The sequence below is a fragment of the Conger conger genome, chromosome 4 (genome assembly GCF_963514075.1).
Source record: "Conger conger chromosome 4, fConCon1.1, whole genome shotgun sequence".
NCBI lineage: Eukaryota > Metazoa > Chordata > Actinopteri > Anguilliformes > Congridae > Conger > Conger conger.
The window spans coordinates 7,501,575-7,571,817 of record NC_083763.1 but is presented as its reverse complement, the minus strand read 5'-3'; the positions used below and the strand labels follow the sequence as shown (position 1 = coordinate 7,571,817).

Here is a 70,243-nt window from a genome sequence, read left to right as displayed (position 1 = left end):
TTGTTTTTCATTCCTGTTGTAAATTGTTTAATTTTTGGAGAAGTCATTCCAGTGTCATTCTTACAGGCCACCAATAATCTGACTCTTCTGCTTGTTATTTCGCCCTGTATACTTTTAAATGACTTTTTAAACGTCTTGAAACAAGCTCTCTGGTGTGTTTGCATACAGTACTGGCATAAATTATGGAAACACTGTGTTCAGAAGAAGTTTAATACTCTTGAAATGCACTTTCTTTTCTTGTTGTTTCTCAAAGAAAATGTCCATTTTATGTAAAAATCCTGGACAAAGAAATATATGTTCAAGTGGATTATGAAATTTCCAACAGTAAGATACATTAGACTGCTCAATTGTATTGGTATGAACTAATACATATAGGAAGGTATAATGATTACTTACATTAACACAAATGCTAATTATTTCTTCATATTTGTTTTACGTTGACATTATATTTATTACATATTGCATTTATCCCAAAAAGAGAAATTGTTGCAACATTGCATTAATCACCAAACTGTGCTTATAAATGCTCTGTTTCCATAATCTTTACCAGTACTGTATAATATGCCACATTGATATATGATAAAATATAATCTAATGTAGCACAGCCAAAGACACACCCTTCTACAGAAAGCACTATGTATCTAGGGTACCATGAAAAGGGCACTTACTTAGAGTCTAAAACTGAGAAATAGACAATAATCAATAATCTTATTTTTAGTTTCAGTATGTTTTCTACATGGAGGTAGAAATGGACAAGCACAGAGGCAAAACACTAGCGCACACAGTTCTTGAGTGAGCATAGTACGGTGGCCATTTTACAAAAGGATGCCTTGGGAGTCAGCTTGACCTTTCACCCATGACACCCAAGGACACCTCCTCAACAGTGCCTTTATTCACAGTGGTTTCCTAGGGAAACTGCCACAAAGTATTTTCTTTTGGGGTTGAACCCCTCCCAAAAACCTTTACCCTTATTTCTGTTCCTAAATATAAAATGTTCCATTCATAACGTTAAAATAGTTACACATAAAGATTTGTATGCCTGTGTCTCTGAGGGATAACATTATTTTACGCTATTTCTGTCAATGAATATGAAAAAAGATTTTACACATATACTGTACAATAATACAATGAAATATGCAGTTGATTGATGTAATGTGGCACTCCATAGTCTGTTCAGTCCAAATGTGCAGATGGCCACAAAGACAAATTGTACACACACCGCCTTCATTGAAAATATCCCTATTGTTCCAGTAATTGGGTAAAAAACCTCAAGAGCGGAGCAGATGGGTCTTTAAATGGCTTCTGTTGTTTCCATGTAGTATGTGGAGTTATCCAGATATGCTGGAACGAGAAGAGAAGACAGACGTACATTAATTCCTGGTATTAGCTTACAGCTCATGATACAGATCATAGACAGTAATTCAGTGTTATGATTAAAGCTCATCTTATAGAAAATGATGCCTAGTCGTATGTTTTTTTAATGTACCTTTTGGACTATGATTCAAAATGACATTATCTGAAGGGCTTATGAAAACAAGCCCGCAAGGTTGGTGGTTAACCCCACATTGCTCCAGGGGGGATTGTCCCCTGCTTAGTCTAATCAACTGTAAGTCACTTTGGACAAAAGCTTCAGCTAAATGTAATGTTAAACTTTTTTTTTATCAATTATGACTCAACTATAAAGGTTGCTGAGACAAAAGCTGACACAGTCACTGTCAGTTTTTACTGGGAAGAAAGGCAGGTGTACTTGCTGTAGTGTTAACTGCTACTCACTCAGAACTTGTTTTTGCGTGGTCTTACGGTTCCTTGCCAGGTTTCTTCAGCTCGGCTGTGGGTTCAGAAAGCAAAACATCAGTTACATTACATTACATTACATTAATGGCATTTGGCAGACACTCTTATCCAGAGCAACGTACAGTTGATTAGACTACGCAGGAGACAATCCTCCCCTGGAGCAATGCAGGGTTAAGGGCCTTGCTGAAGGGGCCCAACGGCTGTGCGGATCTTATTGTGGCTACACCGGGATTAGAACCACCGACCTTGCGGGTCCCAGTCATTTACCTTAACCGCTACGCTACAGGCCGGCCCAGTTACTGCCTGGGTCTCATGAGCCACGAGACCTTATGTGAACAGGAGCCTGTTCCACAAAGCAGGATTGCTGCGTTAGCTGGATAACTGAGTTAGCTGGATTGACTCTGAGCAGTTATCCAGCTAACTCAGTAACCCTGCTTTGTGGAACAGGCTCCCGAGCAGCTCTGAGTGAGGCCACGCTGTGCTGTAGCGAGCAGTACAAGAACCGCCCCGCTAATGTGGCTCTTAATATTAATATCCCCTGTCAGGGGTTCCCTCTGTTTCTCCTGTTTATTTTACTGGTACCTGCTCTGCTCACAGCGGGAGCGTTTGTCAGGGGAGCGGAGACCTGTCCGCTCGGGGCGTTCAGTCTGTCCTGCTGCTGTTGCACTGGTGAGCCACTAAGCAGTCCGGCAGGTTTTTGTGCAGATGCCTGAAAACATGATGCACAGTAAGGGTATTTACATTAAGCAAACAAACTACAAGTCTGTGAAATCCGATAAAAATGCAGATTTAATGCCCTTGATGATGCAAACATCTCTCTCTCTCACACACACTCATGCACATGAGCACACACACACACACACACACACACACACACACACACACACACACACAGGTATTATTTAGCTAGTCTGTAGAATCAAAGGCACAGTAGCCCCCATCATTTATCATCCCTGTTTCCGTCTCTGAATCTGTGCATGTTATCATTTCTTCCCATCCCCTTCCTCTGCTGGCCATAAAGATCTTTTCTTGACCTCCAGTTCCCTTTCTGATGTGATCTTTGACAGTTTGCCGTTCCTGTCTCTCCTCTCACCACTTATTAACATCAACAGTTTTTGCTATCTTAGTGACTGCGAGATTAATGTTTCATTTCCTTATTGGCACGGTCTGCAAGAGTGAGAGTATTCTGGTGTCTGTGGTACTATAGGAATCAGAGAGAGCATGCTGGTGTCTATGGTACTATAGGAATCAGAGAGAGCATGCTGGTGTCTATGGTACTACAGTATAGGAATCAGAGAGCGCATGCTGGTGTCTGTGGTACAATAGGAATCGGAGAGAACATGCTGGTGTCTATGGTACTGTATGAATCACAGAGAGAATGCTGGTGTCTATGGTACTGAGGGAATCATAGAGGTCCTGCTGGTGTCTATGGTACTGTAAGAATCAGTACGCTGGTATCTGCGGTTGAATTCATGGCCTCTGATTACAGTCTTTGCAGAGTTTTTATTTTTTTTCGTAAAAAAAAAAAAGGAAAAAGAAAAAGTATGGCACTGTTCTAGAACGCAGTGATTGTTACATTAGAATGTTGAATCGAGAACGGTCTAATTACATCAGAATCACGCTCTTACACCTCATGAAGCGTTGGATACACACAAGGTGCAGGGGGGGGGGGCGATCTCGCTCACCTGCCTGCACAGCTGGTAGGCCTCGATCGCACGGCGGTTCTGCACCAGCAGCAGGCTGTTCTGGGCCTGGATCTCCGCGATCCTGCTGCCCACGTTGTTCAGGTACTGCTGGAACTTGTCCTCGATCTCCCTGGAGAGGCTGGAGCAGCTTTCGCGGATCCGCTCCATCTGCTCCTGCTGCTTGTAGCAGGTGAGGTGGAAGGTGAATGCCTGGGGGAACAGGTTCTCTATCCGTTTCAGGAAGGCTTTGGTGACCGCCGGGATGCCCTCCAGGGACTGCACAAAGTCCTCCCTGCACTTCACCGCGTATTTCTCTAGCTGCTCCTTGAGGTTGACCTTGTCCTGCCGTAGCTCAATTGCCTCCAAGTGCAGCATTTGTCTGGCTTTGATGGCACTGTCCAGGTCGGTGTTGAGCTGTAGGACCGTCTGTGTGAAGTTGGTCTGCATCTGTTTTACCATTGCTTCCATGTGCTGGTTCCGTAAATGCATGCTTCGTACTTCATCTAAGATAAGATAAAATAAGATAAGATAAACTTTATTGAACCCCATAGGGTAATTTGTCCTCTGCCATTTGAGCCATACTAGTTACTTAGGAGTTGCAGTTCTGAGGCCAGTACCTTGGTCAAGGGCAGGAGTACATCTAACCTGATATGCATGTCTTTCAGAAGGAATAAGAAGGAATACTCTTTAGTAAGAGCAAGACACTAGGACAGACCCAGATGTTATGGTTTTCAGATGTTTATTCAGACTTGACTTAATCAATATTCTGATCATTTGATTATATAGGATTATTTAGGATGTCCAATATATATTTAATTACACCATAATGTTATGCAAAACCAGCACTTACTATTTGCAGCATTCACTGTGGTCAGCGATCCAGGACACTGAATAGGAGTGGATCGGGTCATTTCTGCTTTCTTTTTATCCGTTTCACACTGAGTCTGTGGATAAGAGTGTTCAAATTTTTGTCATTAGTTATTTGAGTCAGGTGAATTGAAGATCTAGTTAGTCTGGATGTTGTTCAGTTGAATTCACGTACATCTGTTGTGACCCTTGTGATTTGGCATCAGCTCTTTGTTGCCTAAACTTTGTTGTATGCACTTTGTGGATAAGAGCATGAGCAGATAAATGTGCCTTAATATAAATGGATATGTAACCATAATAGAAAATAAAGAATTTTAAGAATTTATTCACATGCTTCACTAAACTAGCCCACACAGATTGCAACTTTCCATATAGCCCGCTTTTTTTTTTCACCTGTTTGTATAACAAAAAACATTCGGACTTTTAAAATGTAGAAGCAATTCACATTGATCCAGCAAACGCAGTGTAGCGATAACTACCGATAACTGGACGCACGTTGTTTTACTAAAGAGGAAAGTTGATTCCGATTCTCACCACTTGTTTCCGAAGGTCATCGAGTTGTTTCGCTGTGGTGTTGGCCAAATCTTTGGTCGTAGCCAGCTCTTTTTCTAAGGCGACCTTCTCAGCCACATTCTTGTTGAGCTTCATCGTAACTTCAGCCTTCTGTTGCCGGAGCAACTGGATGTCCTTGGACAGCCTTTCGAAGCTCTGCTCCAGGTCCTGGACCCGCTGCTGCTCAGCCGACTGCTCCGACTTTCCGTACACCAGGAAGAGCACCAGGCTGACGATAATGAGGGACTGAATCAATGAGGAGAAGAAGAAGACGATCCTCATGTAGTAGCCACAGCTCTTGCCCTTGGACCTTTGGATGTCCTTGGCTTCCAGCCCGAACTTTGCCCGTGAGTAGCTGCTGTTGTACATTGCCGTTTCACACTTAAGTGGTACCAGCACCAGACTTTACAAACAATTAGCCCTGCAGTGTTTTGCACCCCTAATTCGTTAAAATTCACCGCACTGTGAGGAAGGTAGGTTAACAGAGGGTTAAATCCCCAGAGCCAAAGCACCTGCCCAGGTCAGTGAATGCCGCTATTCTGTCTGCCCCTTAACGAGCCGAACGCGTGGACTGCCAAGTGTAAACACTCCGGCGCTGCAATGTTTATAAACGCGGCGGCACACTTCCCATTCCACGCTCCTTCCTGGCCCTCCCCTAGACGCGGCTCCAGAGGTTATCACAACATCTCACAGTGGCCCGGGAGGTGCTTCGGCCTCACTCCGTCATTGTTAATGCTCTGGCTCCGCACTTCAATTGACAACTGTTTGAGTTAGTCACCGAATTAGCTCAAGCACCAGCGACGAGTGACATGTGGCAGACTCACACTTGGACTTCATCGCGTCTTGTTAGCGCGATGAAAAGGTTGACCCATCAAACAAAGGGGTTCAACTCTTGATAAATTGCAAAGTAATTTCAAGAGACTTGTGAAGAGTGCTCATCTTTGAAGAAGTTAATTTAGTGTAGGCTATTCAATACGTTTTAGTTCCTACAATCCATTTACACCTGTTCCCAACAGTTTCCTTGTAAAGATAATTATTACATATCAGTGTTAACTCATAGCTAATCGGTGGCACCAATAATAAAATGTGTGCAAAAAAAAACTGTTGATGAATACAAACAATAACCTGACATTCCAGCATATATTATTATTATTTTCTGTCACACGCTCAGGGACTTGATGGCTTTGTCATATTTCCTCCGATTTTCTTCACAGATGCAAGAATGTCCATTATTGAATAGCAAGTGACAAAATGTCTCCCGTGTGACTCATTGGGAAACAGCCGCAGTTGTTTGGGTTACCCGCTCATAAGTTCCTCCCGGTACTGCACTCGTGCTGACAAATTGTTGTCTGTTAAAGAAACAATTCTTCTGGTTGGTGATAATGGCCTTGAACAGTGCAAGTAGGCTATTGCGCCTTAAAAAAATGTTTTTATTTTTAAATTTCATTGGATAAGCCTATATTTTTACTGAATTTGTTACACCTATATTTTTAGTACCATTCATTACATTACATTACATTACGTGGCATTTAGCAGACGCTCTTATCCAGAGCGACGTACAACAAAGTGCAAATCAATCACAAGAACAAGTGCAAAAGTAGACCTGAGAGGACAGTACAGTTCCGAGTCCTAGTGTAAACATACAGAAATTCAGAACCCTTGAAGAGTACAATCAGCTTTCAAACTAGCATACCACTGTTGGCAGCTAGAATACAACAACAGCCAATAAAAACAACAATACCTATACAAGTAACGATATCTATACATAAGTGCCATTACGGTCTAAGGCTAATCACTGTGATTGTGAGTTGGGGAGGGAAAGGTGTAGCCTGAAGAGATGGGTCTTCAGTCTGCGCTTGAAGGAGGTCAGAGACTCTGCCGTTCTGACATTCACCGGGAGGTCATTCCACCACCGTGGGACCAGGACAGACAGTAGTCGTGAGCGTGAAGTGCAGGTGTGGCGAGTGGGAGGCGCCAGACGGCACAAAGTGGCAGAACGGAGGGGTCTTGTTGGTGTATAGGTCTTGATAAGGGATTGAATATACACAGGGGCTGATCCTTTAACTGCCTGGTATGCGAGCACCAAAGTTTTAAATTTGATGCAAGCCATAACAGGCAGCCAGTGGAGGTTGCTGAGCAGGGGGGTGACATGTGAATGTCTGGGAACATTGAATACCAGACGGGCTGCAGCATTCTGGATGAGTTGTAGGGGTCTGATGGCAGATGCTGGAAGGCCAGCCAGCAGAGAATTGCAATAGTCCAGGCGGGACAGGACCTAAATGAACCTAAAATATTTGATTTGTTAAAACCTAAAACATTTTTTAACTAGTTGTAACTAATTGTAGTACAAACTGTATGTTATCCAAATTAATATTTATTTTTAATGTTTATGGTCTATTGTATGGAAGCAGTATTTGTTTGGAGGAAGCACAATAAGCTTCAGTTCTGGTTCTACTGGCCTGTGGGTGCAGGTGGCGGGGGGGGGGGGGGGGGGGTTCATTAAAAAAATCCCCATGACCAATACCAGGTACTGTCAGATAATTTCCTGAACGGTAGTTTTTCCCAAGCCAGAACAGTGACAAATTATCAAATGTCACCGCAGGTCACAAATTCCACGAAGCGTACATTATTTAAAACAGGGATGAAAAAACATCTTGACGTGTCCTCCAGTAGACGTTGGGAGACGTCATGGTGGTGAACTGTTAGGGATAACAATAGAGACCTGTCAGCCCTTTTGGACGCGAGGATAACAAATATTCCCAGCAGTGCAGGAGGCGACGGTCACGTTTGATCCTCGGAGCGGTTGTTTGCTCGATGACGTCGGGAGCCGAGGGGTGTGAAATGTGAAAATAACGAAAGCCAGGGGTCTTCCTGCCAGGCATTGTCTGTGTGCCAGCCTGGCTCCACAGGAAGGTGTAATTCATGGAGGTATTTTATAGTGACAAACTCTGAGTAACTACCAGGACAGATCTCAGATAGTCCTCCGGACAAAGGCAGGAAATGTACGAAGATAGAGGTTTGCTTCATTATTCCGGCTGTAACCGTGGTGCTGAAACAAATCTGGAGGAATCTTGCCGTTTAAACGTCAGCACAGAGCCCAAGAGCTGCTTGTGAAAGACACCATGAAACCATTTTACTACATACATGCATATCAGCACTGTTCACAGGAAGAAAGACGAGGAAATATTTACAAGACCTGTGTGTAATGAGGGTCAAAATGGGCAGTTGTACAACTAAAATCTGAAGTTACAGCACCGGCCTCCGCTCATTCTCAGACAAAATTTAAAAAATATAAGGAACGCTTCACGCTTTGCCAGGTATCGATGACAGCATGCGTCGAGCTACAATGGCGCAGTTAATTACACATTTATATATAAACAGCTGCTTCCCACCGTTTCAATGTTTTTACCGATTAGTCGTCAATTAAATGAAGACATTCTGCCACCTGGCGGTGAAGTGAAGCACTGCCACCACCAACAGACGTCACGTTCGAAGGATGTTCAGTTGGTAGACATTATGCTTCGAGATGATGCAATCAGCAGAATGGCCTTCTGTAATCTAATGTACATTAAGACTTGAATGATTTAATTAAATTTAAATTGCAGTGAATTACAAAGTAGTCTCATCAGTACGGCCTGTTGACACACGCTGAAGCCAAATCTGGCAGCCACAGGCTTCTGTCTCTCTCACTCATAGGGGAATTTATGGATGTCACATTATTAACCAGGAATGCACAGAACAAGGAGAACAGCATATGGTTGAACCCCAGGCATATCCACTAACGTAATTAACATAATGACAAGAACAGGCCATTCAGCCCAGCAGTGGTTGCCTTTTCCACTAAAGTGTGCCTACTGCTTAGTTTGCCTAAAAGCGAAATAGTATCTAGCAACGTATCAAGCATGGTCCAGTGTTTCCAGTGCCTCCACCAGATGTCCTGGCAAGCTATTCCACACAGTGACCACTCTCTGTGTAGTTACTAATATCTGTGCAGAATTTATCATTCTGCCCTACGAGTCTACATGTTTCATGCAATCCAGTGTGCACAATTATTGACACTACCTCTGCATCATAGAACAGCTATATCAGGGATCATCAAATCATGGTCCTTGAGGTCTGAGAACTGCCGGTTTTCCATCCTCCCTTTACTTGGGAGTCAGGTGTGAAAAGGCTGGCGAATCGTTAGCACTAATTGTTCAGCTAATTACCTGGGACAAAAGAAAACCAGGGCCGAGTTTGGATTCGAGGTTCAGATTTGATTATTGCACATCTATATCAATACTGTGTAGTAATTAAATGCATGCATCCTACGAGAGGAGTGACAAGAACTAAAATACAATGACAGACTTGACTAGGATTTCATTTTTTCTTTAATCCAGAGACAGCTTTAAAATCAACAATTTTGTACAATGAATGTTTTAGTGCACTTGAAAATTCAGTAAGTACTACGCACCACTATGCATGGTTAGAATTCTTCCCTTTTTCAGTTAAAACCACTATCCAGTCCTACCCCCGCATTTCTCCGTTGATGTCCAGAACAAAACAAAAAAAAAGAAGAAAGATTTAACAAATAATCAGTTTAAAACACCCATCATTAAAAATATATTACAACAGGAAAGAATAATGGAAAAAGTAAATGGCTACTTCCAGAAGCCTGGCTGAACATGGGGGATATGGAGAATCTTTAATGACCAACGCTTACAGGGAAAACGACGACTTACAGTAACGCGCAGGCGTACGCCCACAAAAGCAAACGTGTAATTCTCTGTGCGACTGGAGACACTTTCTCATCAGGCTTTTCCAAAGGACAGCCACGGAGAGGGCCAGGTCTCCTTCTGAAGGCTGTGCCGTGGCTATCGCTCAGAGTACGGGAGGGGCCACAGCACAGACCTGTGAAAACGACACACGCCTCCTCTTCCCAGCGTCACCGGTCCTCCGGCCTTCCCACGTGCCCCCCCGGGGCGGTCAGACGGTGGCCTCCACCTCCTGGGGCTCCTCCCCGTCCAGCAAGCTGTACGAGGCGTGGGTCTGGAAGGGCCTCTGCAGGGGGTGGGCCAGGAGCTTGGCCATGCAGTTGTGCAGCTCGACGGCGGGGCCGCATAGCGACACCTCAAATTGGTAGCACATGCCCTTCGAGTCCAAGTCGCAGAAAGAAGCGTAAACATCCTGCCCAAAAAAAACCAAAAAAAACAAGGCATTACACGTGTGTGGGGGGGAAAAAAAACAAGGCTTTACATGTGTCTGGGGAAAAAACAAGGCATTACACGTGTGTGGGGGGGGAAAAAAACAAGGCTTTACATGTGTGTGGGGAAAAAACAAGGCATTACACGTGTACACGTGTGTGGAAAAAACACGTGTGACGGCACCCTAGAGCCTAGTGGTGCGGGTGCTTCACTGGGACCTGGAAGGTTGGTTGTTCAAGCCCCAGTGTAGCCACAATAAGACCCCACATTGCTCCAGGGGGGGTGGTTGTCCCCTGCTTAGTCAATCATTTGTCTAAGTCGCTTTGGATAAAAAGCTTCAGCTAAATAACTAATGTAATGTGAGAAACGATAAGCATTACACGTGACACCTGGACAGCTGTGCCAGCAGTAATGCGAGTTTACCATCCATTACACTAAACCTCAAGGCTATCACACAATGAATAAGCTTTTCAGCGTTCTGCAGAACGTTTCACGCTTGTTTGTACAGACAGAACAATTTCTGTTCCATTTCAAACCTGAGAAGAAAAAAAAAAAAAAAAGAAAGAAAAGGTGCTGCGTCACAGTGAATGAACCCGTTTGCCCTCGCTATTAAACCACGTTTGTGTCAGTCTGGGCCTCGGTTTCTACAAAACCGTCTATTCCAGAACGTTCCGCAGGCCGTACCTTCCAGCTGCTCTCGTCCCCCTGCTCCTCCGCGCCATTGTGTAAATAAACCACGTCGAAGAAGAAATACGGGGACTGCAGCATCTTCTACGGGAGGAGAGACAGAGCACATTAGAATACGTACACACAGATGTTATAGCTCACTCTTTAATAAACGTGTGGAGCTTGTGTCTCCGGTGATTTGGGACAGCCTGTAGCCTAGTGGCTAAGGCACATGACCGGGACCTGGAAGGTTGGTCGTTGGTGTAGCCCCGATAACATCTGCACAGCTGTTGAGCCCTTGAGCAAGACCCTTAACCCCCGCTGATTAATCTAAACAACTGTAAGTCGCTTTAGATAAAAGCATCAGAATCAAGTAGAAGAAATTATAATTTATTATTATTATCATCTTGTGTCTCAGGTGATCGCATAGACAAGAATGTCAGCATGAAAACAGAATCAGGAAGGAAGTGCATGGTTGGACACTGGCATCATATCTGCACTGTGCTGATGTAGATTGTGGCCTGCAGCCCTGTAGGGTGAACCACAACTGGTCCAGCAATCGGTAGGCTGGGGATATTCTCGACGTGCACCACTGACCTCTAGTGGCCAATAAAGGGGCCTGCAGGCCTGTTCAATCCCACTTGAAGAAGTGTCTTCTGACTCATGTCTGTGTGAGTACCACTTACAAACTGTGGTGTGATCAGAAGTGGCAGCTGACATCACATGCTTTGCAGGAGAACAGATGCTTGTCTGGGCACGCACATATCAGTAACACTGAGCGCTGAGAAAAAAATCTTTGGCCATTCCAAATTGGGGTAAAAGGAGGATAAAGCATTTGGCAGAAGCTCTCTGACAACAGTAGAATCCAGTGAAGCTACATCATATTCACAATTCTGGGTAAATTCCATTTCAATTCAGTCAAGTCAATTCAGGAAATTAATTGAAATTCAATGAACGGAAATGTATCTTGGAACGTGAACACATTTCAATCCATCAGCTGGTATTACCTGAACTGATGTGACTCAAACAGAATGGACCCTAACCCTGCCTGTGTTTGGAAGTGCAGATGTGCAGTACATATCCCTCTTTTGAATGAGAGGTTAAACCGAGGTCCTGACTCACCATGGTAATTAAAGATCCCACGACACTCTTCGCAAGGTGGAGAGGGTTCCCCGGCGTGCTGGCTAAATTCCATACCTGGCTCTTTCAACCTGCCATCTAATCATCCCCCGATTGAACTGGCAAAAATTTGTTCTCTCCCTCTCCACCTCCCAGCTGGTGTGTGGTGAGCATTCTGGTGCAAAATGGCTGCCGTTGCATCACCCAGGTGGGCGCTGAACATTAGTGGTGGCTGATGTGGGTTTCCCCCTCATCACTATGAAGCACTTTGAGCATAAGAACAGCAGTATTTATCTTTATTTTAGTAGTTATTCTCATTATTATGATTACGATTATTAGTATTACAAAGACACTCACGCTGACGGCCTCCGACGGGCTGAACTGCAGCTGCCCCGCGTGGCGGTTGTAGACCAGCAGGGTGCGCACCACGTATGGAGGAGGGATGGTCTGCACGTTGTCCATGAAGGGGAGCTCAATCTTCTGTAGGCTGCAGGGACACAGCGGAGAAGAGCAGGGATGCGTTTCAGAGCGGGAGACGTCAAATAGTGCAATTCAACAAACGCAGGCTGTGCTCCAAGCTGTATACTCAGCCTATGAGATTTACATTTCAATGAAAAATCAGCCTGAAATTTGGTATGAGTAATACGCCGTTTCGAACACAGCCACAGTCTTTGGTACATGAGCAGCTGTGACTTCAGCTTTGCTTTGTTTTGTTTTGCCCAAGCTAGCAACTATACTACTGCAAACTATTACTTAGCTTGCCAGCTGAGACGCAGCACAGATAGCCCGCTATCTATCTATTGCTTTTAAATTATATTCACAAAAGAAAATTATGTTCAAAACCAGATATTCAAGTGTATGTGAAAGCAATTTTGGATTCAGTCTCTTATTGATTATGCAACATGTGTATTGTGGTAAAAAAGAGAGAGAGAGAAAAAAAAGATAACTTACATAACATTTAGAAGATCTTCAAGATCTGGTCACAGCATTAAGGAGAGAATGTGCATCAGCGTTCAACAATAAGGGCATTGAGCACTGACCCCCACCAGTAAGCAGAGAGGACTCATTTGAGTGGAAGGATACTGAAAGTCTCACAGACGTTGGTCTCCAGGTCGTACAGACAACTGCACAGCTCCCGGGGGTCAGAGGTAAAACCTGACAACTGAAAATGCCAAATATGAGTACACCTTGACACAGTAGGAAACCAGTCCAAAACACACTGAGCATGTAACAAATGAAGACATCTACAGCCCCTATGCTATAACAGTGGTGCCAGTTACGAACATAGATATAATATTAAACAAAATGTCTGACGCACCCTGATCAATGTACATTACATTATAGGCATTTAGCAGACGCTATTATCCAGAACGACGTACAACAAAGTGATATGGGTACTTGTATATGGGTTAGCATAAAGCAGCATGAAAAAGGTAGAAAACGATTCGGTATTAACGCACTCACCCACAAAGCGTCATCGTTCACCACCACCAGGGCAAACTCGTGACGCTTGTCGATCCGGTGCTTCGTCCTCACAAACATCTCGATCATCTTCTGAGAGACGTTCAGCGCGTTCGTCTTGGATCTGAGGCACAGCAACGACTTGAAATCAGTATAGATTTCAATGCACATGTGATCGTGCCGTAACTGGCTTCATGAGCCCTTCGTGGAAAGACAGAGACCCTACAACACACTTAGACATGCACGAAGACTTACCCATTAAAGGACTCCAGTTTCTGCAGAGACATATCTTCTGACAGGTCCAGACAGATAATCTGTTCAGGAGAACAACTTTTCTAGTGACCGTCCTCGCTTCCATATACAACATCCACAGGTTAGCAGAGATCACAATACAAGCATAGCTCTTATTACTTTCCGACATCCGACTATGACCAAACCTACAGAATTTCCCCCAAACCCAATTCAGACCAAAATGACATACCACTTTCTCCGGGCAGTTGACTCGGGGTGCTCTCAGCTGGAAATCCGCGGTGGGGGGCAGGGGTGGTGCTGGAGAAGGCTGCGCTGGTTTTGGCCTGTCTTTGGCAGGGGGGGTTGTGGTACTGACTGCTGCAGGGGTGGTGGTGGTGGCAGCAGCAGAGGCCGCAGTGACGGTGGTGGTGGTCGTGGTAGTAGCGCTAGGAGGGCTATCAGTGCTGGCTGCCTCCCCTTCGCCTTCACTGCGGCTGCCCACAGCCGGCTGGGGAGTGCTGTTGTTGCCGATACTGCCGTTGCTGCTGCGCCGGTCCTCCGCCCCCTCTGGGTTGGAACGAGTCCGCGGCCTCAGCTCCACTAGCCGCTCCTCTCCATCTGCTGGGCCTGGTTCTGGTGTCTCCATGGCAGCTGGTCATCACATAAATAATACAGGTGGCAAGAAAATTAGCAGTGGTACTTTCTCATAAGCTCCATGCTGCAACGACAACCACCGCTTAGAACATGTGCAGCTACGAGCAAGTAATAACGTTTAGTCAAGCAGGTTCTGCATAAATAGTTATATTTTTGCCCAATATTAATATCTACATAGCTAGCTGGCTTGGTAGTTAACCAACTTAGCTAGCTAGGTAATGTAGATAGTTGCTGGCTAGCTACGTAAGCATAACCAGCAAATCAACTAAAAATATAACTCTACCTAGTATTTTATAAATGTAAATTATCTAATCAGCGAGCTATTGCTACGCAGAATTTATGGTGTAAGAACTTAGCTAGCATGTTACCGAACCGGCTAGGTAACTGAACGTTACACTACAACTGTGAGACTAGCTAGCCCTAAAGGAAGTTAACTATTATTCTATATAGCCACATAAAGCCAACACAATAATCAAAACCAGTAGCGTTACCTTGCGATATTCAACAAGACATACAGCTTTAGAATGCTGAATTTCTAATAAACCGTAAAACATCTAGCTCGTTAGTTTACTTGCTGGCTATGACGTCTATACGGCCATCTTACTTACCGGAAACTACAATGGATTCAGGAAGAGTGGCATCTCTGGTAATTGTAGTTCTGCGCGTAATGGTCGAATAAAAATGAAAAAGTTGGATAACTAATTAAAAATAAATAAGCAAACAAAAATGAGTGTAGTTACCACGCTAACAACTAAAACATACGTTTATTTTGTTATTCTAGCTATCAGTAAAATGCAATGTAATATAATACATTTATCTTATATAATTGAAATGTTTATGCTAATGATTGCATCTGAAAGATCACCTTCTGTTTTGAGAGATTGGTCATATGGACAATGCAGAGATAGGAACACAGTACATTTCGTTGTGGGGAATGCCAGGAAGGGATGTGGATAAGAGAGGGGGTGGGTGGGGGGTTGTTAGCGTAGTGTTTTCCACTCGCAAGATGCCAGTTACAACCATCAGACCAAGGTGAGGCAGTTGGGGCAGAGCTGGAGAAGAGCTCCTGTCTGTCACTAACTGGCCGGACGGGTAGGTCACAGAAGAGAGAGAGAGAGTGAGAGAGAGAGAGAGAGAGGTGGGGACAGGAAAGAATCGCAGCCAGCTTGAGAGCGCACAAACAGGAGGTTAAAACCAGGAATCTGGAGCCTTTGGAAGGTATAATTATACCCAACAACAGAATAACAGTCTCTGCACAGAAGCAGAAAGCTGTGCAGAAGTTGGAAGGCACTCCATGGACAGTGCAGAATGGCTTGGAGGTCAGAAGAAAGTCCTGACTGAGGGAAAAAGAGCCGAGGTAGGTTCTGCATGTCTTTTCTGTAGCTGGAGTGGGGTGGCTGGTTTTTGTTTCCAACCCAAAGAACTTTAACTGTATGATTTCCACATAATGTGTCCTGCTGATATCCTTTTAACCGCATATGTATTTTGCAGTCACACACAATGAAAATGGTATATGTTATCTGCACAGAAATAATTGTGCGTAGCACGCAGACATATCCTGTCCTCTTCAAATTGCAGATAAAATAAAGCCATTCTGCATCACCATGTACCGATCTTGAAGATATAACGCCAAGACTTTGTTTTCAACCAGTTTGAACCACTCAGAGTACTTTATTTATTTACTCTCAAACCAAGGATACTATTTAATATTGATATTGATCTTTTTACCACAAAAGATAGACATTTTGAAGAAGTGTAAAGGTGCAACCTGCTAAATCGGAGGGGTATACACTGATGTCCACTGTTTGCTTGTGCAGTTGCATTTCTGGCTTGATATCATCGGCTTCCCCACCCCCTGACCCACGCTAACCCCCTCCCATCCTCCCTTTATCCCGGTGACATTAGTACATTGTCATCTTGGCAGGAAGTGGAGTTACAGGATGTTTCTGTTTCCCGCCTTTCCTCTGCACAAAACAAAAGATTCTTTAAAAACAACAGTAACCTCGATAGGTTACTATGGGGAAGTAGGGGGGCCTGATAGAAAATATTTTTACTTATTATGGACAAAAGATAAACTTGAGCTAACTGTGTTGTAAACAAGGTAAATTGCATGGCATTGGGAGGATGAGTACATTTGCAGTGTGGGCATATATTGCTGAGTGTCATTATCATTTTTAGAATGATCTGAAGAAAGGTCTGGGATATTTTTGGAGGGAAAGTTTTTCTTGCAGCTGTAGACTAAAAATGATTTTTTTAAATATCTCGAATTCAATGTTAGTTCTTTCATTTTTTTTTAACGTATTATAGATTCCATTAACCAGGCCACTTAACAGGCCAGCACAGTCCCCTACCAGGGTTATGAACCCTGATGGAAATTCCAGCTACCAGGCTAAAGGGAATCTCATTGGAGCCAGCTTCTGATCCAGCTGGATACAGTCTGGAATTTAGTGACGGTCTGTTGTGTGCACCGAGCTGGCCCACCGCCTTGACAGCATGGTTGCTATCTCAACCATCTTGTGGCCTCTATCTCTAAAGCACTTTCAAACCAGCTGGACCAGGTTTAAAAACAGACTGGAACCATGCAGGAATGTCCACCCAGTAAATACATCCGTCTCTGACAGACACGTAGGGAGGAGACCCCAGTACCCACAGGCCCATCAGAGCTGGAGGTGGCCCAGTGTGAGGTGGAGATGGGCACCTTGCTGAAGGTCATTGCAGAGCTAAATGGGAGGATGAACACCTTGCAAACAACCAGGTACGGTGCTTCACAAGTGCTCATTATCAGTGAACCCTCCTATTATGTTTGGGGTAAATTTGACCACATTCAGTGTTTGACATCTTTTTTTTTTTCATATAATAGTAAACATGCGATAAACATAATCCTTTGTTTTCAGAAGTAGTGTACCAACTTTGCATGTGTTGTATGGCCTCATTTTGACCCTCTGTAACTGTATAAAATGTCAGAAAATATGCAACCATTATTTATTTTTACCTCATATTTCTTTGTGGATGATTCTGTTGGCACTTTCCCATGCAGGTGTTAAACTTTCACTTACCTCAGACTCTAAAATGAGATGTTTCTTGCAGATTTTTAATATTTATGGATAAAAGGCTAGTCATTTCGGAGACAATAAGAAGGCGACACACAAAGTGTCAAAATGTTTCTTTGGCAGGAATTTATTTTATTTTATTTAAACTGTTGGGGTCAATTTGACTACAAACATAAAAGCAGTCATAAACATAATAGGAGGGTTAATGTTCAGATCTTCCCTGGGATTTTGAGGGGACACACATGAGGGTGTTTTCCGCTGCAGGGACTCGGATAACAGTGTAACCCTGGGACAGGAGGAGGGCAACGTTCCTAAACCAGGATGTCGGCCTACTCCATCCTCACAGGGCGTTCCAGAAGCGATGGATGTACCTGTACCTTCTCAGGTTTCCGGAACTGAGAAAGGTTGACATGCAATATATTTGTACACGTGATTATGTACATCACAGAATCTGTCTTTGTATACATAATTTCTTTGAACCGGGCAGGATGGTAATTTATCAGGAATTTATTTTCCTCTTATCCTACGCGATTTTGGAATATTTGGTAACTGGTGGCATTCTGACTGCCTTTAATGAGTACATAAAAATCTATATAACCTACAAAACCATGCTTTCAATGTACTGTCGGTTACAAGATGAGTAGTCTCGACTCAAGATGCTCAATCTCATATTACTAGCCTGGCAAGTGACACTATTTATTGAGTAATTATACTTCTATGTTCTGATCATTTTGACCTTCAGAGGACAGTGCTGAGCTGTGGATGGAACTGCAGGGGGCTCTGGCTGCCCTAGAAAATGCGATGGTGAGAGGAAGGACCTGGGCTGCCCCTCACAATGCCTGCAGCGAGGAAAAACTTGCACAGCACCTGACCGCAGCTAGCGAGAGCTGGGTCAAGGCCACGCAGGTGTGTCACACGAAGAAAGCCCATTGAAATAACATTGACGTCGTCCATTTTGAATTCAGTGTACGTTAAGAAATTATGCAAAAAAAAGATTATTTTTTTTGGGGGGGGGGGGGGCAGATTCTGGAAGAGCTGGAGAGAGAGCTGGGGATCTCGTATCCCTCAGAACTCCCCGCAGAGGACAGGCAGCGGTATCAGCGGGACGTCCTGTCTCTGCACAAACACAACTGCAGCCTCCGAGCCTCCTTGCAGTGCCGAGAGACGGAGCTGTGCAGGTCAAACGTCACGCTGAATGGCCTGAAGGAGGAGAGAAACAAGCTGCAGTTAAAGGTTTGTGGTACCGTTACTGTTTATATTTTTTGGAGGGTAGTATGTTTGTAGAGAATAAAACTGAGTTTGTTATGGGGCGACACTGGCTCAGGTGGTAAGAGCTTGCCGGTTCGATCCCACACTGGTTGTGTCGAAGTGTCCCTGAGCAAGACACCTAACCCCCCAAAATGCTCCTGATGAGATGGCTGGTGCCTTGCATGGCAGCCAATCGCCGTTGGTGTGTGAGTGTGCGTATGAATGGGTGAATGAGAAGAATCAATTATGCAGTGTGGATAAAGGCGCTATATAAATGCCAACCATTTACCATTACTTCTTGTAAAATCCTTCTATCCTTGAACTGCCGTTAATCATTGACTCCACACCTCTGTTGCAGTTGCTCGGCCTGCAGAAGCACATGCATGCTGGGGGGAGCCTCTCCCCTCCCACCAGTCCTTCCAGCTCCTCGAGTGGAGCTAGGAGTCCGTACTGGGCTTCCCCCCCTTTCCCTGGATCCCCCCTGCTCCTGAGAAGGCCGACAGCTGCGTCTTCCCCACTGGCCACAGGGGGCGACAACACGCCTCCATTCTCCTCCTCCTCTACCAGTATTGCAGTCTCCGGTAGCCCCAGCTCAAGTGTGTCCGGTGGCTTGGAGACAGAGACAGACCGGCTCCAGAGGTTAGACTCTGAGCAGACTGCAGTGCTGCAGATACAAATTAACAACAGCTATGACAGAGGTACTCAATCTTTCCCAGAAAGGGCCGGTGTGCATGCAGGCTTTTGTTCCAACAAAGCAGTTGCACACCTGATTCTACTAATCAGCCATTCAAGTCTTTTTGCGAAGGACCTTGATTAATTGAATCAGGTGTGGGACTGCTTGGTTGGAACCAAACCCTGCACCCACGCCGGGCCTGTTTTTGGTAAGACTGAGTATCCCTGAGCTCTGTCGTCCTCTTCCGTCCCGTAGGTGTATAGAGAGGCTGAAAGCCAGGAATGAGCGCCTGTCCGCCGCCCTGGAGAGGAGGAAGGGCGAGTCCGAGCAAATCAGCATGACCCTCTGCAGACACGAGGCTAACAGCACCGCCCTGCAAATGGCTCTGAAGTACAGGTAGTGCTAGACACGAGGCTAATAGCACAGCCCTTCTAATGGCTCTGAAATGCAGGTAGTGCAAGAAACGAGGCTAATGGCACAGCCTTTCTAATGGCTCTGAAGTACAGGTAGTTCAAGTCCTGATAACTGCTTTTTGCATTATAGATTTTAATCCAGCTAGAGACCATGTACACTGGAAAATTAAATATATTCATTCAATTCATCCTTTATTTCATCTCCTGAACCTGTTGAGGAATAATCCTCATTTAATTGTTGCCGAGTTGCGGATATTAAAATAGCATTCAAAAAATGTAGAACGCTGTGATGAAATTGAGAATTTAAAATGTATTGTACACTCTAGTTAAAAACAAAACAAAAATTATGGTTCAGCCTTGGAGACATTAATTCTTCCTGCATCATAATAATTTGCTATTTCGCTGATGCGTTTATCCAAAGCGACTTACAGCTGATTACACTAAGCAGGAGACAATCCCCCCTGGAGCAATATGGAATTAAGGGCCCAACAGCTGTGCAGATCTTATCGTGGCTACACCGGGGCTTGAACCACCAACCTTCCGGGGTCCCACTCATGTATCTAAGCTGCTAGGCTACAGGCTGGCCCATACGTCATGTTTTATTACAGAGAAAATTCTGCGGCAAATCTCTTGTAATTCATTGATCATTTGCGGTATGATTGACAGCGAGGAGTGTGAAGAAGCCTACAATGAGCTACTGTCTCTGTATGACGGCCGGAAACCGCAGAGCATGCCAGAGCCCAGAGAGGAAACAGGTGCGTCTTATACAATATCAAGCCTATGCTGAACATACCATACCTAGGCTGTATGTGCACTTACTGTGCCTTTCGTTTTTTCACAGAGTCCGTTAAAGAAGCCCAGAAGCTGAGTCATTTAAAACCGGAAACCACAAGTCCAGAGACGGGGGAAGCGCTTCCCTCTCTGTCACCACCAGGGGGAGCTACGGAGGCAGTCGAGCATAAGCACAACAGGTTTGACTCCTGCTGTATGGAGTTTAAGTGAATCGTAATCTGAGTTTTAAAGGCATAGCATGTTTTTTATTTATTTAGTTGTCACATCTGTATAATAATATAACAATACCTCCTTGTGCAAAGAAAGTTTATACCCACGTTCATGTGACACTAGGAGAACTCCATCAACCTTAGATGGGCAGGTAGAGGCCATTCGGGAAAAGATCATGAAATTGAAGCAGGACCGGTCAGCAGTGTGTGTTCCAGCACGGGAGCCGGATGGAGAGAGGAAGCCCAGCCCAGACACAGGCACCCTTCTTGGGCCCAGGGCTCAGGACAGTGCCAGGCCTCACGGCACCAAGAGGGAGAAGGCCGCACTTCTGTACGAGTTGGTCACTGTCAGGGTTAGTGACGTACGCAGTTGCCCCCTGCTTTTGATGTCTTTCTCGTTTACATGGGAGCGTTTTGTTGGGGATATTGGGAACATTAGGAACGCTGAATACTCCCTCTTTTGTCAATCATTATTCAATATTCAACCACCTTTTACGGGAAATATCTTTGTTCTGATGTTAACTGACGGGGTCAGTATCAGGGTTGGTCTCGGAAATGTTTCTTGCTAATATTGACTTAAAGTTAGGTGTGAAGGGTGTCAAAACCTATGATCCTTATCACCTATAAGAGAAATAGGGCGTCCATTTTGGGGGCTATCCCTCCATTCTGAGGGGGGTTTTTTTGTGTCCAGGAGGAGATGTCAGAGCTGCGGGGGACCATCAGACTGACGGAGAAAGAGAGGCGGTGCTTGGAGTGGACGCTGACCAATCAGAGGGCGCAGGATGTGGCCGGCGCGCTGATTGCACAGTGTCTGAGGGAGGAGCTGGAGGACAGACAGACAGAGAAACAGGTACGAATATCAGCAGCTGACCTGCCGAAACCGGCTCAGGCCAACTGGGACTCTAAGTTGGTTTAAGATTGTTTGAGCTGCGACACGTCTGGCTGGTCATAACTGGTCTGTCGCTGGTCAAAGCATGTCTTTAGAATGGACACAGCTGGGCAGTTCCACGGTGACTGACATTACAACTGCTGGATATTTGGGTGGTAAAGCCAAATACAGATACATATGAGACTGACATATGCTTTTATAACCCTCAGGTGTCAATACCTCTTGTCTTAGTCTCTATTATGTGGCTGTATTGGGCTTTTCTACCCAAATATCCAGCAGTTGTAATGACCCCAGCGGGTCAAAGCTGGTTAAGCTGGGAGAGTACGCTGGTGGTTAAACTGGTGGACTAGCTGACTATATAGGCTGGTCAGCTGGTGAACAGCTGAAAGTATCGAAAACACTGCTAAAACCAGCTTAACATGCCTAGGCTGGTTTAAGATGGAATTTTCAGCGGGGTAGTCATTTTTATTCACGTTTGGTTTCTACTGTCATCAATTATTTGGTGAAGTGTGGCTGCTTTGATCTCAGCAGTTTTGTAGGAGTTTTGTGTCAATAAGCGATCCCTGGGTCATGAATATTTTGTGTGCCTGTGTCTTGGTTTCAGAAGGGTGACGAGAGAGGGGCGAAGCTGGACTCCGGTGGCGGCATCCCTGGCCCCCGAAATCGCACCCTCCTACGAGAGCTCCAAGGGGCCCTGCAGCGGTGAGGAAGGCGAGCGCCTCGTGATTCCAGAACTTTCCAGAAATGACGAGTCACTCTCGTGAATTGTGGCTCTCTGCCTGACCTCAGAGCTTAGTCAGCTCCTCTCGCAGGGAGGGTGGGAACCTGCTCCTTTAAGAACTAAATGGCGCTGGTCCAGTGGGAAAACAAGAGGCTGACACTCTTATTGAATGTATGTGTTTAGAAACTGTTCATCTGATCAGGATCACCTCAGCAAGAGTGCAGACCTCGTCACAGACATCTGTTGCCTGGCTTTCGGCGGTTGCTTGGAAACAGGAGTCTAAATAACGCAGACTGTTGATACTGGAGGTTATTGTCTTACTGTTTAATGGTAGTCAGCCAATACTGCACTGGAGGGAGGCTATGGGGGGGGGAAGGGTCAACTTACACTGGCCTTTGTCTGAATTCACCTTTTATTTTCAGGAATTATTTTCAGACAGGTGGACGTTTGCTTTTTTTTGCTTTTTTTTTTCATGTGTTTGTTACGTGTGCCACGCAGGGAGCAGGTGTTGAAGCGAAGAGTGACAGCCGTGCGAGAATCACTCGACACTGCTCTCACCGACAGCGCCACCAGGTGGAGATACAGCGAAGAAGAGAGAGCGCAGCTCGTCCGGGCTCATAGGTAAACGGCTCGAGTGTGACCAGGAAAATTAGCTGCCATACATACAGTAAGGTGCTTTGTTCCTCAATATTTTCCTGCTCCTGAAACTGTTATATTGGAAGAGGGGGGGCGAAAGGTGACTTTTTAATTGTTTGGAAAACAAAACATCTTTGCAAAAACAACAACAACAACAACAACAAAAAAAAGTACCGTCAAAATAAAACTCGAATGACCTCTGCTCATCACACACTATTCATTTCACTATCCATTTCACACTACCTAAGATGGCCGCCTGCCTCCTTTGCGTTGCAGGAAGGCTGCTGAGACGTATCGGGGTGCGCGCAGGAAGTACCGCGAGCAGCTGTGGAGGCTCGAGCGGCAGGTAACGGCCGCGTCAGAGCGTCACATGACGCAGATCTCCAGCCTGAAGGCCACGCTCGAGGCCCTGGAATGGAAGAAGGAAGAGACTCTGCTGTGATGGTTGCTCTGCAGTCCTCTCTCTCTCTCTCTCTCTCTCTCTGTCTCTGTCTTTCTCTCTCTCTCTCCCTCTCTCTCAGGGACCAACGGAGGGACAGAAGAATATTTTTTAAAAGCATTAAAAAACTGCTCATACTCTCCAGCTGAAGAAAATGAACGTGCCAGAGGGTAGTGAAATCGTTACTATTTTCTCGGTTGCGTTCCAGCCTTTAGCTGGTTCTAATGATTGACTTTTGTGTAACAGGAGCTGAAATGAATCATACATTACTGGAATAGTGTGTGTGAAAACAAGTGCACTGCAATGCATGTCATTTCAATGTACCACAGTCATTTTCTGTAAAACACTTTTTTTAAAGACATGCTTGTTCGCTTTTTTGTCGAGGTGAAATATAGCCACCGGTGAGCTGAAGTTTACATTTCAGCAGTCCTGTCCATTCTGTAGGCACGCTGTGGTGCAAACACACATGCCGCCATCAATAATTCATCCCGACTTTGTGGTAAAAAAGAAAGAAAAAAAAAAAACCGTGCAGAAATGCGGGAGGAAACGAGAGAACGTGGAGAACGTGCGTGAGGTGAACCAGAGATCTTGTCACCGCACACATTTGAATCGCTGTTTACACAAAAGGAAGGAAGACAAATCAATAACATTACTGGATGACACACACATATAGACAAAAGGGAAAAAAAGCCAGCCCATTGCTCCTCATAATAATGGACTGAGGGGGGGGGGGGATGGGGAGTGGATAATGGAGGTTGTGCTCAGAAATTCCCAGCCTGCCCATTCATCTCTTTCCTTCAGGACCTTTGGATCTCCCTCTCTCTCTCTCTCTCTCTCTCTCTCTCTCTCCCCGGAGTGGACGCCCAGTCCCTGTCCCCTCCTCATCTGACTCCCGGCAGCTGCGCCTCCTTGCCGTGGGTTTTGCGGGCGAGGGGGTCAAATGTCACACCCATGGGGACGCCGGACGCCCTGGCCGTTGTTTAAAAGTTTGAAAGCCGGGTTCAGAAGGCCACGCTATACCGCGAGTGCGGAAAGGTCCCGGCCCTCGCCTGATCCCACCCCCTTCCTGGGGAGGTCATTGGGGGAGGTGGGGGCGTCGCGGGGCAGCTTTCCTGCGCAAGATATAATGACGATTATCGCCATTATTGCAACCTATTGTCTCCATTAATATATCATAATAGCGTTATTGTCTGTATCTTCAAATGCTCATTTTAGTTGCAAGGTGCATCATAGCTTATAGCATAGCTTAATGTATTGGATTCAGTATTTTTCTGTTGTGGAACATTTTAATGTAAGAATCTGTGTTGGATAAAGTGTATTATAAATGATGAGGATTGTTTGATATAGAAACAGCATTGATTCCTAATTCCACTTTTCATTCTGTGTAGTAAACTATGATTCAGGTGCAACGGTGGTACTGCATTTGGGACAGAATGAAGTTGCTGTATAAGCATTTGAATGACTATTAATCTGTATCTTACATGATGCCCATTAGCTTTACTGGATTTTAAAGGCTAATTATGACTCTGGTTCACAAAATCAGGTTAGAAAATCGTTTGCGTGTTCGCAAAATGTCATGCCCTGCAGTAATGACAATCCTAGTATAATGATGTACCAGACAGAACTTAGTTAAGGATTAATGCAACCTTTCCTTGTACCCAGCCAAAGGTGTAAGAATGTGATATACTTGTCTTGGCTTTCACACACTGGCTCCAGTTACTGCACTTAACAAGGTAGGGAACCTTGCAGGTACGTTAACAGCAGAAACTAAGCACGACACGATACCGTCATCTTGGGAAACTGGAAACCGGAGAGGGAAGGAAAAATGTGTGACAATAAGGAAGCTTTTATGGGACAATGACAGGAGCTGTCAGAAAGAGGTGGGGGTTGTGATGAAGAGGGGTCCCCCCCCCCCCCCCCCACACTCACGCACACTCAGGGCCGTGACCCCCAGGGTTAAGGTCAGCTCATTTACTCTCTGCCCCCCTTTCAAATTGAAATGAGCTGCTCCCGTTGGCTGGAGGAGGCGAGCTTTCCCTCGTTTTCTCACAGACATCGGCTCGCCCGTCGCTCCCTCTCCCTCCTGCGGGACGCCTGGCCCTGACCTGGCACTGCCCTCCCTTTCCCAACGCTCCTCTCCCGCTCTCGGGGGTGAGACGGCGACACGGGGGTCAGAGGTCAGGGTAGGGGAGGTGTTTAAAATGCGGGTGCGGTTCGACCTCAATTGCACACAAGCTTAGTGGAAAGAGAAAACAAGCTAATGACAAAAGGCCTCGGCAAGAGATTCTCTCTGATATGCATACATTCCTGAGACTGATAATAAAAACCTACTCTGGTGGGACCGTGTCTCCTAAACAGTCAACAGCCACATAGGTTGCTTTGAAACAGCGAGGCGTTTGGAGAGCGTGGACCTTTTCATGATGCCTTGCGAGAATAACCGTCCTCTCCGGGTTTACAAAGGGCGACGCGAGATATAACCGTCTTCAAGGGGGCCTCCGTCTTTTCACAGTCACATCCAATTGAAGGGCCAAATTACCTCATTGACACAGCTAATGCCTTATACTGTAAGAACGGGATTACAAATAAGGTCCTTAAAGGCAAAGGACATAGACGGGGAGGGGGAGGGAGGAGGTAAGCGGGTTTTTAATCCACTTATGCTCAGAAATAGCTTAATTGAGCTCATTAGTGCCTAATTGTGCCCAATTTAATATCCTAGCCCCTGTCTCCCCACGAACACCCGGAAACGCTGAGGAGCAGATTGTGGACTTAGGTTTAACAATGATTGACACACGACAATATGAGCAATCTGTCTGTTACTAGTGGAGTATTAGTCATCCTGTTTGTCCCTGCCTTTTTAAATGGTGTTCATTTCAAAACATTTCATATTAAAAATCTATTTTGATGGTGAGTCCACCAATAACTCCAGGTAATGTGTGGAGGATGTTGTATCATAGTGCAGAAGCCACAGCATGCTAATGGGTCCTGCCCTTTAATTAAGCAAGGAGCCCTGCAGTAAGCACATATTTACATACTTCACTGTTCCACAATACATGGGAAGGGCAATGAACTAGGGTCTAATCGGCCAATTGTGTGGCAGCAGTGCACTGCATAAAATCATGCAGATATGGATCAGGAGCTTCAGTGAATGCTCACAACCATCCAGATGGGGAAAAATGTGATCTCGGTGATTTCGACCATGGCAATTGTTACTGCAAGACAGGCTGGTTTGAGTATTTCTGTAACTGCTGATACTGTTGAACTCCTGAAATTTTCACACACAACAGTCTCTAGATTTTGCAGAGAATGGTGCAAAAAAAAAAAAAAAAATCCAGTTAGCAGACAGAAACGCCTTGTTAATGAGAGAGGTCAGAAGAGATTGGCCAGACCGGTAGACTGGCTGACAGGAAGGTGACAGTAACACAAATAACCACACGTTTCAACAATGCGGAAGAGCAGCGCTGAACACTCAAAGTGTCAAACCTCTAAGTGGATAGGCTACAGCAGCAGAAGACCAATAAGTCTAATAAGTACCTAATAAAGTGCTCACTGAGTGTATAGCGTTTCTTATCCTCAAAATCTTCAGTTCTTATTAATGTATTAATGTTTTGCAATTTTCAGGTCACAACAACATCATTAGAGAGCTGCTGAGAACTGTGGGTGGTATCAATCATTCATTGAGCAGATGTTAATATTCAGTTTGTGCATGTTTATCATGTGCTCTTGCAAGGCATGTCACAATGTGTGCTGCATTAACTGGCTTGGAAAGCCTTGCATGCTATTGTTAGCACGGGTCATTCTTTGAAAGCACTCGGACATATACCTCATAATTTCATGATATTATTAGAATCAAATTGTACAAAAAATGGACAGCATCCTCCCTCTGTCTCATTCCTCCCGAACGGAGCCAGACGTCTTCTGGAAATATTTATACTGGTCGTTACTTACTCCTAGTTCTGCTCTCCTGTTACCATAGCAGATCTACCGCTGCTTGGCTCCCCCCTAAAGGTTAAAGGTCATTCAGGTTCAAAGGAATGGTGGGTTCAGTGGACAAAGGACCTAGCTAATGGCTAATAGAGGGCACTGGCAATGTAATCATCCACAAAGGATTAAAGCACCGGTAATGGTTAAAGTGAAACCCATTTACCGAATTCCTGCACACCTGAACACATGGGGTCTCATTGAGTTTCTGTGACACAAGGCCCTTTTAGAGGAGAACTACTACTTAAATCTGCCGAGCCCTTCTATAGTCAAAATGGGAGGAAGGATTTTCAGAAAAGCAAAATCGCAAGTGATCTGTGAAGAATAAGACTCGATAATTCTCCACGTGCCGTGAACATTTAACAGCTGCAGGATCACGCATGGATCGCGTTAGTTGCTGTAAAAATGAATTGCTGGGTCGGACACGTGTGATCCACACCTCCGGGCGGTTGACGTACACAGCCGGCGTGTGTGGTGGTGTGAGGAGGCTGGGGCAGGCAGGGCTACGTGTGCGCTGTGTGCTGTGTGCGTGTGTGCGGCTCTGGGTGTCAGCCCTGGGTCAGGGGAGGCAGACGGCTCTCTGGCTGTGTGGCTGGTCTGCAGCACACAGAGCGATGATGGCCCACAGGCCGGGGTGAGGAGATCCAGGCCCTGCTTCGCTGGACACCATGTGGAGAGCAGCAGCATTCCTGACAAGCAGTTCAAAGGCCACCCTCTCCAATAACAAACTCTCTCTCTGCTCTTGCTCTCGCTCTCGCTCTCTCTCTTTCACACACACACACACACACACACACAGCACACACACACATGCACACAGCATACACACGCACACACACACACACCACAAACGCACACACACGCACACACACCTGTACCCCCACACACATGCGCATACACACCACACATACTCACACATATTATCCTGCATACTCTCTCTCACACACACATGCACACACACACACACGCACACACATACACCCACCATACACACGTACACATACACACCACGCACACACACACATGTGCATACACACACGCACACACGACAGACACTCATAAATACATTCTCTCGCACTCTCTCACACGGACACACACATACACACCCCCCCCCCCCAAACACTCACACACACTATCTCTTGTACTCATATCCACACACACTCCCCCACACATACACTCACACACACACACACCCCTCTGCCAAATTCTCCAACTGCTCTGAGGGAAGAAGAGAAAACAAACATCTTCTCATTTCCTGACAGCTTGTAGAGTGTGAGATTAAAGTGATGTGACTGCATGTGAACTAATCAACAGGGTGAGCCTATCGGATGACACCAAATAGAAGACTTCAATCAGAAGGTGTAGGTAATCACAATTTCCTGTAAAATTGCTGGAAACTTTGAGCCATAGTCGAAGTAATTATAGAGGCAATTTTTTTTTATTTAATACAATATTCATGATGAAATAGAGAAAATGTGGACAAAAAATAATGGATGAACAGAGAAAACATTAGCATAGCATTTACCAGATTATGCATGGCCGGCCGGGAACCTAGAGCCTCGATCACCCGCTGCTCACAAATGCCCTACTCACATTTGTTGTTTTTGTTTTGTGTTTTTTTTTGCCTTAGATCTCACACCAGATAATCCTGCCCAACCACCCACAACCCCCCCCCCCTCCCCCTCCCCCCCCCCAGGCACTACCGTCCTGAAAATGCCATTCAGCACCAAACACCAAACGCTCCGCCTGAGAAGGTGTCGTGCCTGGTTGCCTGCAGGCATTGTTAGTCTGAAAAGGGACTGGAAAAAGTAGTTTGAAACACCCTTAGTAACCAGGTACGATAAAATGTCAGGTCAGCCTAACACGAGACTGCGTCGGTGGTGCCTAGCGGGCGCACCGGCGACCTCATTCCCCCACAAGCGTTCGCATGTTTTCACACTTTTGTTTATTACTTTGGCATTAGATGGGAACCACGCCATTATACATTGTTTCCTCATAGGCTGTTAATGATGAGGCACTTTGTCGGAATGTTGGAAAATCACCCAGCACACACGCGCACACACACACACACGCACACACGCAGGTTTAATTAATTTAGAATAAATCCAGCTTTTCAGAGATCTGTTAAATACTCCCCCACAAGCAAAAGGTAGCACAGTAGGTCTTCGGGATGCAGGCGTTGGCCTACTGTTATTAAATTGCGCCCAACCCCCCATCTGCGGAGCCACTGTCCACAGACAGAGGACTTGATGTGGCCACTCTCTCTCTTTCTCTCTCTCTCTCTCTCTCTCTCTCTTTCCCACTCTGTGACCTGCTCAGCAACAGGAGGACATGTGACTCTGATACCACTCCTTTGCTGTGGGTCTGGTTTGTTTTCCTTTGTAAATTGTCTCTCTATCTTGTGAATTTGCCAAGGTTCCTGATGATGATGGCCAGGCAGGGGTGTTAAGTTACAGGCAGTCTGACCTTTTGCGTGCATTGCCAAATGAAATCCTGCTGGCACCACGCAAGACAACAGACCTTTTTTTCCCCTAAGAGGGCTGAATGAATGCGCTAAACCAAAGAGACAGAATATCTGCTCTCCCTCCCCATTCTTCCGACCACAAACTTAAGGCTGCTTTAGTTGAAAATCTGAAAAGAAATACAAAACACTGATACTTTTGTTTTTTTTATTTTTTAGCTACATTGTTATGTAAAGCAAACGGCAAGTCACAGGTTGGAGGAACAAAAGAAAAAGAAAGATAATGAGACTAAAACAAAAACTGTGGTTTGTTGGTAAGCAGACCTTTTGTGTGTGTGGGTGCGTGTGTGTCTGTGTGTGTGTGTGTGCTTTGTGGCAGTGTTGGGGTTAACTCACTTGCAGTGTGCTTTGAGGCAGGCCTGGGGTCAGGGCTTAGCGAAGGAAGGCTGCAGCGCATTCTTCTTCTATGTTTGTAGCCCTCTGGTGCAGCCCCTCAGCCCACGCTCTGCTCTTTGACTCCAATGTCCATATAAGGCAGGGACTGCCATGGCAACCGGAGGGCTTGAATAGCAGTGTCAAATCCCTGAGCACACAGACACGCTCTCTCTCTCACACACAGGGCAGGGGAGGGAGAGCGAGTGAGAGCGAGAGAGCGGGAGGGAGGGAGGGAGAGAGACAGAGAGCGAATAGAGAGAGACAGCGAAGAGAAGAGGTTCTGTGGCTGCTTGCAACAACAGCCGAGCCAGCCAGCCTAGCGTCTTGCCTCGTTTTTTTTTCTCCGCCGGGTTCCTTTAATTTATGATCGCCGGAGCCGAAAACAGAGAGAAGGGGCTGACAAAAAGCCCTGAGTCCTTCCCCCAGCTCGGTCCGCGGGAACGGAGCAGTGCCTAGGCCGCAAGCCCTCACTGCAAAAAGGGGCAAGCTCTGAGGACAGGAGGGAGGCAGGCAGACCGAGGGAGACTGGGAAAAGCCGAGCTCGCATTGCCACTCCGGAGGCAAAGGTCTCTGCTTCCTCTCCGTTCTTTTCCATTGGCGCGCACTGAAGCCACAGCCACAACGCCTGCAGGAGAAGGGGAAACAACACGATCCAGGGGCCTCGTTTTATACAACAAGCGAGAGAGAGAGAGGGAGTACTTCCTCCAACTTTTATCCTGCCTCAACAGAAGAGAGAGGACACGTGACCAGACGTGGATAGAGGGCGCTCTTTCTATCAGTGTTTTGTTTTCATCATTTATTTTTTTATTAGCATTGAAAAGCTAATAAAGAAATAATAAGAAATTATTTCAATTTTAGTTACTATTGGAGCCAGGACCTGGAGGCAGCCTTTGTCAGCTTTGATCCTGTCGACTTGAAAGATAACGCAGCAGAGGACAAACAGCTCTGCAGCCCAAAGGAACTCTGGGAGACGAACACATGTGGACTTTTTTTTTTTACATTTACTACATTCTTAGTTTGTCATTGGAGGAGTTGATGATGGCAACAGTGCGCATCCTGCATAAACAAGCTTGATCTTTTGACGATTGACATTCCTACTTATTTTCCGACCTTTCAAGAGTCTCTGTTTTGGACGCTTGCACATCACAGTATCTGTTCTTGTTTTGGTCTGGCCTCACCTCCTTGTGTTTTGATTGTTTTTAGTGTTGGAATAGCCCGGCAAGAGTGGGGTGATACTAACATGGTCTTGCCAGACTGAAAGACACCACTTTCCCGGCACGTTAAGAACTGGTTTGACTGGTTTTTTGCCGGCAGATACTTCTGTTTTCCCTTGCTTGGTCTCAACATAGCTTAAGTGTTTTTTCTAACCTGGTTGAGGAGTGAAAACACTAAGCCATTTCTCTATCTTGAGAGGGGCACTCTTCTCCCCCTTTCCAAGCCTGTAGCCAATGAGACCTCTGTCTTTTTTTCCCTTTTTGCCATTTTCTACAAGAGCGTGAACGTCTGTGTTTAATTTATTGTTTCCTGTGAAAAGGGCAGGTTGAGCTCTGTTTCTTGCCTGAACTGTGAACTGGCCTGTGAATTGGGCGAGAGGAGTCAGAGGACTGAGGCAAAAGAAAAACACAAGAGTTGAATGAACAGAGGAGGAGAGAGAGAAAGGGGGCAGAAGAAAGGGGTGTGAGAACTGTGGACAAACAAAGCAGGGGGAGTTTGTCGGCTCTGTGGGACAGGAATTTCCAGGTCACTGCAGTGTGGAAAGGCCCTGCTGCCTCTCAAACGCGACAAGACCCTGTGAATGTTTTATAGTTCGTACTTTACTTCTGACTGACGTCATTCTTGTAAAAAAAAAAAAATCTACATCTGAAAAAGGCAGGTTTCACCAGAAAACTTTACCCAGAGATTTTTTATTTGTTTGCTTGGTTAGACTTTACACTGCGGTGCTTTTTATAGTGAAATATTTCGGTCTTAACAGCTAGTATCCGGGGGGGGGGATTAGCACCGCTAGCGGTGGGCAGGACTCGTAGACTGAATCCTCGGGACAGGGCCTGGTGGCAGAGAGATGGCCATGGTGAGCGGGGGATGGGGCGATCCGGACGGAGACACCAACGGTCTGGGGGAGAAGGGCTACCTCCGGGGCGACGAGGAAGACGGGTCGCCCCAGGCGGGCAGCAGCGACATTGAGGTGGGCGAGGACGACAAGGCGTGCGTGGTGGACTGCAGCGTGTGTGGCGACAAGTCCAGCGGCAAGCACTACGGCGTCTTCACCTGCGAGGGCTGCAAGAGCTTCTTCAAGAGGAGCATCAGACGCAACCTCAGCTACACCTGCAGGTAAGGGGCACACCTGGGGCCCAGGCACGCGCTCAGAGTTAAAGGTACGAAAAAGTGCCTAAAAAAATGTTTGCTGCTGGGATGGCGCCCTGTTGGTACATAAAATTGGACCCCGAGCCAGCAATGTATAATACATTTCTATCGGTTTTTTTTTTTGCTTGGAAAATGTACTCATTTGTACCCGAAGAGAATAGCGCTGTACTTTCAGGGTACATTTGAGAAATTTGAGTAACAAACACGTACCTCCACTGTTACCTTACTTTTGAGAATGCAGGCTGTCTCGGCCTCACAGGCTTAATTGAATTTGTGCTTCACCTCCACCATGCTAAATTCATATAGACAACTCAGGCTGTGGTTTACTTGCGTTTACACGGCCCCCATTTAAAATTCCTTGTTATATTGTCTCTCATAACTTTCGCTTTAGTGCATAAAATGAAACCGGATAAACTGTGTGTGAATCATTTAGTATGCCTGAAGGAATACATTCTCTTCCAAAGGACATTCAGGTTTTTATTTGAGTTATACTGGACTCATATTGCACTTCATTACCAAATACGAATGACCAAATGGCCGTGTCCATTAGCAAACTGAGCTAAAATAATGTCACAGGACTTGTTCAGATCATTTTTGGAGCACATCAATTGAATCTCTTGGCAATTAATGTTGAGTTTTCCAAGTGCAGGCACCACACTGTGTGCCTTTGATTTACCTTTGATTTCCAAACCAGATAATTGCTGTATTCACCCACTTCACGCACATAGGCTAGTGAGTCACACATTTCTCCACAGGTCAAAAGTGCAGACTGAGGGTTGCACACAGACCCAGATTCATTGATGTACATCAAATCCTGCTTTATGGTACAAATATAATCCCCGGCTATTTTCAGTGCATCAAAAATGTGTGTCAAAATCTTTATTTCAGGATTTCAAATATTTCATATTAATTTCATAATGTGATTGTACTTTCAAATGCATGTGCAATTCAGTGTATTTGTGGGACCTGTACACTTCCCCCCAGGTTTATGTGAGCTTATGAGTAACAGGACCTTCCTGAACTATCAGCATTCTTTGCAGTAATTGGCTTATCTTCACCATGCCTTCCACATAGCAAGGTAATATGGGCTAATTATTGACAGGGGTCCAGTCATAGGTCTGACTGCACCTTGAACAGGGCTTGCTCCTTACGAGAGTGCAGATCGCAGCGACAGATTCGTCAAGGTGTGTCAGACACGGACATGTGCCATGAGTCCCCCCTTCTCCAATCTATCCCAACGGAAGGCCATCCGTAAGGTGTCGGGCCAAGGCCACTGCACAGGAAAATGCTTGGTGTTAAATCAACTCTTACCCGATTGGATGTACACTCTGTCACAGACGGATTGACACTGGACATTTTATTGTGTAGGGTCACACGCACACTCTCAGAAATAAAGTGACAGTGGAGGTACATTTTTGTTCTTCAAGGATAACATTTGACAAATGTACCCTGGCATGAAAGTACAGTTATGTTTAGGTACAAATGAGTATGCTTTCCAAGAAAAAAAAAAAAGGTACAAATTAATTATACATTGTTGGCTAGGGCTACAATTTTATGTACTGCCCTAGCAACAAGAATTTGTACCATTTTAGGCACTTTATCGTAGATTTATTTCTGAAAGTCTAGGGTAGGGTGGTGCTGTGCTTACCTTAAATAATGGTCCCTATTGAACACATGTATACTCTGTCACAGCCTAATTGACACTGGATATTTCACTGTGTAGGGTGTGGTTGTACCGTGCTGATGGTCTGTTAATCTTGCAAACGCAGGTCAAATAGAGACTGCCAGATCGACCAGCACCACCGCAACCAGTGCCAATACTGCCGGCTGAAGAAATGCTTCCGCGTAGGAATGCGCAAAGAAGGTAACTATCTCGTCATGCGCGGAGAACGGGCCTCTTTCACCCAAGTAGTAGAATTCACTATCACGCATGGAGAATTAGGGCTATCACGCAGGGAGAATTAGAGTTATCGAGGCATGGAAAATTACGGCTCTGTCATTCTAACAGTACGATAAGTAACTGTCTCCTATCTCCTGAAGAATGGGGTTCTTTAACCCCTGTAATTACGCACATTTTCTCCTGTCCAAAAAGCTACCGCAGCAAACCAAATCCTCGACCATATTAGATGCGTAGTTAGTTTTACCACATGTGGTGCAGTTATAATCTGTGTCATAATCAGTGTGAAGTCTTCTCCTGACTGGGTTTCCTCTGTAGTACAACCCTGCTGAAAGAAAAACAGCTCCATACTCAACACGGTTTGACCAGCTCAAGTTATGTTTTGGAACAACTGGTAGCTGGTTGATCAGTTCAGACCAGCTCCATACTCAACATGGTTTGACCAGCTCAAGTTATGTTTGGAAACAGCTGCTAGCTGGTAAATACAAGCTGGATTTTACACCAGGGAAGACATGGGTGGAATTGTTTTCTTCTCAACCCAATAACCGTAATAGTAATTGATCCATTGTCGGGGAAGACATTGTCCCTTCAGGGGTATGTGCCTTCAGGAATTCAGGAACAGAACGGTGTCCTCTCCTTAACGAGGGCCGAAACCTGACACAAGGTTAGGGAATAACAGGGAACCGAAACCTTCACACCCTACGCCCCCACCCCCTCCCCAAAACAAACATCTCACAGCCGTCCAGCTTATCTGAGTCACCAGCGAGCCAGGCCGGGGATCAACACACGTACGAAGGTCTGGCTAATCTCCCCGTCTGCTCGCGCGAAGGAGATTCACCTCCGAGACACGAGACACGCGCCTCCATTCTCGCAGGAGGTGCTGAGTCACATTCCCCGGCACCGCGTCGGTGTGTGAAACTCACACTGCTTTGGCCCTAACGCTGGAGCCTCCATTAATATCAGCTCCCAGCCTGCAGGCATACATCAGCCACCTAAATGCCACCACCCAGGACCCCTCGCTTCACTAAGAAGCCAAAACAAAAGACCAGCAGCTGGACTTCTCGCTGTGATGTCACCAGATCCAGTTCCCTGGGCAGGTCTTGACAAAGCAAAATATTTGCTCGCTGATTACTTCAATCCTTATTAAGAACAGAACACATTCAGAAATAAATTAAAAAAGGACCTCATGTAGGTTTATAATCCTTTTTGTGTAATTAAAAATAAATGCATTTTAGTTGCTTGCCATTTGGTGTTGTGATGTTGGGTGGCAGCTGAAATGAATCAACAAAAAAACCATACAAGACAGGCTACAGATCTATATGCAATCTTTTTGCGTATATGGACTTGATACTATGTTATATGCAACTGAATTGCATATGTTATACTAAATAATAATTAAATATCTAAATGGAGTTCTTTAACCCCTGTAATTACAAGCATTATATACAATTATTATACTAAATAATAATTAAATATCTAACAAAATGCACACGCCAGGCACATACCTGTATATTTATCAGATACAATAAGTCTAAAAGTTACACAAATCTATTATTGTTATTATTTCAACATGCATATCTTTAAAATTAAATATTCACATAAAAAAAAAAAAAAATTCAAACTGTTTGAAAAATAGGGTGTTGAGGGTCGAGGTTTGGAGTTGGGATGAGAGTTTGCTCTTCTACAGTACTGTGCAGAATTCTTAGGTACCTGTATAACATTCTGTACAGATAACATTCTTTCAAAAATAACTCAATGAAAGGTCCTAAATAAACATACTATACATTTTACATTACATTTTAGTCATTTGACAGAATAGTTAAAAACTGAATCAAATCAATATTTTTTGTGACCAGCCTTCGGCGTTAAAACTGCATCACTTCTCTGAGATAGCCAACGCTGTCCTGCATTTCTATAAGACAATCAGCAGGGAGGTTGTTCCAAGCATGTTGGAGAACTTGCCACAGTTCTTCTGCAGACTTTGGTTGGGTCCTTGCTTCTGATCTCAGACAGCCTTGATAAAGTTTTTATGTAAATAGTAGTCAACTGCTTACAGTAATATGTTACTTTTTTTATTATTAAATACAAAAACGTCTCTGTAAAATGAAATCTTTTGGAAAATATTTGGAACTCTCAAATGCGTTCTTTTATACTAACACACACACACACACACACACACACACACACACACACACAAAAAACATATATAACAAAGTCTAGGGTGCATAAGACTTCTGCACAGTACTGTATGTCTTTTTATTCTTGCTTCTCCCAGTGGAAGCTGCTCTAACCGGTTGCTGAAATCCATCTCATGCAACATTCTGCCACAAAGAAAATATTTACGCCACATACTATAACCTGAAGCCCATTTCCTAGAAAAGAAAAAAGAAAAAACAACACGAACTGACCTTCCTCTGTTCACCTAAGAGAAATTACTCAGTGAAAGGTTCTTTAATTTACCTTCTGTTTTTGTAAGACTTTCCTCAACAACTTACACATAGGAAACACATTCTACACAGCACAACAAAGCAGCTCATTAATTAGTACAATGAAGATGCAGTATTACATTGCAGCATTTTTGCTAGTGGGAAAGGATGGTATAAGACGTCGTTAATGTTTCATGAACAACACTGCGTGATAGAATATGTCCCTGCAGGAGTAGCTAACAGTCAGAGGTCAGATTACGGTTGGGGTATGAATAGTTTCTTGCGCCTCATTGGAAAGTTCTCAGTCAAGTGTATACATTATGATGAGAGGTGACTGAATATTTACAGGAAATGGCCTCTTTATGTGAAAACTCAATCATGTGAGTCCATTGACAGTCAAAATAACCACAAACACCCCTTTGAAGACTACAGCACCCCCCCTCCCCTACCCATTCAGAGACATGTGACAGAGCTGTTTTCCTTCCCTGAAGGTCACATTACTGTCATTGTGCAAATATGTACTTTGCATCGAGCTGGCACTGGTCCTGACTTATAGTGGCCAGGATGTTCACATTCTGGTTCAACCCAAGAGAAGGTCAGAAATGTGCCCGCTTTTTTCGGAAACTGGTTCACCTTAACTGGTTCAGTGGCTTTGTCCTCAGGACAGTAGGCTCTGACAAGGAAAGGGATGCTGAGTAGTACCAAATATTTAGCACAAACAATGCCAGAGCGTCTCTGTTTATGCAGATGACAATCAGCACTGCAGCGTCAGATAAGAGTACTGGCTCAGCGACAAACTGGTGTCCCATCCAGTTGGGTGTAGATTCACATCAGGTTGCTTCCCACAGGAGAAATAATTGGTCTGCTCTTAGCCTGCCAGAATCAGACCTATGGGGTATTTCATGAAGCAGGATTACTGAGTTACTACACTGAATAAAACATGGAACCCTCCCAAATCTGGAACTTGGGATTTAGCTAAAAAGAGCTGTTACAGGTTTTTACTCAGCACTGTTATCAAGCTAACCTCTGGGTCAACTACTTCACTGTTTTGGATTCAAATACTTTCCTACGCTTTACTGCAATGCTGAAAAAAAACTGCTCAAGCAATGTCTTGAAACAGCTGGTAGCTGGTTGACCATTTCAGACCAGCTCCATACTTAACATAGTTTAACCAGCTCAAGTTATGTTTTGAAACAGCTGGTAGCTGGTAATTTCAAGATGGTCATAGCTGGATTTTACACCAGAAGTCTGGTCCTTTTGTTTGGCTCAGTTACACCAGACAAGATCAATCAGGCACAGAAACGTTGCAGGATGAGTTGCTAAGAATAATAATAAAAGCTGGACTTAACAGAAGGTTCAGGCACACTTGCGCAAAACCAAACTTTATTATTCTTTGGCTCCTCCTCCTGCAACAATGTAAACGCCTTTCCTTCAAGAGCACCTGTTTTTTTGTATAAGCTACCTGAAGTTCACCCACATTTCTTTTCAAGCGCAGGACAGTATTAGAATTTACCCACCAAGTATAACTGACCTCGGAGTCTCCCACTAAGACTAAAAAAGTGCATAACTCAGTCCGGGCCAACTGCTACCTCCACCCCCCCCCCCCCCCTCCTCCCCCCTCCCCCTCCCCCTCCAGCAGTCCAGCGCGGACGCATCCCGCCAGCGCACTCCGGCATCAGCCCCACGCCCATGCCCGGGGGCGGCACCGGCGGAGGGCCGGGCGGCGGGGCGGGGGGCCCGGGCGTGGGCGGCGGCGAGTTCTTCAACGGGCAGCCGGTGTCGGAGCTGATCTCCCAGCTCCTGCGGGCCGAGCCGTACCCCAGCAGCCGCTACGGGCCCCAGTACGGCCAGCACCACCCGCACCAGCAGCAGCAGCTCCAGGCCGGCGGCGGGGGCGGCGGCGGCTCCGTCATGGGCATCGACAACATCTGCGAGCTGGCGGCGCGCCTCCTCTTCAGCACCATCGAGTGGGCGCGCAACATCCCCTACTTCCCCGACCTGCCCGTGTCGGAGCAGGTGGCCCTGCTGCGGCTGAGCTGGAGCGAGCTCTTCATCCTCAACGCCGCGCAGTCCGCGCTGCCCCTGCACATGGCGCCCCTGCTGGCCGCCGCCGGCTTCCACGCCTCGCCCATGTCCGCCGAGCGCGTGGTGTCCTTCATGGACCAGGTGCGCGTCTTCCAGGACCAGGTGGACAAGCTGACGCGCCTGCAGGTGGACTCCGCCGAGTACAGCTGCCTCAAGGCCATCGCGCTCTTCTCCCCCGGTGAGTGACGAGCCGCAGACACGCGCCCTGCTGGAAAAAACACCGCTCAAGCTAGGTTTTCGAACAGCTGGTAGCTGGTTGATCAGTTCAGACCAGCTCCCAGCTCTAAATGGTTTAGCTGGTCGGCCAGTTCAGACCAGCTCCCAGCTCTAAATGGTTTAGCTGGTCGGCCAGTTCAGACCAGCTCCCAGCTCTAAATGGTTTAGCTGGTCGGCCAGTTCAGACCAGCTCCCAGCTCTAAATGGTTTAGCTGGTCGGCCAGTTCAGACTAGCTCCCAGCTTGACATGGTTTAGCTGGTTAGCCAGTTCAGACCAGCTCCCAGCTCAACATGGTTTAGCTTGTTTGCCAGCTCAGACAAGCTACCAGCACTAGCTGCTTGACCAGCTCATACCCATCTAGACCTGCTTATGACCAACTTGACCAGCTCAATTTTCTAACTGGTCAGGCTGTCATAGCGGGATTTTACAGCATGGTATGCAGTCTTTTTGGGTATGCGGACTTTAGCACAATATACATGCTGAATAACTGAATTGCATATGTTATACTAAATGATGCTTAAATATCTAGCACAATACACACACACATATGGCACATACCTGTGTACGTATAAGATATAATATGTCTGAAAGTTTGAGTAATTTATTATTATTACTTATCTGGGTACAAACTACTGTCCCGCCTTTTCACAGAACCCTCTTTCAACTCTTCCTCAAACCACTATCCACACTTTCACAAGTTGAAATCCAAGTTGTACATCTGTACCACAATTCCCAATGCCTTCACACTGATCTCTGCTCAGCTCTTAGCAAGCAATCGTCATGCAAATACAAAGCCTTACTTGCACAGCACTGATCTGAGATTAGCAGAGAGCAAAAAGGGTTTAGATTTGCAATCTGTTCCATTTCCTCTCATGCCAGTGAGTTTGTGCCAGTCTGTAGTGGTTAGTACCTTCATTGTCACATGATTTGAATTATTGTCTGATGAATGACTTTTAAAATCTTCTGCCAATGCAGTTGTTAGCGGATATGAATGAATTCCATTAAAGAAAAACAATTAGACACAGAGATACTCGACTGGCTGAACCAGGTTGTGCAATAAAACTTACTGTCACTATTTGCTCCACAGAACTGCCAGTTCTGTGGACTGCTTGTGGGTTAGTGAAAACAGTTTACAAGTATGCTTTGTCAGTATAATGGGTTTGTCCAATTTGTGACAAAACAATTCTAACTTGTATTCATATAGAACCCTCAATATTTAGCTGTTCAATTTTATTTTTAAATGTTTTTTCTTTTGCATTTATGGCTATAAGGGGATTTCACGTGGTGCTTGGTGCCCTCTGCTGGAGAACTAACACTATTACATGCCACCGTTACAGGACAACACTGTAGTCACGTGCTGTCTAGTCACTGTCACAGGACAATACCTGCAGTCTTAAGCTTAAGCGGTATGTCCTTGCGCATTAGCATACTGTGAGCAGAGTTACCCGAACCTGCAATAAAAATCCAGACATCACAAAATGCCCTATCTACTTAATACATTTAAAACAGCTCTTAAATCATTGTTGTTTACAATGAGCATAGTAGTTTGATGAAGCCTAATAGCACTCTCTGGAATCAGTGCTGCGTATTATGTCATCGGTATGATTTAAGGTAATGCTACTATTATAGACACTGTTATGCTCACTGCAGCGCTACGTATGAGGCTATTAAAGATAATTGTTAGGCAGTGTGTTTTTACTGTTATGCGCTTTCGTTTTAACAGTTTTTTTTTTCGGATTGATGTTTATTTACAGTAATTGAATGTGCTGTGCCCATGTTGTTGCTCTTGTTGATCTCCTGATATGTATTTCATGTAGCGTGTTATATTGCCCTTATTGGTCTGTAAAGTGCATTAATGTTGCCGCTACTATAAAACTGAAGGCTCCTCTTAAAAACTGAAGGCTCCTCTTAAAATAAGTAAGGTGTTGCTGCACACTGAGTAAGAGCGAAGCCTAAACTCTCAGAAATAAAGGTACGAAAAGTGTCTAAAAAGGTACAAATGCTTGTCGCTGGGACGGTATCCTATAGCTGTCATAAAACTGTACACATAGCCAGCCCTATATAACTAATTATAATTATTTGCTTGGAAAACATACTCTTTTAGTACCCAAAGAGAACATTACAGAACAGGGTACATTTGGGAAATTTGAAGAACAAAAATGCACCTCCACTGTCGCTTTATTTCTGAGAGTGTACAGTTGTGACCGAGGTAAGGTTTGGGCTGAGGTTTTAAGAGCTGGGCTTCATGCCTGTAGCCTATTGGCTCGACTGGACCCTGGAAGGTTGTTGGTTCAAGCTCCAGCGTAGCCACGATAAGGTCCGTGTTTATCTGTTGGGTCTTTGAGCAAGGCCCTTAACCCCACATTGCTCCACGGGGAACTTAGTCTAATCAACTGTGAGTGGCTTTGGATAAAAAGCTACAGCTGAATAACGGTAATGCCCTTGTGTGTGCAGACGCGTGCGGGCTGACGGATCCCGTGCACGTGGAGAGCCTCCAGGAGAAGGCGCAGGTGGCGCTGACGGAGTACGAGAGGCTGCAGTACCCGGGCCAGCCGCAGCGTTTCGGGCGTCTCCTGCTCCGCCTGCCGGCCCTCCGGGCGGTGCCCGCCTCGCTCATCTCCCAGCTCTTCTTCATGCGCCTGGTGGGGAAGACCCCCATAGAGACCCTCATCCGCGACATGCAGCTCTCCGGAAGCTCCATCAGCTGGCCCTACGTGCCGGGGCAGTAACGCCACCCCGCGGCGCGGTCGAACTCGCTCGTCCAGGGCCCCATTCTGGCACCAGGGCCCCAAACCCCCACAGGCTCTGGGCGTTCCCCACGGCCCCCTTTTGGGTCCAATGTCATGTGTCCTGTGACAGCGCAGCCTCTCTTCACACAAAAGAACCCTGTTGTGATGTCGTCACTCTGGAATGCAGATGTGTCAGGAGTTACGGGACTCAGTGGAACAGCTTCTTTGTGAAACAAAATGTTTCTGAGAAAAAAAAAAAGTATTTTTCCAGAACTGGCTAGAGACCACACTGCAGACTGATTTTATGAGCTGTCAAATTAATTGGCGATATATATGTATATATATATATATATATATATATATATATATGTGCTATTTGTATTCTGACGAAAGGATTGAAAGCTTTATGACCTTTAATTTGAAGGGACTGGTGTGAATGATAATGTATGCCCAATCGTACTGTCCAATCGGATTTTGATGGGTTTTTTTTTTTTTAAAGAAATCATAACACTCCAGAATCAATTTGGAGATCTGGCCATAAGTGTGACAAATAACAAGATCGTGACAAAATAACAATTAATCCAAATGAGCTCAAATTCAACAAAAATACATATTTGCATGGAAAGAACGGACCGTTCCGAATTTTAAAAAGGGATTAACGTTCATGTCATCTGAGTTTCACTGGCGTAATGATAGCAGACCTTGAAGCTGACATTCATTTCTGATGAAGTTGATACTGATATCCTGTTTATATCAGCCCCAGTTAGGACAGGCTTGTACATTTACAATTGTATTGTGTTGCCACATAGAAGCGAACCTTTCTAGAATCATAACTAAGCAACACAGTATTACATTATTTTGCTGTAAAACAGATATGACCACTTGTGTCAATTTATTTTAACACTGTTCGCAGGTTCAGTGTAGCTAACGTTTATGACTACAGCACATTCCTTCCATTCACAATAACAGCCCGGTGTGGGTTTGTAATATTTTCCATGTTGTTACCTTTAAAAACCAATTGACCTCTTTGTGACACACGTATAATACTTTAATAAAACCCAACCATCAATGAAACAGACTGCTCTACAGGAATGCAAGGGATTTTCTACTACTGGGCCTTGGTGAAAAATAACACATCGTGTATATAGTGACAAACTTTGTCTTTGATATATGACTTGGCATATGCCAACATTAGGTATGAAAAATACCACTAATTATTTTGTTTCTGAATGTAATCAAAAACAGTTCTTTAGTAGAGTTCTTTAGTGAACAATTCCTAAATAAATACTACGCTTACCAAGCAGAAAAAACAAAAAACCCTGAAATGATTGACGTAACCTTTTCACGCAACCTAAGAACAAATTCAAATTATTATTTTTGTTCAATGATAAAAATACCTCTGGCATCCTTCAAGAGTTTTATTTACCTTTTTCAATACCCTGCAGCCTGACAATTCACTACACCATGAAACACTCCAAAAAAGATTTATGCATCAGAACACAAATCTTGGGATTCATGTATTTCCAACTGTGTGCCCAAATCACTTCATCGTGCGCTACATTTGAAGCAGGATGCTCTTTCGTTCGTCTGTATGTTTTACTAACGGTGCAATGTGCTCGGGTGTGACGTTTTTAAAGGTGCAAAGATGCAATACTGCTGTGTTTGAGAAAATGGCCCAAAATGACTGGTTGAACCACTGGCAAAGGCTACCAGGAGTCCAATCTCACCTCCTAGACTGACTAGGACTTACCTCATGCCCTAGCCTTCAGAAAACACAGGATACACCAACTAAATCAAGACAAGAGACTTCAGTGAGTTTTATTCACGTCGGATTTATTATCATCGTGTTATTTCTCCAGCTTTAATGTTTTTCTCGTCAGTACCTGCTTATTAATCTCCAAAAACAATGTGAAGATGCAAATTTTTGTCTTATCATTATATATATTTTTGGTTATGAATGTTTTTTTTTTTGTAAGAATATGCAGATCAGCAGTGCTGTGTGAATTAGCCCTTCAGCAGAACGGATGTACGACTGAACAGACGCTTTTAAGTCAGTGTTTTCGATAACGACGCTGATTTATCGCTGGGTTTCCCTGGCGACCATCCTGAACTGCTGCTTTGAAATTTCAACACAGTGGCTATTTATTCAAGATGAATGCATATGTTAAATTTTCTGTTCTCTAGATCAACCCAGAATATGTATTTTCTGTATATACTTCTGGACTTAGATATACTTGTATATACTTCTCCCCTTCTGTTGTTACAGTGACCGGGTGTGTCTACCCCTATGTAATAAAGAAAGCTTGCTATTGGATTGTGGCCTTGTTTTAACAGAAAATGAAGGAAAATACCCCTTGATGCCAAAGTTTTTGAGATAAATGCAGCTGATAGAGAGCCTGACTGACTGACACTAATAGCAGCTGGGTGATGAAAACCACTGCTGGTAGTAAAACAAACTGCAAACCATGATAGGGAAACATTTCTGTCCAGACTGCTGTGGTAAAGGGTGCAGCTTTAGGGTTTGTCCTGCAGGGGGCAAGAGAGAGCGATAGTCTACTAAGACTGTCATTTAATTTTTATAAGGGAACATACAGCTAGCAAGGGGAGGTAATTCTAGCCAATTGGTTGACCACTTTAAAAAAAATGTAAACAACAAATAAGAATGTCTACTGAAAAGCAATAAAAAGTATTTTACATGGTCAGAGGTGTCTTTTTGAGTGAGTGAGTGAATTAATATTTTATTTACAGTCAATGCCTTGCGGGCTGTTTACAAGTGCATAATCAATGGCTGAACAAGTCTCACTATACAGCGTACAGGTATATAAAAGGAAAATAACACTCAGTGTTTTCTACACCTCCATCCCTATTTACTGGAGTGTGGGAAAGAATGTAATTTAGTCAAAATCTCTGAATGCTGGATTGCTGTGATACTATTATTCTGGAGTGTCTCTACTTCATTATATTCAACACATTGGATTGCTATCATTCTAATCAAAATTGCTTTAAAGTGAGCTGGATATAAATGTTTTTTTTCTTTATAGAATCAAAAGGAACAGAGCAGATTCGTTTTTTATAAAAAAAAAATATACATGATAGGAACCAGTACAAAAACCTTTTCACAGAACTCTTACATGAGTATGGTAGAGTGAAAGAGGAGACATTTCTTCCTTATGGTAAATGGTCTTCTTAATGATTAGGCATGGCGTTATGAGGGTCCCTAATCTACTGCAGAGGTTCCCAAACTCAGTGCCACACGTCTGCTCGGTACGCTGGTTTCTGCTTCAGTCCGTTTCGTGATCAATGAGCCCGGCTGGAAGCGTGGATTTACGTCCTGCTATAAACAAGCTGAAATAAAAATGAGCTTTTTCCTCAACTTAAGTCAATTCTTCATAACCATACAAACATGTCTTTCATTTTAATACTTGTGTATTTTCACACCAAAGCTTTTTTTCCATCCACTTCCCGGAAAACGTTTTGAATTGAGATTTTACATCACCGTGTACCAGTGGGCTTGCATGTCGATCACATGACTGTCAACTTCCTGTTCCCCTCCAATCAGTGTCCTTTCATGCAGCGGAGGGCATTGTGTTTTCCCCAGAGCCAAAGGCTAAGGCTCTGCCTCCCCCTCCTCGCCCTTCAAAAATCCCCCTGAAAAATCAGTCTCACTTGTGTGTACGTCATATCGCAGAAGCTAACGCTGCTCTGAACTTCCGTGTCAGCTTGTCGTTAAACTGAATGTAACACAATGTAGGTTTGGCTCGCTGATATTTGCTTCATATCCAAGTTCTTTGTTCCGCACAAATAGTTTTAGTATCAGTGACCGGTTGTGGACACTTTTGGCAGTTAGCACCCCACTGATTTTACCTTACTGTCCATAATTGAGTATAATCCCTCAACAGATATTTAGGGGCCAGTTTCACAGATGCAGATTAAGCCTTGTGCTAGACTAGATTCTATTCTGAAGGGAGATTCTCCATACAAAACTCAATTTAGTCCAGGACTAAGCTTGATCTGTGTCTGAAACTGGCCCCAAATGTGTCTAATTAAGAATGATTATCAACTTGTTACAGTCAGAGGAGGCCACCATGGTTTCAATGAAGCAATGCATAGCTAGTGGGTCCCATAACTGAGTTTGGGAACCACCGATCTTCTGATATAAAAATAAAAAAATAGATAAAGAATAAAAAATGCAGTAAAACTATACAGTTTTTAGTTTAAAAAGGGTCCTGCAAAAGAAGTAGATTTTTCAACAGTAATTATAGAATTTATAAAAATGCCTGAAAAATCTCAGCAGGAAAACGCAAAAAACCCTTAACCCATAAAAGTAGATACTGTTCTGGTGACATAAAAAGACACGGGATCCTTCTAATTCCTCACCCGAAATAAACCTGCCCTTCAGAATGTAGCACACTTGCAGATTTGCATGGTATCAGTGCATTAAGAATATTTGCCAAGCGCTGAGCATCACTGGAACGGATTGGGAATCAACGTGTACTCAATGCCTTAATGTTCAAACAGCACCGCAATACGGAAGAAAACATATTACAGAAAGGCTTTTTAATTCTAAATACTGTATCACAGCAATATGTTGCTTAAATCCCTTATTTTAACTGAAATGGTAAATGTCACTTATGAAAGTGAAATTAAATGATATTATGGAATGGCAGAGAGAGGTGAATAGAGACCTTGAAAATCCTGTAAAAGTGTTCATCAATTCAAGAACTAATCAGCAGAGTGCCCTAATTTTCTTTCTTATACAGGTCTTATAACTGCGTGCGGCTTTGCTTAGTAAAGAGAATATGATGCCATTTGCTTCCTTTGGTTAAATGAAGAAAAATAAAAGAGTTTGGTGTCTGTACAGTTGGCAAAAATTTATGACGTTCAATTTTCTTATTGTTGGCTCCTTATCTAAGGCAAAAGTTCAGCTCACTTTTTCATATCTGTGATAACAAGAACAAAAGCCCAAGACGCACGAATGTGTGCAAACAACTTTCCATTAAGCCTTTTTTCCAACCACACCCATCTATCCCTAACCGTGCGACGTGCAACATGACCGAAACAACCACGTACCTGCCTGAAAAAAAAAGCGGAGAGACCCCTTCGGCAGCCATTTTAGAGAGTCTGCCCTGAACTCCGGAATCCAAGCAGCTGCCCTGTCAGTAAAAGCCCTGTTGTTGCCGAGCAACAGCGAGATGAAATAATACCTGAAGGATGGCGTAAGCGAGGATAGGCGCTAAGGAATTTAGTCCAGTGTCACAGGTGTCCATCCCTGCCCCCGAAAACCCTACTGTCCGCCCATAGATGTGAGGTCTGAGTGGGTGGGCCTCTGCTCCACACAGCTTTGGTCGGGGGGGTCCTGTCAGTCCACGTGAGCAGCAGTGAGCTGGGATTCGGTGGGACTGACCGAACTGTCTGTAGCGGGGGGGAAGGGGGCGAGGGCCGGAGAAGGCCGTGGGCTTTAGGAGTGGCCCCGGTCGTAGTTCTTCACCATGCGCTTGATGTGGAAGAGTTTGTGTCTCAGCTCCTTGCAGTGCAGCTTCTTGGTCTGATACTCCGGAGTCTGGGGGGCGTGAAATGAAAAGGAATCCAGTTTTTTTTTGGTCATCGAAAAGGGGCACAGTAGAGGAAGGGCTGCTTATGAAACCTACATGTTGCATTCAGGGCCTAAAACTATATCCCTTCATAATGACAAATGTATCCCTAACCATGTCTGTTTATTAATAAGAGAGCACTGGTGGCTATGTGAGCCCCCAGTGAAAGTTCACTTACCCTCTTCAGGTCCTTCAGCCGATTATACTCTTCCGCCACAGCCTGGGAGAAAAGAAAGATATTCAAATATTAATATTTCTTAAATATTGAGTGCTTTACCATAGGTTCAACAGGAAATAAATACTAACAACAGCACAGTACACCACTAGCTGATTACTGTAGCATCATCTTATAATACACAACAAACACCACAACATTTGTTGTAGGTATAGGAGCAATTCTAGCCTGATGCAGTAAATAACTCTACTTATGCCCACAGATTAATAATAATAATATATCAGATCAGGGAATGATACGTGGTCTTTGAGGGACCAGCTCGTCTAACCTGGTACTTGGAGGTGCCCTCGTCCAGGGTGTCCAGTTCACGGCTCAGTTTGTTCATCTGATCATGGATGTCGTCCATTTCCGCACACAGGCGCTTGTAGTCCTTCAGGTCCGTGTCAAACTCCCTCTTGTACTCGTGACGTTGCCCGTCCGAGGTGATTTCTGGGTATATGCTAAGGGGTGAAATAGTAAACGGTAAATGGTCGGCGTTTATATAGCCCCTTTATCCAAAGCGCTGCGCAATTGATGCTTCTCATTCACACACACACACACCAATGGTAATTGGCTGCCATGAAAGGCACCAACCAGCTCATCAGGAGCATTAAGGGGTTGGGTGTCTTGCTCAGGGACACTTTGACACACCCAGGGCGGGATCGAACCGGCAACCCTTCGACTGCCAGACAACTGCTCTTACCGCCTGAGCCAATGTCAAAATTAACGAAGGAGTGTATTTCGGCACAGTCAAATAGGCGCAGTCCCAGGGGTCCAGTTAAGTTTGGTCAGAGAGCGAATCAAAGCAAAGCACCTGCCTTCTCACTACCTACCGGCTGGCCCTGATTCCACAGAACTGTTGACCCAGTTCTCTAATTATCGCAGATTACAAACCCGTGTGAGACAGTTATAGTGCAATTCTGAGGAAGCTGAAACTCATTCATAAAATGGAAAGCAACAGCATGAAAGCAGACCTGTACCCCCAGGCATTGCTGGATAACCGCACCGAGTAAAACCCAGAACCCTCTCAAACCTGGAAGATGGCACTGAAGTGAAAAGAGCTGGTCCGGGTTTTACTTGCCAGTTATCCACCACAGAAATAAAGTGACAATGCGGGTACATTTCTGTTCTTCAAGGATCAAATTTCCCTCATGTACCCTGAAAGTACGGTACCGTCCTCTTTGGGTACAAACGAATTATATATTGCTTGTAATTGTATGTACCAGTGGCAAGCATTTCAATCTTTTTAGGTCACTTTTGGTGACTTTATTCCTGAGACTGCAGCTAACTCAGTAACAATGCTTTGAGATACCAGGCCCCCAGGGGACCGGTCGTTGTGAAGCTCCAGCCCAGGGGGGGGGGGGGGGCTGTGGCTCTCACCTGTTCCACTGCTCCTCGTCCAGTTCGGGGCCCGTTTCGGCCCCCGTGGTGTACTCCGTCTCGTACTGCGACTCGTCCAGCTCGGGGTTCCTCCGGCGCTTCTTCCCCCGCCAGGCCGAGGGCCTCCGCACCCCCCCGGCCTCCTCCGAGGGGCTGGAGCTGGCCCCGCCGCCCCGGGAGGGCTGCTCGGAGGGCCGGCCCACCGACTGCTCCGAGTAGCTGAGGAGCGATAAACGCAGGGTTAGCGGACCGGCCCCACAGCTCCAGCGCAGTCCCAACCCAGCCCCCAACTGCCGACACTTATTGCTTCAAAAGATAATATTACGTTACAACAATATGGCAAGTGTGCTGCTACCAATTATGCACTTTCGGGGATAATCTCTAGAATATGGATCATCTAAAGCAGGGGTGTGTTTCAGCGCTTCAGTGATTTGACCCGATAAAGAATTTACACACGTTGGGCCTGACATTAGTAATGTGTAAAAGCTCTTAGCACACGCCAACCCAATAACCTGTCCAATGATTTCATTACTGTCATTGGTTGTTATTAGTTTTGTGTGTGCTAAAGGGATTTGCATTTGCTAAGCTTAGTAAATCAGGCCCTTGGCCTTTATTGCCCTGGATTCCCCAATAGGCTCACAACTGAAAGCAAACCAACACACAACCACAAGAATGCCCCAGGCTGCATTCTTAAAGAAATCGCTCCAATAGGAACCCACTGATTCCACAGAAGAACCCTTTCTAGGTAGAAGTTTCTTTGTGCGGCAAAACGGTGCTTTGTCTGGGAGTTTTCACACTTCACGCATATGACAGAGGGTTTCTATAAAGAACTAAAAAGGGTTCTGCTATGGAATCAAGCCAAGGAACCCGTTCAGAAGCCTTTAGTAGTCTAAAGAGAAGGGGACTATGTGGATCCTAACAGTGGCCTAACAGTGAGCTGTGGAGGATATCTACGAAGGCAGGGCTATTCTACCTGGCCCCGGGGCCACAGTGTCTGCAGGTACGTGCTCCAACCACACACTAGACCACCTGATTTCACTAATAATTTTTACCTGCTTCGTTCAGGAAGAGAGGTAGCCAGGGAAATCAGGCGGTGTAGTGCATGCATGGAGCAAATGCCCGCCTGCAGGACCAGGAGTTGAGTAGTGCGGTGCTGCGGTGAGCACAAGTTTCATAAGGAGAGAGCAGTCCTCGAGGGCCAGGAATCAGAGAGCAGTTTGTGTCTGTGTGTAGAACGACTGGAGGGACAGGCACGGCGCAGCTGGTCACACTGGACTCACGCACGCGGACAGAGACGCGCGGCCCGACACACTCACGCGTTGCCGTTGTAGGTCTCTCCGCTGAAGACGCTGTCGGCCTTCACCGGGTAGGAGGTGACGCTGCCGGCCATGTTGAGGGGGGAGGCGACTTTCTCCGACAGGACCACCGTGGGGGCGTCCTGAACACTGTGCTCATCCTCCACATTGTTGACCTTGTTGAAAAAAAAAAAAAAAAAAAAAAACACCAGAGAAAAACCAAACAAAAAGCGTCAAAATTCAGGCCAAAAGGAAGCCCTCCACTTCCCGTCCCTTTTTGCCGAGCTTAATGTCGACTTCCTGCTTAGCAGCACAAAGGAACAGATTTTTTCCTCCTGGACACCCCCCCCGAGGTACGCCGGGTACAGACTCCCTTTTCCAATCACACACGGAACGCCGAGCAGCTCCTTAAATGAAAATACAGAGTCGCGCGGTCCAGACGGGAGTGGATTTTTGATTCACTAAGCTTGTTAACAGCTCCGAGTGAGTGCGCAAGCCCCCCGAAAAAAGGATCTCATCCCACAATCTACCGGAGTAAGCAAACCTGCTTCTCGGCCTGCGCCAGAGAACCACGCCAAAATTTACGAGACCGGAAAGCGATTACCCTAAATTTGCCTGATTCCATGAAGCGTGCTTGTAGCTTTGCTGACTTAAGACATCACCCCCCCTATGCTCTCCCCCCCCACCTCTCCCAGCCCCAACACTCCCCCCCCCAAGGCCTGAAGGACACAGAAAGGCCAATTCCATCTCACGTACAGCCTGGCCCAGCGCCGGCTCAGAGTCTGCCCGAGCAGCCAAGTGTGAAATTGGACTGCATGGTTCTGAATGTGACTTGGATTACCCTTGTGGCTAACAGGTTCACCAGCACCCTTCACATCCAGGCCCCGTGAAAAGGCAATCCTTTAGCCGGCAAACAAAAGTAAACCCCGGCAATCCCTCGCTCGCCGCACAAAGCCGGATTCTCCTTCACCTCCCCGAGTCTATTAATCAGTGTCCAGAAGGCCCGGGCGCATTCTTTCATTGGACCTTAATTCACGGCTCATGCCAGGAGGTACACGATGGCTGGGGAAAAGGGCGAGAAAGCCCCGTCTTTGGGAGTGCTGCTGAGCACTGCCTGGTACTGGACTACGTAAGTCAGAGAGAGCAGCCCTGGAGGAGGAGGAGGAGGAGGAGGAGGAGGTGGGGAGGTGAGCTCCTCTGATATAGACGTAGCGCTCTCCGACATCCTCCGGGTTATGATGTCACCGGCCGCCTCTACCGCGTCAGGAGCGTTTTTGCCTCGCGACTGCCGTGTGCCGCGTTTCGTACGGCGCATACGTGTCCCGTTCTGTGTCACGGCCTGCTGGGAAAGGCACTCAGGGGGGTGGAGGGGGGGGGGGTGGGAGAACGAGGAAATATCAATTTGGAATTTACTCAGTTACTTCCCGGCGGAGCAGAGGGCAGGGAAGGGCATCGGCGTACGCCCGCCGGGGGGGAGGCTGCCGGTGCGGCACGTACGCCGGAGCCGCTAAATCAGCCAGCGTTCCTCAGCAGATTCCTGCTCCAGGAAGTAATGCGATTGTCAATAGCGGTATGAGGATATATGGCCGCCGCGGGCGCCGTGACCCTTGATCACTGCACCTGCACGGTCTATAAAAAGGCCAATTCCGTAAAAACAATAACAGCGATGTTCCACGACTCCTCTTCTGCATCTGGCTGAAATCCCCACTGCGGAACGTGACCGCACCTATTTATGCCTGGGGCGTGTTTGACGACCGGAGGATAGAAGGGACCAGAACGGTTGTTATTTACCAGGGATCCTGTGCAAGGAGCCCGCTGGAAGCCCGAAGAAGAAGGCCGGTCGGTGTTGCGGTCTGAGCTATGTCGGAGGAGGGCGGAGTCTCGGCGAAAAACAAAAGGGCCCGGTTACCAGGAACAACAATCGGGGGAGGGCGGGGCCCGCTTCCCCCCGCAGCTGCAGCCGAGCCACCTTTGAAGAGCGGGAGCCATCCCGGAATTCCAGCAATGTCCTCTCCGCATGGAGCGCCGACCGCTGATCCGGGAGAGGACTAAGTAAGCAGGGCAGGAATGTCAGAGGGGCGTAGGACGCGGAGGCAGGGACGCGGGGTTCCCACAGACGGGGCCGCAGCGCGAAAAAAACCCTCAGGAGCGTTACGGCCCGGCGTGGAAAACCGCTCCTCGAGATCCCGCAAATGCAAAGCAGAGCGCTCGTTTACAAAAACCGCAGCAGCTCTGCGGTAAAGACCACGCAAACCTCACAGCGCTTGCTAGCCCTTTAAGGCAGCGGTAACCAACTCTGTCCCTGGAGATCCACCGTCCTGCAGGTTTTCACTTCAACCCTAATTTGGCACACCCAATTATACTAATTAGCAACTCCACAAAATCGCCGTTGAATGGGGTGTGCTTTCTGAGGGTTGGAGTGAGAAAAACCTACAGGACGGTAGATCTCCAGGAGCAGGGTTGGGTACCAATGCTTCAAGGTGTAAAGGTCACAAACACGTGATTAGAATGTTCTTAACCGAACATTCTAATCCCTATGGTGACCGAAAGCAAAGAGAGTTCCAGAACACCGACTTCGGATTCTGAAAAAAACAATCCGCTGGGCCTACTCTCCAAAGGGTTAAAGGAAAAGAGAATGAGAGAGAAGGTGATCCTTAAGCTGAAGAAATGCTGCAGGGTGCGTGACGCACAGCGTACAAGCGCGCCGCACGTCTGCAGCAAGGGGGCATTCTGATATAAAGGCAATACATCGAGCCCCGCTAATGGAATGATGAAGTACTGGAGTTTACCGGCAATGCTGAGGTGAAACCAGAGCAATTATATACAATTACTTCTGCAAGGTAACCACAGCCAAAGTCGGCAAATTGAAATCAATGGATTTGCGTTTCGGCGATGAGTGAACCCTGTAAAGGTGCATCGAGGTAAAGGTTTTTTGAACATTACGTGCTCAACACCTCCACGCGCTTCACCGAGCACACACAGGAACAACGCTGACCTAATGGCTCTGTTTAGTTCACCGGAGAGAACAGGTGTATTCGCTCATCTAGAAAGGAATGTAAATTGGATTTACTCCACCGACCACCAAACGCAAGCTCAGACAGTGCACAGAAAAGTTACTTTTCTTGGGGTTGCTAAAGCTCACAGCTCTCAAGTTCTACTATATCTCCACAAGGCTTACTACATAAGCTCGGGATGATTATTTTGTGGAAAACAGGGAAATGAAAAAGAAAACAAGGCAAAAAGTACAATGGTGGCGCATAGCGAGAGAGAAAGAGGCTTACTCGGAGTCAGTGCAGGGGGAGTCTATGAGAGTGTGAGTGCCAGTAATAACACCACTGCAGGCCCAACCCATCCCTCAGCTGTGTGTGTGTGTGTGTGTGTGTGTGTGCATCTCACAGGTGCAGCAAAGTGTCTCTCCCCCACTGTTTTCTGCATATTTCTGTTGCACAAACTCAAAATTACAAGTTCATGGAGCACCCTTGTTGCAGTCTCCGGTGCTCTTACTGATGCTGGATGAATAAGCGATGTTGACTCGCAAATCAACTTGACGTCAATTGTCGTCTCATTCGATGCCGCCAAATCCTTACAAATAAAAACATTTTAAAAGATAGGTAAATGTGGCAGAATATGTATGAAACGACAGATGAAATCAAAGATTTGTCACAACAAGTGCTAGCTCATAGGTAAATGGTAAACCTGACAGGCCTGGTCCCATCATTATGTATTCTTATGTTCTTATTATGTTGATGTGTATTCATGACTTACTACTTCACATGACACACTGTGAATGGGCATTTTAGCTCAGCTCCGAACAACAAGTTGCACGATCGCTCTCCGGCTAAAGCTCACACCATGACATCAGCATCCAGCTGCATTCATAACAACAGACATCCCGCTCGGACCGCAGAACGTGCGTGAGCGTGAGCGAGAGCGCGTGGGCTCGAGCAGGCTCGTGCTCCATGAAGAAAACCTGCAGGGCGGGACACTCTGGGCGTGAGGGAGAGCTGCAGTCATCACAACTCCGATCATCACCGAATCAGCGTCGTGACTCACCGAGGCCGATACCACACTCTGCCCGATAAGGGCCCCGCTGACACGCCTGTGGGCTCACGTGAACGCCCGATTCTTACGCAAACATCCGGCACTACACTGTTAAATGGGTGACTGCTCGTTGAGAACTACATATGTGACCATAGTTACATAAGTGGATCCTCACATCTGCTGATTAAAAATGGTGACATGAAACAATCTTAATTGCCTCAAAACAAATCTAACAAGTGACTAATGAATTTATTAGTCGGGTTTATTCGTTGGCGCTACATTTTTATGATGTGTTGGATTGTTTAATTTCATTACTGCTCTAATGCAGTGTGTGGCGATTGCGTGTTACAATACTGCACATCTCAAAATTGAAAATTAAAATAATAATTAAAAAATGTGTAATATTTTTTTAAATGTATAAGATCTCAGATTACTGTAAAGAATGAGTTATTTCGGGTTAGATGCATCCGTTTTTGCTATAATGTTGCATGACACAGCGACTCGAAAGCACTTGAAACCAGCAGCTATCGTTGGCCGAGTTAATGATCCCTCAGACTGAAACTCGGCTTGTCCTAAATAAACACCTGTTATCTACCGTTATTTGATTGGCTGTTCCCAGCAGCCACTGACACGGAGTGTTATGGTCTAAAAGGCTACTCTCAAAATAATAAAGGCATCTGCGTGAATACAGTTTATGGCAACGTTCCTCTCGACATTCTGCGTCACTGTCTTGTGAAATGTGTGTGAAATGATATGGTTTTATGTGACATAAACACGGTATTGACAACAAATGCTGTTCGTCTGTTTTCCATAAAACAGTTCAAACACCTGAAATGATTGTAAACATTTGAAGACATAATGCAACACAAAACAATGCCGTGACTAGAAAATGGGGACTAGGAAATTCTAACAATGATTTGCAAATCATTTAAACTCCTGCTAAATTGGTTGAAATTGCCCCTTAATTTTATGTCTCAAAATGATACTGCCAGTGAAGTTTTCAACTGAAATGTAGGTGTGATGTACAAACTGCTACATTATTACTTTTTTTACTGTTACTACACACAGGCGTTGTTTTGAAAAGAAGAAGGTGTGGTCCCAAGCACAGAATATGCCACTAGATGCAGAAAATACCCTGCATACCGAGACCCCCCCTCCCTGGGAGATACTACGGCCAGTTACCCATCTCCCTGAAGGTACACAGTTGGCACTGGCATATTCAGGATTTTATTAGAGACCCTGAGGTGCATCGTGTTACTACTGTCCCCTCCAGTAATGCTGCAGCGATGGCAACATAACCCTAGCTCAAACACACACACAAGCACGTGCATATATGCACACAATTTCCAAAACTCTCAAACGGTATCAACAACAAAGCATTGCTGGATGCTTAGGCTGGATTGCGTTTTCTTTAAGAAGCGTTTTTTAACCCTGCCTTTGTCCCGCAGATAATGAAAACGCTGCAGTAGAACCACAAGCTACTTTGTACACAGCAGTGATCAAATTTGAATTTTAAGATCCTCGTTGTCTAAAGAGCACCTTTTTGGATGGACGCAATTAAGGAGCCAATAATGAACATGGTAATGCAGTTATAATTGGGATAGAAACGTGGCTTTCGGGGCCTAAGCGCAGTGAATTTCTCAGTTCATTACATATTAAAGTGAAGCAATATCAGGTCTAGCGTGCATTCAGCTACAAAGAGCCAGGGGATTAAGGGGGGAATGTCCAACATTTCGGGCTGCAGGGCACTGTTATATGAACATGCCCTTTCCCGTATTATAGTATGACCTACTAAACCTCCATCTTGGCTTTGAATCATGTGTGCGGGCAGTACACGAATGTGTGTGTGCATGTGTGTGTGCGTATGGATACATGTTCAGTCACCCTTGACTTGTCATCACCTATCATAAAAAGTACAAAAAAATACGACACGGACTCTGAACGATATTGTAAAATGGCGTACGGCATTAAATGAGAGCAAAGCGCCTACTGTCTGTTTCAAGGTCTGCCTTTAATGCTTTTCCGCTTTTTCTACAGCAGTTACTTTCAAGGCCACGTAGGCACAATGCTACACTTTTTTTTTCTTCCTTTCAGCAAATCTGATTGCAGTCTTACGCTAGTGGCTAATCTGACATAATTCAGTCAGTACTTGCAAAAATGAAACCTTTACACCACACCATTGGCAGCACTGCATGACGGATAATGTAATTGTGGTCATAGTGGACACAACTGGAACCTCATTTTAAAATGATGTAATTTAAGGGATCAACTACGTAAATATAAGACCTGGGTCAGCATATTTTTCAAATTCTTTTCTAAGCTTTACTGAGCTTGTCCGGTCTACTAGAACCTATGAAATACTCAAAAAGTTCAAACCCAACCATCTGGCCCTCTTGGGTGGCTCAGTTGCACCAGGCAAGATCATTCGAGCACAGAGAAGTATTCGAATGAAATACTCTCAAAACGTTCAAACCCAACCACCTGGCCCTCTTGGTTGGCTCAATTGCACAAGGCAAGATCAATCAAGCACAGAGACGTATTTGAATCCAAAACATTGGCTCATTTTATGATCTTCACACGTTCCACAATGTAGACGACCGCCAGGCCCTCACCCCGGCTGCCCGGCAAAGCGCTTTCCCAGGGCTCCACTCACCCAGTCCTCCACATCCCGGCCTTCTGGGTCCCCCGCTAGCGGCCGGTCCCAGTAGATGTTGGTCTTCCCGTAGCGCCAGATCTTGCTGCGCGTTTTGAAGGAGAAGTACGCCGCAACGATGAGGGCGATGACCACGAGGAAGCCGCACACCATGGCGATGGCCTGGAGCAGAATTCACATTTTTAGTGCACACAACTGACACCCCGAGCTGAAAAGCACTTTTATTACTGCCTTTTTATAAGTGAATCATTACTATTCAGACCAATGTATAATATGAAAAACCTGGTTGGTTATTTTCCCTGTAATTGTAATTAATCAGCATGTTGATCTTCATATCAATAGGCAAATTCTGAACATTCAAACTTTTTTCAAACTTCATTCAAACACAATCAGATTCAATGTGAAATCATAGTCTTCACTGCTAATAACACAAACTGGCAAAAGCAAAGTAGTTCATTTTCAGTTTTAGAAATAAAGCTCAAGCAAAATGCAAGCTGTATAGTTTTACTTGGCAAGCAAGTGCATAAATTGTAGATAACAGCTCAAACAACTGTTTTTACAGTGTATAAAATTCACCATTACTGATAAAGCTAACAGTATCTTGTTTCTTCTGTCAGGTTGCCTTCTTTATCCATATTAAAACATGACTGGAATCCTGCTTAAGAGGTTGGTTGGGCCATTGCTGAAAATGGCTGGCAATTATCGTGTCACGACACCAACTGTTTGTGTTGTCTATACTGATGTATGATGAACACGTGCGTTCCATATGTATGGATAACCCAATTAACCATCTTTCAAAGATTGTTTCAGTAAGGCATTCGTTAATTGACCACTCTGGTTTAGGCTGTAATAAAATAGCTATCAAATAGCTATCATACAACAAGTATATAGCACAGAGGAAACCAAAATGTTACCATCTTCGTAACATATTACCAGAAACGCTTTACAATAAGGTTACATGAATTGGCATGAACTAATATAGTTGTTAACTATGTAACTAATGAAAAGTTAAGCTGCTCAGCTTTGTTTATGTATTTGTACATCTTAAATACATGCTAACAACTACAATTGTTCATGCCAATTCATATTGGAATAAGAAAACCAGTTAATGTATCCGTTAATGCTGAACTAATTGTACGTTTATAAATGACACATTAGTTAGGAGTTAAGAAATACATGAACTAAGGAAATTTCATGTTTAATTAATGCATTCGTAGTCATTCATTCATGTTAACAACTACAGTAGTTAATGGCAATTAATGTGACCTTATCGTAAAGTGTTGCCAATGAAACCAAATATCAACAACCCCAAAAACGAAACTCGGGTGGTAACGCTGTTCCCCTACCTCTTGGGGGTCCACGTAGCAGTAGTGGTAGAGGTACTGGTTGTACATGGGGAAGCCCCCTACTCCTCCCCCTATACCGCCGCTGTTGTACAGGTTCTGACACATCATCAGCATGGGGTTGTAGAGCATGCTCTGTGAGCTCTGGGCCATAGGGTTGACGCCGATGATGTACACGATGTTGATGATCCCCTGGAGGAAGGCCAGGATCACGCTGACCACCAGCACGGCCAAGTAGAACTTGCGGCTGCGCACGGTGTTGGTCTTGGAGAAGCCGGCCACGAAGAACCCCAGGGAGGCCAGGAAGTTGATGGCCGCCAGCGCGATCATGCTGGTCTTGGCGGAGTACGGCGTCGGGTACGAGTTGTAGTAGCCGCCTCCGTAGCCGCCCCCGTAGCCGCCCCCGTACCCCCCGTAGCCCGAGCCGTAGCTGCTGCCGATTCCGCCGCCGTAGCCGTAGCCTCCTCCGGTCATCCCGTAGCCCCCTAGCCCGCCCATCCCGTAGCCGTACTGCATGTCCCAGACCAGCGTGGACGCCACGCAGGCGAAGATGGCGATGCACAGCACCACGACGACGCCCTCCATGGCCCGCACGATGCCGGGCGGCGAGATCCACTTGTAGAAGTTCTGGGGCTTGCCCTCCATGTAGTAGGAGCCAGGTGGGGCCGGGTAGGCGTCGAACTCGCTCCTCGGCGGGTGAAAGCTTGCGGGAGGCCCATAGCCGTTGGACGGGGGGCTGTAAGGGGGGCTGTACATCGGCGGGCTGTCGTAGCGCTGTTTCTCAAACATGGCTGCGGGATAATGGGAGGCCTGGGAGACAAAATGGAAGACTTGTGTTAGAAAGAGAGAGAGAGAGAGAGAGAGAGAGAGACCTTGGGAGTGAGGGAGCAGAATGATAGTGATATATCAATGGCACCTTGAAATGACTTCACTGTAACTTTATTTTATGCAGCGTGCTACAAAGTGTGCCTTCAATTTCCTGCTCTGGCTATCAAATATGGCAAATACAAGCGGCAGTAAATGTGTCAGTCTCTTATTTTGTTACAACTGTACCAACATGAATTATTTGCTAAGCAGATGGCCTCATTCATGTCCACTCACACCAGCATTTTATTGCAAATTAGCCCAGAATGCTTAGAGACAATGCAGAGCAGAGTTTAGAGAAACACCACTGTCGTTGTCATTGTCGACCCGGGTGAAAAAAACAACTAATTTTGCGACATTTTGAAATAGCTGGTAGCTGGTTGACCAATCAGGCCAGTGCCACACTCAACATAGTTTGACTGGCTCAGTTAGTTGGTCATTTGAAGATGGTCATAGTTTGATTTCACACCGAGGGAACCATGGACACATAATAATAATTTCCTCAGATGTAAAGTTGTGGGAAAGAAAATGGCACCAAAACAACCATAATGTGATATGCTATCAGAGGTTGAGCAAATTCACAAATAACCTTGGATTTAAATCACGGGTAGCAGCAAAGGACGGGACAGCACAGAGATGTCAGTACCAGGAGTCGGTGCAGGCAAACACAGGGCCCTTGTTCCCACCAGCTCCCCAAGCTGTGAGAGTCACCCTCAATCCCTCATATTGTCTGAACGCATTTTCATTAAAGAGCTACAATCCACTGTCTACCACCGACATATGCTTCCCACTGTGAATAAGCTACGGAGCGCAACAATACCTATTATTTTCTTTCGCTGAGAAAATGGAAGTCAGGAAAATCTACAAAAGTGAATATACAGGATTATATTAACTCTCTTAAGGAAACAACAATTCAGACCACATCTGTGTACAGGCAAAACTTCATAGGCATATTCCAGTGTCCACTGCCATTTTTAAAAATACTGTGTACTGATAAGTTTTAAAGATTACTTTGTGTGTTGCATCACTACCATACTCCTGGGTTGCAATTATCTGGAAGATTACAGTATTTGACATCAGCGGTTATTATCAGGGGCCTGTTCTGTTCAAAGAGCCTTTTCTTTTTCCTTTTCCCCTTGCATTGAATCTCAAAGGCGAAAAACTTTGAACAAGAAAGCCCTGGCACGGACTATTGTCCTTCTATAAAGTCCTCTACTTCAGACAAACATGCTATCTCCTACCATGGAATTCTCTCCCTCTAAATCACCCCCGCACCCTTCCCCCTCCCACCCCGACTTCTTGTCTTTGTTTTAGAAGCATGGGGGAAAAGTCAAGGCTGCAAGGAGCAAGTCCTGTGTTGCCATGGTATCTGAAAAAAAAGGGAACAAAAAAAAAAGGCAACAAGTGCTCTTCTGTGTTGTAACTGTTCTGAGCGAAGGCTACGGTTGTCCTGGAGGATCAGGTGTCTATTGGGGATTCCACTGCTGTATATCAACATTCCACTCTTGGGATATACCACGTAAAAAAAAAGGTTCCCCAGATCCTACTCTACGCAAAAATCAATATTTCAGCATTCAAAACTGCGAGAGGCTGTTTTTTTGTGTGTGTCACGGAAGGAACAATGAATGAAACATTCTCTTTCTTTCACTGCAGGGTGGCACTGTGTGAAAGCCCTGGTGGACCGCTGTGTACACTACTTTTATTTTGAATTCATTAGATGTTATTGAGTTTAAAATGACAGGTGTCTGTTGTTGATTGTTACGTTAAAGTACTATGTTAGTCAAAGGAAGGTGAATTTTTATAATTCAAAAGTACGTGTTATGTTTTCAAAGTATGTGCCATCCGATATTATAGCAATTATCACTGATCATTAAGCTTAATGAACTGTTTAACTGTTCATGGCCCGAGCAATCAATTCACCTAATGAACTGGGATCAATTATCTTGGGCATAATCTATATTGTGACACAAGTGACACAAATGAACGAAAAGTATACGCATATTTGTTTGTATTTCTAGGTAGCCTGCAATTAAAATTTCCTCCACGAATGACTGCAGCAGCCAACTGTCAAACAAGACTGAAATCAAAACAGGCAGTCAAGAAACAACTCAAAAAAACCTGATTAATTGACCTCAGCAGGAGTTGAGTTCCCTCCCAGGTCTACACTGTATGTACTGCCAGACAGCAACTGCTTAGCAACAAGAGAGAAATGGAAGTGCCCTGCTACCTCTTTCCCACCCAGACACAGACAGTCGGGAATTGGCGGTGTCAAAGATCGCACACCCGCAATTCATGACAATGCTGCCCGGTTGCCACAAACTCAATCAACCCGCGTTGATCAGCGAACTCCGGCTCCCCGTCAGCACTGCTTTCATCAGTCCGCCGCGACTCCACCCCTCTCCGGGCCTCAATAATTCAGCGGAGCGCGAGAGGCTTTGTTTTCCACGCCACACTCCACAGCGCGCCCACCCCACTGCCCTCCTCGTGACCACCAGCCATTCGGGTGCTGTGTGTCCGAATCCAGGCGCTGCTTACCGCCGGTACAGTATCGTGTTTGACTGGGAGTTAGCGCCAATTCCTTACAAACTTTACTTGTGTGTGGTGTTACTCGAAAACAGTGGCTTTGGAACACACCTGTCTCTCTCCCATGAGCTGGGGAATAAATTATTCAACGGTAAAACTGCACTGACTCACAACTCTGTGAATACATTAAGTATTCATACCCCTGCAGCTAAAAAGGCAGTCCAGACATATACTCATTCACAGTTCAGCAAACTCACATTTGATGCCCTAATTCACGTCTCTGAAATCAGCCAAAGGTGGTGGTCTGATCCTTTTAAACACTTTTATGTTGTCAGATCTGTGCATGTTCAATTCTGTTTGAGAATGAATTCCAGCAAATATTTTAGTTATATTTTAGTTCTACTGGCATACTGCATAGCACTACCTTTTTAAAATGTTTTGAGAATAAATGGTAGCACACTGCCTGTCAATGAATATCTGTTACCAATGTTTCAGTTACTTAAATCAAAACTGTCATGTTTTATTTGGAATGTGAAATTATCAACAATCTCCAAATGAATACTACTCACACTGGTCTCGAAAAAAAGCATGAAATACGTCACGTAGCGTACTACAGGGCAAATCGTGGTTATGTGTAGCCTATTACACAGTACCTGCTTAAATCTACAACTTTCACACGAATATAATTTAACAGCAAATGCACACCCCATCAGTACAAACGTCCTCACCTTATTATTATGTCAGGGCTGCCACAATGGTGAGCTTGTATCAATAAAAGAAAGAAGCATCTGTTCTCCAAAACCAGTGAAAAAGAAAAACGTACTTTTCATTTCAACATAAAAGAGCAAATAATATTAGGAAACCCCCGTTCGAGAACGCACCGTCCTTGAAATGAAACATGTAGCTCATTATAGTAGGTTTCTTTTTCTTTTTTTACAACAAATCTGATTACTTTTTAACCGTCTTCAAGCAGTCGCATTGTTTTAAAAGTCACAATTTCAGACATCCAACCACTGCGCCCTTACCTGAATTGGAGGAATACTAGCCTATCTATTATCACACTTTCGTTGTGTAACGGTGTGGGACGTTACAAATAAACAGCTCACTTACCTGAGAGTTGTAGTCGAGTTAAGATTAAAAATGACGGCTGCCTCAGTTGGCTAAAACTTTTTCTCGCTACCTACAGTTTGTGTTCGCCAAAAAACTTTATGTTAGTTCGCTTTAATAGTAGCCTACAGGTTTTCGTTGGACTGCTTTGCAACAGGTCGGTAAAACGGGGTCATTCTCGGCTTATACTCACTTGTCGTTTTTTCTGCTGTTCGCACTCCAACCCAAAGTCGTGGCTTTTGTCCACGCTCAACGGGGAAAGCCGAGCACAAAGTTGACTAGGCTAATGACTTACCAGCGCCAGCGAGTAATAAAGTTCACTTGTTGTGCATGTCTGTCAGAGATTATCTTCATGTAGCGCAAACTCAGCCCACTGGCTAAGTGGGTGTGATCGCGCTGGAAGAGTCAGGGCAAGTCGTTATTTATTTTTCTGCTTTATTTCCTTAGTACAGAAGTTCACTACCATTATAAAGAATATTCTTGCGAGATTCTATGGTGGGGAAAAAAACATGTAGCATAATAATACACTTTTATGCTTAATCAGATATTTTTTGTCATGCTGTTTTTACGTATCAGAAAAATGCGTGTCTTATACTTGTCTTTGATCTGGAACAGGTATATGAAAGTAAGCTGAGATAAAAATAAAAATAAAGTGTTTTTAAACATAAAACCCATACATATGTGTTTGACATTGGAACGACCTTTACTGCTGAACGTATTGGGCAGGAAGATGTTGAGAGAAAAGCGGTAGTTTTTGGAGAAATTGTTTAAATGTGTTCTCATACAGTGAGAATTCAAATGTTTATTTAATCGAAATGGCATAATAAAAGTATATGAACAGGCCATGAAAAAAGTATATGAAAAAAAGGACCGCACATTTTCATCTTGTTTTTGAACACATTTACATTCAATAGGTATGTGTACCATCTGATTTAAGCCCGTGTAATATCGGGACAGAGTTGTCTGCACTGTGCTTAACTTTTACTCTAGTATTTTTCACAGTTCAGGAACTGATGTCAATATAGGCCTACATAGTAATAAAGCTGTTTGTGTTTTTCAGTTGAGCATAGCTCATAAACTTTATTGCTTGTACAGAGATATGTGGATAACAGGCATTGTTTTTTTTCTGAAAATGAACATGGTTCTTAAAATGTATAGGCCTTTTTTATTCGATGCACCAATTATGTATGTTTTATCAGTGGGGTTTTTTTTCCATGAGAAATATCTATACCATTATAAACAAGTTGTTTTTGTTTTCGGTACAGGATTTCAGATGTTTTAGAGAAGCAACATTTACTGATGACTGCTGGTATGTCCTAGTAATGACAGTGTGAGTAATGACATTCATCCAAACATAAAATATATTCAGGTAACAATTATAATAATAATAATAATAATAATAATAATAATAATGCTTGTGTATGGATACATTTACCTGTCCTTATGCATTTTATGAAAACGAACAAAGGAAGATCAGATATGACATAAACTTTAATTCTCAGTAAAAGCATTTTACACAGTTGTAGTGTATACATCACAGATCTCTTGACCAGTGAACACAAACTCATAAAACAGGTATCTTTGAGACAAAAAGAGTGGTACATCTTTGTGCTTCTAATGCAGGTTCATTTAGCTCCCACCAAACATTTTGACATTGATTAGACCTCTACCGATATTATGTCGAATAGTGGGACAGAAATGAAAGTTGGTAATTCAAAGAGTACAAAACACTAATCTATTATAGGTATAAAAGTGGTAGTGTCCTTAATCACCGTCAATCAGCCTTTGAGACAAGGTCGCAGCCAGGTCAACAAATAGTTTGAGGGGCTGTTTCTACAGCTTTGGTCCCCTCCTTAATTCGGCTTTCTCATCAAACTGTTGGTCAAACTCCTGAATCCTCCTCTTGATGTGCTTCAGCTTGGCCTTCAGGTATTCGTATCGTTCCTTTTTCTCCAAGAACGCAGAATCCTGTAAATGCACATAATTCACATAACAACTCAATTTCACACTGTATGTGCAATGTGCATTCACCACAGGGCTAAGTGCACACGTTTTTGTTTAAGTGCTAAGCCTAACCATAACCCTAGCCCGTTTTTAGTAGTAAGTGAACTCACCAAACTTTTTTTTTAGTGGAAAGACAATGTAGCACAAAATGGAAGACTTATTTTGATTGAATCCGTCCTCTTTTCTTGATTCCATCTAAAAGTTAAGCTCTGGTCTAGATTAATATTTACACTCCTGGATCAGCACAAAGAATATCCAAAGAGGAATAACCAAGTGTCTAATAACAAAGCCAGTCTTCCTTTAATGGTTCTTGTCCAATGTCTACAGATCTTTTCAAGAAACACTGTAAAAATAAACTTGTCAACAGAATTATGTGAGTAGAAGTTACAAATCTGTGAATATAACTTACATTCTTTTTCTGCTTGTACTTCTTAATTATTTGGTGAATCCTCTGTTCCTCCTATCAGGGGGATAGAAATTACGGAATAGATTGGTCCAATTATAAAAAATTTTTACAAGAATAATACAACATTCACATTTATATTGGTGTAAAAACAATCATCATGTTGATAATGTCTGACACATAACTGCCAGGACACGTATTGTTTTCTCCTGTGCGGCACCACTGGCCTATCATTATATGAAGAAATGCCTTCATCATGACTTCAGGTGAGGCTATTTATGTCTAAGGACGAGTAAAGTATACGCCAGGCCGACCCATCATTCCTGAGTCACGGTTCTGGAAATAGCAGGGCCCATGGAAGTGTCTCGCCCCCGGCTACGAGTTGATTTGAAACGCTTCATGTCAATTTGCTGATGGCTCATATTTCTGGGCGGCCATTTTGTTTGCACTCGACCTAATTAGCTGTCCTACCTCACGGCTGGTGATGTCACTGAGCAGTTTGCCCATCATGGCGTCCAGCTCGCTGAATTTCTTCATGGCGGCAGTGATGTCACTGTGCAGCTCCTTATACTCCTGATATTGGTCATTGAAGACAGCTTTGTATTGTTCCCTGTCCTCCAGAGAGTGAATCTCAGGATACTTCCTTTAAAGGTACAATAGGTCGGATTTTTGTGTTAAAACATTGTCACAAGACCGTTGTAAATCCCTTCCCATCATTGAAAAAGGCTCACTGACATGTTGACTCACCCCCTGCCTGTTTTTATAGTCCTTAAATTCGGGTTTCAAAATATACAGTTGACGGCCCGACACTCTGTACCAAAACATCGTATAACTGTACAATAATTCAAGCTAATTTCTTGAAAATTGGTTCTAATTGCCACAGCCAATAAAGTCATCCCCAGTTGTCATTAGATATAATATCATTAGAGTGTCAATGCAGATGTTTATTCCCCCCTGATTTCACATTCAGAGAATTAGGGGGAGAAGTTTTTACAGTTACTCCACGTCCTAGTACTCTCCTTTGTTGTAAGTGGTGAACTTTAGAATGCCTTACGAGAAGAAACGTTGGCAATTATGTTATAAAGAAATCCAATTTTATTGTTAATGAGGACTGCTACAGTATATGGCTGTGTCATCGCGGTTTTATATCTGTTTGATTTTTGACACGGATATCTCACTCACATGATGTAGTCTGCAACGACCCGAGGCCTTGGGACATGGCCAGTGGGAATGGCTCTGTTCAGGGTGCCAGGGTCTTCCGAAAAATGGATCCCCTTGCTCGTCCTCACCGATTGATCCGTCTCATCCTCAAACTGGATTCTCTTGGAGTTAGACTGCTCCGTGTAGTTAGTTTGAGGCAGCTGACACCAAAAGTGGGAGGAGGAGGAGGAGGGACATTTTACCACTGTGTTACATTGTTATGCACCATATACTGTATAATATCAGCTGAAGTAAAAAAGGGGGTTTGATTTTGGATAAAAAAATTAAATGCAAAATTGGGCCTGAAATTCAATGGCTCAACCGTTGACAGGACACAATAAAATGACTTGTGCTACTGAAATATTTTTGACGTTGGGTAAACTAATGTATTAAGAATTAATAAGAATGAAAAATGAAAAATAACCCTTTTTTCTTCACTCTAAATTTGATATAAGGATACATGAAATAACATTCTCCACCTTTATTTAATAATGTAATGATTTTGTATCATTGAACTCTTGCACCAGGTGTTTTTCTCATTGGGAATTGATAATATTTACTCCATTACCATCTGTACTACTTTCCAGGGGTCCAGACTGAGCAGAACATGAATGGAACACCTCAGTGTTTCCTGCGTATCACTTTGCAACATTGAATATCGCTGCAGGTTTATTGACCCGAAACTGTTGTTTTATTGAACTTCCTCTTGAGAGAAACAGCGAGTGGCAATGGCAAACAATGCGCCACTTGCTGCCTCTCTCCAAGAAAATGGACGACCTCAAATGGCACAGAGACTTATACAAGGTCCCATGTGTGCTAAACCAGGAGGTGGGAAACACGATCTGCCCTTTTATCACATTTTCTCCCACTACATATATGGTGTGGTGGGAATATCAAGAAGGACGAAAATAAGAGCTGGGGTCCTCAATCATATCCAGAAAGGGCTGGTTTTTAGGTGCAGACTTCCATTCCAAGCAAGCAGGTACACACTAATCAAGATCCTTAGCAGAGACTCTAATGGCTGATTAGTAGAATCAGGCGTGTAACTGCTCGGTAACCCGGATTCGAAAGCCTGCGCCCACACCGGCCCTTTCTGGATAAGTTTGCGGACGCCCCCCCCCCGATTAAGACGGAACCCACTTCCACATCCAGTGTCGCTCTTGCCAGGCGAGCGGTCTCGTGTCGCCACATCTTCAAGCACACCAGGAAGCTGACCAGATACAGGATCATGTTGATGAAGATGAAGGCCGTGCCGGCGATCTGGCCTCCCTCCACCCTGCAGAGGCCGGCCATCAGCGGGTTGAAGCCCACCGTCATGTAGCACAGCCCGCCGCGGTTCAGGTCGTTGACGTAGACGACCCCGCCCGCCATGTAGAGCAGGAACATGGCCAGGTTGATGATGGCCTCCGTGAGGGGCCACCACTGGGAGTCCAGGAGAATGGTGCGGTAGTACATGGTCAGCCCCAGCACCAAGAGGATGACGGTCACTATCCAAGCCAGACCGCCGACCACTATCACAAAGGGGGTCATGGGTCCGTTATAGTTGTACCCCGTTGTCCCGTATCCGCCGTATCCATAACTGGGACCCTGCAGTCCGTACAGGTTGTACCACTCGCTGTCCTTCTGGATGTACGCGCACACGCACGCGAACACCATCCCCCCGAACAGGAGCTGAACTCCACTCAGGAGCCTCAGCAGACCTGGCCAGGACTTCATGTAGGAGTATTTCAGCTGGTAGACTTCCAGCTTTTCGGCGTAGTACTGGGCTGGGTGGATGCTCGTCAGCTCCGACCCCTCCAGTGGGTCCTGGAAAAGTTGGTCTCCGTGGAAATAGCCCGGGGGGCTGTCAGTAAACAAGGGCTTCTGGGACCTGAGGGAGTCCTGAGGGTCCCAGAATCTCTGGTTTAGCAGGGGAGTCACTGGTGGGCTGACTCGAGTCCCATTGGGCAGGATGATTATTTCTCTTGCCTCGTGCTGAGGCTCATCACCCTTCCTCAATTTCCTGAAGAGCCCCCGCCATGACTGGGGGAGGAAATTTCTCGTCTTCTTCTTCTCCTGTGTTCCTTCGTCCTCCTGGTCCTCCGATTGGTCGACCAGGGGGCATCTGGGAAATGCGGTGCTCTCACTGGAGCTTGTAGTCTCCTCTTCGTCCGGGATCCTCGACGAGGCGTGCGCTGAAAACGTAGTGTGAGGGAACTTTGTTCCTCCGTTGATCTTTGGCGATCTCTGTGTGGGAAGACCTTCATCCGAATCTTCAAACGGATCGAGGAGAGGTCTTCTTTTCCCTCTATTCTCTGGGCTGCCCCTGGAAGAATTGGGGGCATCTACAGATGTCATGCTTTGGTCCTTTTACGTTCAGGGTAGGATGTGGGAAGTCTTGGCAGCCTGATTGTCCATTGAGCTCGCTGTAGGGAGATAAAGTGTTCCTTTTAAAGTGTTTGTCTCGATGTGCGGGCCATGTTTTGAATAAGATTAACTAATTAGTTTCAAGCTCACAGTCCATTTCTGAATTTTCGGAATATATAATTGTAAGATAAATATATTCTAAATGAGTTTGCTGTAATTATCAAGGTTGTGATGTTATGAAAATTATGATAATGTGTACGTGTTAATAAAATTAAGTCAAATATTTCATTTTGATAATAAATAAATAAACCTGAATTTTAATAAATTGACTTGATTATAATATACTTGTCTGTTTCAATAATTATAGCGAGACTGTGTTCAGCTAAACATGAACAAATGAGATATTATAACGGGAACAATGTCAGTGTACAAATGTTATCTGTCAACATGACGTACTTCTGATCAACAAGGAAATACTAAAGTTCTTTTTACCACAGCTTTGTCAACCTACTTTTCCCTTTTTTGAGCAAGAAACTTTTTCACGAAGCCACCGTATGTAGTGTCAGAATCTATTCAATTATTAAACTGCAAAGAATACGAGAGCTCAGTGCTCATAGTGTTCACACGCCGAACACACCGTGCGCTTACATATGAAGTCCTGCCTTCTCACCATACCTACATGGTTGTGCTACTTATGTCAATAACAAAGAGACCCTTAACTGGATTTTAGCTCAGAACTACCAGACAAATGTTACCGATAGTGTACTTTAAACCAACTGGCTGAAACAACTGCATTTGTCACCGCAAAAACAAAATATTTACTTTTCTTCAAAACAGCCTTTCAGATTGTGCCAAGGTAGTACCGGCAGTCAGAGAGGATGAAAATATTTATCAAGTTCTAGTTCTATTGACCAGGAAAAGGGCTCCTTGGTCAAAAAAAAAAGAGCAGAGTTTACAGTACCTTGTTGCTGGAGGCCAGACCAGTTAGCCTAATACGACAGTTATCTGAGAGGGAAAGAGGTCTGTGCTAAAATGGCCGCTCTCAAGAGCAGGCCCTTCAGGTGACCGGGAGCAGTTACGGTATTGAGAGAGAAACTCCAGCTTAAAAATTAAACCTGGTGAGCCCTCTCGAGGCTGGCACTGCAACATTAAGGGATGTTAGGGAGTGGGTACAAACACACATACACATGTAAAAACATAAAAAAAAATAATTCTATGTAATCTTACATTTTATGTACTTCTCACAGGAGGAAATGCTGGGGTTTAGCGAATAATTATGGACTTGTCCTCCTTGTGGTAAATAAGTGCTATTGTTGCATTGTTGCTTTGTTGTAAAACTCCAGGTCTGTGGTTTCAACTCCACTGATTGTGTCACAAGTCCTATGTGCATACAATACATACATGTGCATGC

General features: G+C 44.9%; 5 protein-coding genes across 6 annotated transcripts in view; 2 read left to right on the top strand and 3 right to left on the bottom strand.

The window, feature by feature from the left end:
- Positions 1-5,470, bottom strand: part of plvapb (plasmalemma vesicle associated protein b) — a 5,674-nt gene extending 204 nt beyond the window's left edge. Inside the window, exons 1-6 of the mRNA XM_061238542.1 lie at positions 4,881-5,470; positions 4,330-4,423; positions 3,480-3,982; positions 2,377-2,503; positions 1,774-1,828; positions 1-1,341 (exon numbers count right to left, since the gene is read on the bottom strand). The exon at positions 1-1,341 is cut by the window's left edge and continues 204 nt beyond it. Of these exons, the coding sequence (XP_061094526.1) occupies positions 1,797-1,828; positions 2,377-2,503; positions 3,480-3,982; positions 4,330-4,423; positions 4,881-5,267 (1,143 nt within the window). The 5' untranslated portion in view covers positions 5,268-5,470 and the 3' untranslated portion in view covers positions 1-1,341; positions 1,774-1,796. The remainder of the gene's footprint in view (positions 1,342-1,773; positions 1,829-2,376; positions 2,504-3,479; positions 3,983-4,329; positions 4,424-4,880) is intronic.
- On the top strand, positions 4,912-23,641 carry ushbp1 (Usher syndrome 1C binding protein 1). Its single transcript, XM_061238541.1, has 15 exons — positions 4,912-5,245; positions 15,472-15,569; positions 16,834-16,967; positions 17,527-17,666; positions 18,005-18,168; positions 18,286-18,495; positions 18,869-19,149; positions 19,439-19,579; positions 20,263-20,351; positions 20,438-20,567; positions 20,722-20,950; positions 21,289-21,447; positions 22,091-22,188; positions 22,706-22,828; positions 23,120-23,641. The coding sequence occupies exons 1-15, from the start codon at positions 5,215-5,217 to the stop codon at positions 23,283-23,285; spliced, it is 2,193 nt and encodes a 730-aa protein (XP_061094525.1). The 5' UTR covers positions 4,912-5,214; the 3' UTR covers positions 23,286-23,641.
- babam1 (BRISC and BRCA1 A complex member 1) lies at positions 9,251-14,821 on the bottom strand. Its single transcript, XM_061238543.1, has 9 exons — positions 14,704-14,821; positions 13,809-14,209; positions 13,583-13,641; positions 13,331-13,451; positions 12,950-13,028; positions 12,818-12,842; positions 12,224-12,353; positions 10,766-10,852; positions 9,251-10,064 (listed from the first exon to the last, which is right to left on the bottom strand). The coding sequence occupies exons 2-9, from the start codon at positions 14,202-14,204 to the stop codon at positions 9,864-9,866; spliced, it is 1,098 nt and encodes a 365-aa protein (XP_061094527.1). The 5' UTR covers positions 14,205-14,209; positions 14,704-14,821; the 3' UTR covers positions 9,251-9,863.
- A 6,749-nt stretch (positions 23,642-30,390) lies between the features above and the next one.
- nr2f6b (nuclear receptor subfamily 2, group F, member 6b) lies at positions 30,391-44,182 on the top strand. Of its 2 annotated transcripts, none has more exons than XM_061237670.1 (4): positions 30,391-32,481; positions 34,284-34,378; positions 38,477-39,100; positions 41,594-44,182. In XM_061237670.1, exons 1-4 carry the CDS (start codon positions 32,213-32,215, stop codon positions 41,866-41,868), a joined length of 1,263 nt encoding a protein of 420 aa, XP_061093654.1. In that variant the 5' UTR covers positions 30,391-32,212; the 3' UTR covers positions 41,869-44,182. The 2 variants fall into 2 exon arrangements, with proteins under 2 accessions (XP_061093654.1, XP_061093653.1); XM_061237669.1 differs by having other exon boundaries at positions 38,474-39,100.
- si:ch73-61d6.3 (uncharacterized) lies at positions 43,681-69,912 on the bottom strand. Its single transcript, XM_061237766.1, has 13 exons — positions 69,794-69,912; positions 67,627-68,891; positions 66,469-66,647; positions 65,758-65,929; positions 65,293-65,343; positions 64,716-64,847; positions 58,389-59,195; positions 57,043-57,204; positions 50,370-50,524; positions 49,054-49,272; positions 47,963-48,134; positions 47,638-47,679; positions 43,681-47,428 (listed from the first exon to the last, which is right to left on the bottom strand). Exons 2-13 carry the CDS (start codon positions 68,821-68,823, stop codon positions 47,327-47,329), a joined length of 3,390 nt encoding a protein of 1,129 aa, XP_061093750.1. The 5' UTR covers positions 68,824-68,891; positions 69,794-69,912; the 3' UTR covers positions 43,681-47,326.
- Between the last annotated feature and the right edge of the window lie 331 nt (positions 69,913-70,243).

Coding starts and splice junctions, on each gene's coding strand:
- ushbp1 (XM_061238541.1), top strand. CDS start 5,215: ATGTCCTTGGCTTCCAGCCCGAACTTTGCCC. Junction 20,951..21,288: donor ACGAGTTGGTCACTGTCAGG/GTTAGTGACGTA, acceptor TTTTGTGTCCAG/GAGGAGATGTCAGAGCTGCG. Junction 21,448..22,090: donor ACAGACAGACAGAGAAACAG/GTACGAATATCA, acceptor TCTTGGTTTCAG/AAGGGTGACGAGAGAGGGGC.
- babam1 (XM_061238543.1), bottom strand. CDS start 14,204: ATGGAGACACCAGAACCAGGCCCAGCAGATGGAGAGGAGCGGCTAGTG. Junction 13,029..13,330: donor TGAACGATGACGCTTTGTGG/GTGAGTGCGTTA, acceptor TGGCATTTTCAG/TTGTCAGGTTTTACCTCTGA. Junction 10,065..10,765: donor GGGACGAGAGCAGCTGGAAG/GTACGGCCTGCG, acceptor TTTTTTGGGCAG/GATGTTTACGCTTCTTTCTG.
- nr2f6b (XM_061237669.1), top strand. CDS start 32,213: ATGGCCATGGTGAGCGGGGGATGGGGCGATCCGGACGGAGACACCAAC. Junction 32,482..34,283: donor AACCTCAGCTACACCTGCAG/GTAAGGGGCACA, acceptor TTGCAAACGCAG/GTCAAATAGAGACTGCCAGA. Junction 34,379..38,473: donor CGTAGGAATGCGCAAAGAAG/GTAACTATCTCG, acceptor CTCCCCCTCCAG/CAGTCCAGCGCGGACGCATC.
- si:ch73-61d6.3 (XM_061237766.1), bottom strand. CDS start 68,823: ATGACATCTGTAGATGCCCCCAATTCTTCCAGGGGCAGCCCAGAGAAT. Junction 65,344..65,757: donor GTGACATCACCAGCCGTGAG/GTAGGACAGCTA, acceptor TCCCCCTGATAG/GAGGAACAGAGGATTCACCA. Junction 50,525..57,042: donor GCCGGGATGTGGAGGACTGG/GTGAGTGGAGCC, acceptor TTTTTCAACAAG/GTCAACAATGTGGAGGATGA.